This window comes from Girardinichthys multiradiatus, chromosome 18, assembly GCF_021462225.1.
Source record: "Girardinichthys multiradiatus isolate DD_20200921_A chromosome 18, DD_fGirMul_XY1, whole genome shotgun sequence".
NCBI classification, from domain to species: domain Eukaryota; kingdom Metazoa; phylum Chordata; class Actinopteri; order Cyprinodontiformes; family Goodeidae; genus Girardinichthys; species Girardinichthys multiradiatus.
In genome coordinates this window covers 50,925,973-50,998,061 of record NC_061810.1, presented here as the reverse complement: position 1 = coordinate 50,998,061, position 72,089 = coordinate 50,925,973, and the positions used below count along the sequence as shown (strand labels likewise).

Here is a 72,089-nt window from a genome sequence, read left to right as displayed (position 1 = left end):
GCAGGCAAGGTGGTTGAAGAAGTGTCTTGCCCAAGGACACAGTGACTGAGACGGACATAGGGGGCATTCGACTGGCAACCCTCCAGTTACAGGACGAACCCCCACCACCTGAACCCTAGTTGCCCATTACTTTTATGGATTTTAGTTTCTATGTTGGAAGCCTCTCTTAATTTTTTTATCTTTTGAAATATTAATACCTAAATACTTCACTTCTTTTCTAATTGGAATATTATAAACAGCAGTCATTATTTCAAATTTTTTCCTATTCAATTGCAGACCAGAGGCTTTAGAAAACATTTGTATCTATCTCAGCACTTGTGAAATTTGTGTCATCTTTTAGAAACAGTATTGTGTCACCTGCTAGTTGAGTAATTACCAGGGAGTTCCCCATCACATTTAATGGTTCAATACTTGAATTATTTTTTTATACAAATTGCTGCTGGTAAAAAAACCCAGTTCTGCCACAATAATAAACCACACAATTGAAGCAGGGCAACCTTGATGGATTCCTCTTTTAAAATCAAAAAGTGTAGAAGTTCCTGAAGGTTATGATACCAAACTATTTATGTCTGAGTGAAGCAGCTGAATCATTCTTTTAAACCTTTCTCCAAAACCAAAATGCTCAAATGCTTTTAGAATAAAGGGATGATCAACCATATTGAAAGCTTAAAAAATCCAACAGGAAGTTTCTCTAATAGAGATACTGACATGTTTGATCAGCCCAAACTTCCTGTCAGTTTTGGCACAAATGCCATGAAATCCAGAATAAAAAATCAAACTTGCTTAAATCACCTCAATTGTTTTAGGAAGGTTTCTCAATCACGCCTCATTCACAGCTTCTCTCAAGATTTCATGTTATTGAAGCTTATGGAAAATAATTCAGTGTGGGGTGAAAGTAAACACATTTTCATTAAATGTAGCAGTTGAGGCATGTTGTCGACGTGTTAAATAATGTCACATGTCATTAAATATACTGAAACCTAGACAATGTCTGATTTTATTTTATTTGTACTAATTAAATTTTTTTATTATTTGACCTGGTTTATTCTTGTCTGTAAAGTCTTGCTTTAACTGTGCCCTGTTTATTGAAGGAACAGTGTTGGGGTCATCCATTTTCAGAATCAGCCTTATTGCCAAGTGCGTACATACAAACAAGGAATTTGACTCCGGTACACTTTGCTCTTTGGTTTTGTTTTTGTATTACAGAATATACATATTTACAGTGTACAATATACACATATCTAATAAAAAGGTGCATTTGCAACATCTGTATGCTGTTGTTTTGTACTCTATTGAATGTTCAACAGAGAAACAGCCTGGGGGAAGAAACTGTCTCTGTGTCGGCTGGTTTTAGTGAACAGTGCTCTGCAGCGCCACCTGAAGGTAAAGCTCTGAGCAGTTTATGTGCAGGGTGTGTGGGGTCCTGTGGAAGGTTGAACTTCTTGAGTTGCCTCAGGAAGTACAGTCTCTGCTGGGCCTTCTTCTGAACAGTGTCTATGTGTGAAGACCATCTCAGGTCCTCAGAGATGGTGGTTCCTAAGAACCTGAAGTGGTCCACAGCTGATACAGTGTTGTTGAAGATGGTGAGGGGGGTGTATGGGGGTGGTGTTCTCCGAAAGTCCACCACCATTTCCACAGTCTTGAGTGGGTTCAGTTCAAGGTAGTTCTGGCCGCACCAGTGTACCAGCTGATCCACCTGCTGTCTGTATGCAGACTCATCACCGTCCTGGATCAGTCCAATGACAGTGGTGTCGTCTGCAAACTTCAGGAGTTTCATGGACGAGTCCGATGAGGTGCAGTCATTAGTGTACAGAGAGAAGAGGAGTGGGGAGAGAACACATCCCTGGGGGGCACCAGTACTTATTGATCTGGATCGGGAGAAGATGCTCCCCAGTCTCACCTGCTGCTGTCGGTCCGTCAGGAAGCTGTTGATCCACTGACAGGTGGAGGCTGGGACGTTGAGCTGGGTGAGCTTCTGGTGGAGGATGTCTGGTATGATGGTGTTGAAGGCCGAGCTGAAGTTTACAAACAGGATCCTGGCGTACGTCCCTGGGTGGTCAAGGTGTTGCAGGATGAAGTGTAGACCTAAGTTATCAGCATCATCTGCTGACCTGTTTACTCGGTAAGCAAACTGCAGGAGGTCCAGCAGGAGGCCTGTGATGTCTTTCAGGTGCTTCAACACCAGCCGCTCAAAGGATTTCATGACCACAGACGTCAGGGCTACAGGCCTGTAGTCATTTAATCCTACAATGGTGGGTTTCTTGGGAACCGGGATGATGGTGGATCGTTTGAGGCAGGAGGGGACCTCACATTTCTCCAGTGACTTGTTGAAGATTGTCACAACGACCGGCGGATCGTTCTTCGTGCGGGGAAAGAGACGAGGCAACAGGATGCAGTTGTGATGGCTTTTATTTGAAACTGCCGATCACATTTTCTACACACCTGTTGTGAACCGTTGGAAAATATTCATGCTATGCTTATAGGATTGGTATGGCTATGCTTAAGTATGTTTAATAATGTGTGAAATAAAATGTATTGTGTAACTTGGAGGCCTCCAAACAGGCTTCTTTGTGTGTGTTGGACTTAGATAACTTCTGCCCAGTGATAACAAGATATTTTTATATTTCTACATATGTAAATTAAGGTCAAAAGGAGAAAAACAGGAAGTGTCGAAAAGTCAGCTGAATGGGTGTCTGACAGCTCCAGATATGAAATCAGACAGTCGATTAAAATGTATGTTTTTTCATGTACAAGTATACGCCTTGATTTTGGAATAGAAACTACTGTTCTTGGGGAAGTAATCAGAAGTTTCAGAAGGATTCGGACGATCTTCTCCTTGTACAGGCATCTAAAGACTGCAGTCTTCGTGTTTCTTTTATTACTTTGTTTTTTATTAATAACAGTATAGGAGGTCTTAGCTTTACCAAACAAACGAGCATGCAGGAGTTTATGGATAACTCCAACAGAACACAGAAGCTGGCTTTCTACCTTAAGGTAGTTCCAATTCATACCAGCTGAAGGGGTGACAAAATAAGACAAGAAACAATACACCACAATAATTTCCCCCACCTAACACAAATAATAAATAATATTAATACATGTTACATACATGCAAATCATTAAACTAAACTAATCTACAATCAATCTAAATTTAACAATCTAACTCTGCAGAGCATTTCCCTTCTTAGTTGACAATGGTATGCTCCACCCCACCAAGGAGACATACCCACAGGTAAGACTCAACAATTAACCTGACATTTCCCCACATTCCCCCTGTCACAGAAAGATGGCCAGTCCTTCTGCCTGAAAGAATGTTTTAACTAAATATCACTATAAATGAAATGAACTAAACAAACAGCACTTATTCTATACATAAATATAATATCAATAAATAGTATCAATAATCACTTATAGGGATGGAGCCCCTAATCTCCATCACAAAGATCCTTGTGAAGATCAGAGTGAGTTGATTTGCACAGGCTTTCAGGCATGATGGGGTGACGTTATCAGGTCCTCCAGCTTTCTTTGTTTTCATGCGCTGAAAGAGCCTGTTTACAACTTCCTTGGAGATCTTTAGTGCAGGCAGAGGATCTAGGCAGGCAGAGATTTTGGCCAAAGATGGAGAAAACATCCCAGACTGCAGCTGGAGATGTGAGTCAGGAGGGCCCCACAGAAATGCAGGCACAGGAAGCAATTGGAGCTTTGATTTTATTGTCATCAGAGGAGCTTAACGCTCTTAATGATTATAGCATTGAGGATTGTGAAGCAAGGATTCAGAAATTGCTCCAGGTCATTAAGAACCCACCAAAAGACAGACAGGTAGCCGATGTGTTAGGACAGCTCACTCTTTTATATCAGCGAAGGGTCAAGTTGGAAGTTGAACAGCGTTTTAAACTACAGTTTATGCTGAATAATACTTTGCAGACAGCAGAGGCAACTAGGTGTGAACTGTTAGAAGTGGAGGAGAGGTTGGAAGCAGCCAGAAGGTTGGAGGTAGCTGAGCATAGCCAGGATACACCCCCATCCCCAGAGGACTGGGGGTGGAGATAAATCCTGTCTCACAGGTTGAAGCCTCTGAAGGTGAGCCGCACGTGCAACACCCTGAGAGAACCTTCCACTCAGAGCTAGAAAACGTAGAAGCTGCTCTCCAGAGACAATCTTCCCAAGCTTGTGGTTTTGCTCACACATCCACAGAGTCCAGAACAGGTATGAGTAGGCAGATTACATTCAGTGGTGCGGTGTCCCACCCCACTGTAGTAGACAACCATGAACAATACCTGGAGGTGGACTCACTAGAAGTAAACGGTTCAAGTTTTAGGGGCGAGCAACCTTCATACTTGACTTGCAGGACCCAGCTCTGCAATCCCTCATCTCCGCCAAGGCAAAATGAGAGCCGTCTTGGGTACTCAGGTGGTTCATACTGCCCTCAACCGCTGCCCAGGACCCGAGTCCATGGAGCACAGGGCCCACCATTGTACCATGAGCAGCCTCCAGTGCCTCCCCCAAGGGTGAAGCGTGATGCCCTGACACACAAGGGATGCAGCAGGATTGAACCTTCAGATGATGACTCAGATGGGCCAGCACCAATCCCTGAGAGTGGATCGTGCAGACGCCAGCTTGAGTCTCTTGCCCAAGGCATAGAGCGTTTTGACCCTAATAATGAGGAATCAAACATTGAGGATTATCTTAGGGAAGTCAAACGCTGCCTTTTAGACCTGTGCTGCCCATCAGCACAAGAAAAGCTGAAGCTCATCTGGAAGACAACATCCATGTTTTCATGGAGAGCCTGCCCCCTGCTGTCCGAGACCATTATTCAACCCTCTGTGAAGCTTTAAGGGAAGAATATTCTGTGTACCCGGACCGGGCCTCCACAGCACTTGGTGCTTTCGTTATCCAGCAAAATAAAAGCGAAGCACCCAGAGAGCATTACCATCGCCTGAGAGCCGCTTACTTCCAAGGTGGTAATGCTCCCAGCATAGAGGAGGAACATGTTTTTACATCTCTGTTCCTCCACAACCTTCGTGAAAGCGTACGTTACAATGTTACTATGTACTGTAGAACAAAAACCTTCACCATGCAAGAGATCCATAAACACGCTCAGATGGTGTGGGAAACACGTGCACACCCTACTGATGGATCAGAAGGTGAGGTTAGAGTTTTACAGGTGCACACAGAAGAAGACAGTCTTGCGTTAGAAGGCAGAGAAATGCCTTCAACCAGAACCCATGTTAAGAACAGTTTAAGGGAACAACATAAGTTTTGTCAGCGGGACCGGGGGGGTTGTACTGAGTACCAACCACAATCAAAGTTGTCGGACCACTTCCGGTCGAACAGACGACCTGACCATCACGTGAAGCCTAAAGGTAAACCTGACGGTAAAGGGTGGAGTTAACATGCAGGATGGAACCTGAGGAGAGAGATGGAGGATGCCTTCCGCAAGATTCTGACAGAAGCAGTGTGCCAGGCATGTGCCCAACCTCCACCATCATTAGAGGCAACTGACCATCCGGTGAAACCGGATCCAAAACCCCGGCCAGCATGACTAGGCGTGGACCCAGTCTCCACAGCCATCGGAGTCTACCTGCATGGATGGGGAGACAAACCTGGGAAACTCCAAGAACCCCTTGGGACTTCTCCAGAAGAAACGCAACAAACTATTTTTTCATGGTTCGTGGGTAAACTGAACCAAAATGAACATAGAGGTTACCTAAACTATCCCACCAGTATAGGACATGTCAAACTGAGTTTCCATTTTAAAACAGGATCAGAGATCAACCTGATGTGCTCAGTCTTGTTCGAGGAGGTGAGTAGAGCCATGCTCTCCCTCATTAAACTATTTCAGACTGAAGCTTGTGATGTAAGCATCACCAGCTGGGTGGAGCTGGACATCACACTCGAAGACATGGCTCTGGTGCACCCCATCTATATGTGCACATTGAACACAGAGCTTTTTCTTGGTGGCCCGGACCTGCTGGACAGGCTGGCCCCACTCATTGACTGCCACCAGGACCAACTCTGGGTCCAGGAGGAGGTGCAAACACCACTGGGTGCAAGCAGCAAACCAGTGGTGTCGGTGCCAGACATGGGCACCTCTGGGACACAGCTGCACCCAGCCACCCAGAAAACTCCTCCCAGATGCAGTCATGCATCTAATCTTTGCTCTTTAAAGAACCCAGGTTTGAAAACTTAAAACCTCAAAGTGGTGGAAGGTGTACACCTGGAAACCATGTTCATACCAGAAGTGCTTCTAGCTTTCTGGCTAGAGAAATTATCAATCAGTAGAGAGCTGTATGACCGCTTGTGCCAAGCAGATCCCCTTTTAACTGAGGCACAACACAGCCACACACTCCTTTTAGCAGACGGGCTCTGTCCTCTCCTTAAAACAGCCAGAGTGTGCACCTCCATTGTGCAGATTGGTATCAAACAGCTCTCCTATGCTTTCAGCATTGTTCCAACAGACCAAAGGGGGGTCACATTAGCCTACGCCCATTACTCTTCTGTAGGGGGCCATAGGAGCTGCAAAGCCACACTCCACACCCTCCAACAGATGGCGTACTGACCTCCAACGTCTCACGACACTCAGGTCTACATCAAAGGATGTTTAACCTGCCACCAGTTTCAGCCATCCCAGCCAATCAGTCAACCTCCGCTTCAGCGAAGGGGGGTTACATTACCTTGGTTCCACCTTCAGACCAACTGGATCGAACCAGCTCCAAAATTAGCAGGAGGTAACAAATTCCTCCTAACTGTGACATGAAGCTTCATTAAGTGGGTTGGATGCTTGTCAGAGAAAATAAATGACACCATCATCCCAGCTGCTGCTCTTTTGCTGAACCAGATGAAGTTCTACATCGAACTCTCCTCCCCAAGAACAGAGCTTGTCTCCATGTCTGGGAAAGGAGAGACCAGTGCGTAGGACCAGTTTAAAGAGGTGCATGTTTCAAAACTCCCACTAACATGCACTAACCACTAACAACTTTCTCCAACAGGAACTGTTAAAACAGGACAAAACCCAGAGGAGATGAAGTTTCGTTGCCATTTCCCGCCTGTCTCAAAGGACAGCGCAATGGAGGCGCATATCTGGAGAGACAAAAACTTGCAGGCGAACTTTTGCTCCTCAAGGCCATTCCCGGAAGAGCTTGAAAGCTGGAAATCTGTCTGATACGAAAAGATCAGAGGATTTATTTGCCGATCGAAGACCGTGCCACAACCGGCGCAGGTAAAAAAAAACGTACAGAGGTTCTATGTCCAAGGAGATGAGTTTCCTCCTTGTGTATGCAGTCGACTAAAGGTTCATCTTTTCCCCTCCTGGACAGAGGAGAAATTACGGTTTAATTCGATCACGGACGCGTGATCCCCCCCCCTCCATTTTTCTTCAGACCTGATCCATCCTCAACCTGTGGAGAGAAGAAATCAACTTCAAAGTAATTTAGTTCTTTTCATATTAAACCAGATAGGTGCATTTAGAGGTCTGGTCAGGATGAGGCAGTTAAGGTGATGTAGGATCACCAGTAGTTAATCTCAGGTATTAACTTGTTGCAATACTGATTGAATTATGTTATGCTGAGCTGTGTTTTGATTTGCTGCTGCGTGGTTAATGTTTGTCTGGCTGATCTCAAATCAGCCAGAAGTTAGAAGTTGGACTTTTAAAAGTTTTCATTCAAAGTAACTGCGGTCTGGGCCTCACCCGACCACTCTTTGTTCCAGTTTTATTGCTGGAGATTTTCCACTGAGTTCCCGCCTCAGAGTTTTATGACCCTTTTGTTAAAGATTTGGGGCGATCAGCTGGTAGAGGCTAAAGGGGCGTGGCCTCACCGTTTTATCAGCTGATGCTGCGAGCATGACATCAGAACAACAGGAGGATCTCTTTCCATTTAACCCAAATTACACATTTTATCCATAAAACTGCTGGTTTGATCTTCATAGACACTAAATGCATATATATATTTCTCTTTTATCATCATTGTTAGGTAGGCATTTTTATTCCCTTTGTGTAGAACGGTGCTTGTTAGTTAGGTGAAGGTTTTTGGACCAGAATAATGGTATGTCAGGATTATTTGGCTTCAATAAATCTTCATATATATAATTAAGAGAAGCGTTTATGTTTATTTTGTGCAAGAGTGATTTATCTGTCAAAACAAGGTCAAAGTTCCCTCACCTTCGGTGAAGTGATTGAATAAACTGTGACAGTTGGTGGTTTTGGTTAATAATTTGTAATTATTAAAGAGCTTTGGGCCCATGATCACAACACCAGAGGATATCTCTGATTACTATTCGTAAGTTATGAGTTTTGGTTAAGAAATAAACTTTTTTCAAATTCTGATTTTAATTTATAATTCTTGATGAATATTAATTAATCAATAATCATATTCCTTACAACAGTAATACCTGAACGGTTATTTACCGCAGCTTCATGTTTGGCATCTAACAAAAAGAGAGAAAAGAAAAGAAACAAATCATCCTAACAGGAATGCTGGATCGCACCTGAAACCCATCACCCCACCTGTCTTCCCTAAAGACTTGAGGCTGTTTTCTCTGCTGGACCAATAAAACAGATCTGATCACAGCTCAAACACCTAACCTGCACCTTCATTAAAGCACATCTGCATGGTAAGGCAGGCCTTTGCCTTTCTCTTAGACTTTTGCTTGAAAATCACCCAAGGTCCAAAGAAAAGCCTGTAAAGACCCTCATAAAACTGGAGAGTAGGTCTGGATAACAGGAAGGAAATCATGCCTTCCACATATTATGCACAGAGTTTATGTTTCTACACTATTAATGACATTTAAAGCCAAAAGGCTGCCAAACCATTTTATGCATCATGTTGAGGTGATGAACTAAAGCAAACATAAAAATGATCTGCTGGTTTGCAGCATCTCAGGCCTCCACATCTTTCACTTCAAATCAAACATTTCCCAGTTGACAGATAATTTAGTTGATAATGCAGCATATGTAACCCTCAAGATGAAGCCCAAAGTAGTACTTCCATCCATTTACAAGCCTGCTGAGTCATCTCCAAGGGTCGCTGTCTTTGCTGAGAGGTAGGTGCTCCATGGACAGGTCCATCATTGGCCAACACAGGGCACATAAACCTTCACACAAACAGCTAAGGACAATTTAAAATTACCTTTAATGTCTAGTCTGTCTACAAAAGCCCATGCATGCTGGAGACGAACATCACTCAGAATGATTTAACCTTGGATTGGTACGCAAATTATTTTCCTGTAATCTCTTAAGGTGGTTTGGATCAACAGATCTCTTGACTTTCTGGAGATCTATTTCTTTAGAGCACATTGCTTTTTCCCACCAGTTTCAGTCCAGTAACTTCCCAGAAAAAGGTTCCTAAGCTTAACGGATGTGCTAGAGACGTGTAAACTAAACAACAAAACTTGGAAAAAAACAGTTTTAAACTGGATCTTCAGGCTATCTGTTACCAGTTCTCTGTAACAAAGACATGGTTCTCAATTCTTTAGCTGAATTTACAAAAAAATCACATATTCTGAGTGGTCCAACGATGTTACCCAGCCAGTCGCTGGCTATTTTTAGTACGTCCACTTTGCTATTACCAGTATGGACCATCATTTGGTTATGGTTGAGGTGCAAACACACCCTCCATTTCTGCTACCTGTATGACCCCTTCTCTTTTCCAATGGTTATAATCAGTCTGACAGAGAGAGGTATCCCAATCCTTGTGGTTTTTAGTAGAACAATGACCATCAGTGGGCTCTACATGGACACACTTTCAGTGTATTATTTTACTTAGTACTCCTACACATAGCTCTTCTAAAATGGCCAAACTCTAACACACAGTAGTTTAATCTAACCTCCCCAACAACCCGCACCATTCCAACCCCTTTGTGAAGAGCCTTGAGACGACATGTTGTGAATTGGCATTATATAAACAAAACTGAATTGAATTGAATTGAAATTGAATTTGCCTTCAATTCAATTAAGTTGTATTTATATAGCACCAATTCACAACACATGTTGTCTCAAGGTTCTTCTCAACAGTCAGGTTCATACATTCCAATTAATCGTAACCATTGAACAGTTCAGTCAGATTCAGTTATTTAATCAAATTAGATAAAAAGTTTTTCTATCTAAGGAAACCCAGCAGATTGCATCCAGTCAGTGACTTGCAGCATTCACTCCTCCTGGATGAGCATGTAGAGACAGTGGACAGTCACTGGTGTTGACTTTGCAGCAATCCCTCATACTGAGCATGCATGTAGCGACAGTGGAGAGGAAAAACTCCCTTTTAACAGGAAGAAACCTCCAGCAGAACCAGAACCAGGCTCAGTGTGAGCGGCCATCTGCCACGACCAACTGGAGGTTTGAGAGAACAGAGCAGAGACACAAAGAGAACAAAGAAGCACTGATCCAGGAGTACTTTCTATGGGAAGGAAAAGTAAATGTTAATGGATGTAGCTCCTTTAGTCGTTTCATCTAGAAAGAAAGAACAGATAAACTCTGATCCAGTTTTCAAGGTTAGAGTCTGAAAGAGAGCACATAGAGTTAGTCACAGTAGAAGCTCAGTCAGTAGCCATGTCTAGGAGAGAGAAAGGTTTAAACACTGAAAGACAGGGCCATGTGGATCATCTGTAGAAGGTGAGCATTAAGTTGTTGCCAGCAGAAGCTCAGACGATTCCCCTCTCCAGAAAGGTGTCACAGGTAGACACAGAGTCAGGCCAGGTGTAGCTTCTAGGAAGAGAAAAGAGAACAAAGTTAAAAGCTGAAATAACAGCAAATAATGCAAAATTGGAGAGTAGTGTGAGAATGTAGCGAAGAGGGTGAAAGTGGTCATTATGTCCTCCAGCAGCCTAAGGCTATAGCAACATAACTACACAGATAGTTTCAGTTCAGATTATTTAGTTAAACGGCGCTTATTGACAACAATGTCGTCTCAAGGAACCTCACAAAGGGTCCCACTGATGGTCATTGTTATACTAAAAACCACAAGGATTGGGATACCTCTCTCTGTCAGACTGATTATAACCATTGGAAAAGAGAAGGGGTCATACAGGTCTTCAGACCTGCTTTAATTTTTTTCTTGGTATAGATTCAACATAATGTCGGAAGAATTCCTCAAAGGTTTTGGTCCATATTGGCAACATCACAGTTGCTGGAGGTTTGTCAGCTGAACTTCCTTGATGAGAATCTCTTGTTCCACCACATCCCATAGATGCTCTATTGGACTGAGATCTGGTGGTTTTGGAGGTCAGTGTACTACAGTGAACTCACCGTCATGTTCAAGAAACCAGTTTGACATAAAATTAGCTTTTTGATGTGGTGCGTAATCCTGCTGGAAGCAGCCGTAAAGGGATGGAGACAGTCAGTAACAATACTCGGGTAGGATGTGGAGCTGAAATGATGTTCAGTTGGAGATTATTGGTCCCAAAGTGAGCAAAGAAAATATTCCCCATACCATTATACCACCACCACCTGCCTTAACTGCTGATAGAAGGCAGGTAAGATACATGCTTCTATTCATTGACTACACCAATGTTTGAGTAGACCATTTGAATGTCACTGCTGAAATCGAGACTCGTTGGACGAGACGGTTTGAAATTTTGCTTTTTATCTTTTTAAGAAAAATAACATGATGGATTACAGTTGAAACCAGATGTTTACAACTGTAAAATAAAAATTATTTCTGCACGTTAAATTTCAGAAATGTTTTTTAAATTTTCTTCAAACTCAGAAGTTAACCTACACTAAGATTACTGAGACTAAATAACTTGGGGAAACCCAGGTTTGATGTGATGGCTTCATAAGCTGATTAAAAAGATTTGAGTTAAATGAGGCAAACGTGGATGTATTTTAATTCATCACCTCAAACTTATTGCATCCTTGTGTGACATGGGAAAATCAAATTAAATCCTCCAAGATAGACTTAGGGTCAAATTTCCAGATACCCAAATGTTCCACATTCATCTGTTCAGTTTTATGCAGATATAAACAGCTTGGGAATGTCCAACTATCATACTGTTATGAAAGGAGGCGGGTTCTGTGACCCAGAGATGATGTGAAGATGCTGGTTGAAGCTGGTAAGAGAAAGTCATCATCCACAGTAAAACAAGTCCTGTACTAATATGGGCTAAAAGGCCACTCAGAGAGTAAGAAACCCTTACTTCAAAAAAAACTTAGACTACAGTTCGCATATAGTTAGGGACAAAGACCTTAGTCCATAATGACAATCATTACATTTGGAGGAAAAACGGGGAAGCTTGCAAGCACTAGAACGCCATCCCAATTGTGAAGTACGGTGGTGGCAGTACCTTGCTGTGGGGGTGTTTTGCTGCAGGAGGGACTGGTGCACTTCATAAAATAGATGGCATCATCAGGAAAGAACATTAAGTGGAAATACTAAAGAAACATCTGAAGACCATCAGCCATGAAGTTAAAGCTTGGACACAAATAAGTTACAAAGTATCTTCAGTGTTGTGGAGTGGCCATTAAAAAGCCCTGATCGCGTGGCGCTGGTGGTGTAGTGGTTAGTGTGCAACCACATATAGAGGCTATAGTCCTCAAAGCAGCTGTTCCGGGTTCGAGTCCCAGACCCGGCAACCTTTGTCGAATGTCTCCCCCTCTCTTTGCCTCTCCTTCCTTTCTGCCTACTTTCAAAATAAAGGCCTCTAGTGCCAAAAAAATAAATAAATAAAGCCCTGATCTCAGCTGCATAGTTTATTGGGCAGAGCAGTAAGGTGTGTTTGAGTAAGGCGGCTCACAAACTTGACCCAGTTTCACTGGTTTTGTAAATTAAGCTAAAGGATCACTGATTGAAATAACCTAAATTTTATGCTATAAGTTAATTCTACTAATACTGTCAATTACCAAGTAAATGTATAAAAATCAGTTTCTTCATGCAGGAACAGGGTCACAGATGTCATGGTGTGATTGCATCATGTTTACTATGTTCTGTCTCTTTAATGAACCCCCTGTGGAGCTCTCTGAAACAACACTGAGCCCAGAGGATGCAGCCTGTGTGGACGTTTGGACACTAACAGGACAATTAACAGCGCCGCAGCACAGGGGATCTTCTGTTGTTGCTATGGTTACTGTTGCAGAGTCTTTTGTTTGTTACCAGAAAAGTTTTTGTTTCAGACTTCAGTTTGTAACCTGACATAAACTGAGTGACAGATTTAAACCCATCAGCTGTTTCCTCAGGCCTGAATCTGGCCGATGGCTTTGCTTTTTTCTTTGAATATTAACGTAAAACTCTAAATTATGTAAAATCTGATAAATCCCAACAGGATTGCTATAAGCCAAAGACATTTTGTCATAGAAATTTTCAAGACCGTCTTTCAAACACATTTCTGCCCTTTCGATCCCATCTGTTAAAAACAAGACCTAACACAAAACCTTAATGTGTCAGTTACTAATTAAACTGATTAAAAATACAGGATCAAACTTGCATGGTAACGGCAACAAGGAGGGGTCGTCAACAAAGGAAACCAGAAGGAGGGAACAACCAAAAACCACCAGAACTACCCAAAACTAAATAAAACAAAAAGAGAAAGAAACTGGATCTGAGACAACAACAACCTTATTGAACATCAAAACCCCCAGATCATAACCTTACTCTCCTTCCATTAGGTGGCTCCTGATGTCCCACAAGACATGGGTCCAGAAAGTGTGACTGGAAAGGGTCTCAAAGCAGGGATCAAACCAAACAAGGAAGCAGATGACATTTTAAGGGTTGTCGTGGTTGCCAGTAAGCAAGTTTTGGAAGGCAGTTCGGAGGTTAGCTAACTGCACAGAAAGTTCAGGAGGCCTGCTCCAGGGCTCTCCGTGCTGGAAGAGAATCCTTTAATCTACTGGGGAGAAAATGTACTGGCAGACTAGGGACAATCAGATCCAGGAGGGTCACAGCATTCAGCTGACCCCCTTAAAGGACAGGCACAAAGATAAACTTCCAGTGGGATGCATTCATCAACTTGTGTAGAGGAAGAGGTGTCCAGTGGGATCATCTTATTGGCGGGTACAAGAACAGACATAACAGCAGCAGACAGGTAGATCCTGGTGGTAGAAACAGAAGGTGGTGCAAGCATATGAAGACCTCCCTTAGTGGCTGTAGACCACAGATCAGGAATGACCCATTTCAGTAGATTTAGACCTCATGGACAGAAATTCAGTCTGAATCTTTGATTGTGGTTTTGGTCACATGATTGACTGAAACTGGAGTGGAATATGATGTGGGACTCAACTCAGGCAGGAAGCCGGACATGGTTCAGTTTTTTGGCCAAAGTGTGGGTCTAAAATATACTTGGGGCTTTTTAATGACTGCCTCTAGTTTTTTGTCTGGAACAGAAAGTCTGTAGAGCATGATTTTCATCTCAGGTCTCCTGTAACCACTCAACTACACCCAGTTTTTTAAAGACAGAAAAACTGGGAAGGTGTGCAGGAGGGCCATGCTTCGTGGTTAGAGGCACTCTGAACAAAAAAACCTCATTCACTAACATCTCATGCTGATGAAAATACTGATGTGTTTAATGTTCTGCTGCAACAGCATAGCAGAAACTGATTGTAGAGCCTCAGAAACCTCCAATATATATATAATTATATATATGATATATATATAATTGGGAAAAAAGAAGTTGTGCAGACACAGTACTCATAGCAGCAGCTCTTTGGTGGCATGATCTTCTAGCTTGGCTCTGCAGCCCAGTACGGTCCAGTACAGAGTAGTACAGGACTGGTAATTCTGTATGTGGTAATTCTGTATGTGGTAGGCTCATCGTGAAAAAAATGCCTTTTGATGTGTAGATTGTGGTGGAATAGGGAAAAAGATTCAAAGGTCACAAGGTGCATCTCAGAGACAGGAGAGAAAACCCAAGAGCTCCATCTAAGACTGTATAGGCCTCAGTTGGTGGGTGAAAGGTTAAAGTTCATGGCAGGACAATTAAAAAAAGACTTAACAAGTATGACTGTTTTGAAGGGTTGAACAAGAAAGCCTCCTTTCTTGGAAAACAAATATCTGTCCGTCTTTCCAGTAACTCCAAGCATTCTTTCATGCTGTTGATCTTCTGATGCTGCTCTTGGTCTCAGCTGACTTTAAAGGATATAAAGGCTTCATCATCTCACTCAGCTCCTCTCTAATGTGATGGTTGAAGCTGCAGCATCATGATGAATTCCACACAGGTTTTATATTTCACTCTGAGTGCGTACCTTGACATTGGACCTTTGAAATATCTGTACTTTATAATCATTATGTGTCTGTATGTTCTGATCGTTGGTTCTAATGTTCTGCTGATCGTGGTGATCTGTGTGAACAGGAGCTTACATGAACCTATGTACATGTTTCTGTGCAGCCTGTTTGTGAATGAACTGTATGGCAGCTCAGGCTTGTTTCCTTTCTTGCTGGTTCAGATCCTCTCTGATGTTCACACAGTTGCTGCTCCTCTCTGCTTCCTGCAGATCTTCTGTGTTTACACTTATGCATCAATTGAAATTTTAAATTTGGCTGTCATGTCTTATGACAGGTATGTCGCTATCTGTTTTCCTCTGCAGTATAACACCACAATGACTGTTAAAAAGGTTGCTTTGCTCATTGTCCTCACGTGGATTTTCCCTTTTCTGGCCATTGTGGTTCTGATCTCACTGAGTGCACCCCTGCAGCTCTGTGGGAACATTATTGATAAGGTTTTCTGTGGAAATTACTCCATTGTCAAACTGAGCTGCTCTAACATCAGCATTAACAACATTTATGGACTCATTTTCACAGTCATCTCCATAGTGGTTCCTCTCATTTTAATCCTTTACACCTACGTAAAGATTCTGGAAGTGTGTTTTTCTGCGACCAAACAGACCCAACAGAAAGCTATCAGCACCTGCACTCCTCACTTGGCTTCCATCTTGAACTTTTCTTTTGGCTGCTGTTTTCAGATACTGCAGAGCAGGTTCGAACTAAGCAGAGTGCCTCCTATGTTGGACATCGTCCTATCCCTGTACTTCCTGACATGCCAGCCGCTCTTCAACCCGGTGCTGTACGGCCTGAAAATGACCACGATCCGGGATGCGGGTAAACGTCTGTTATGTGGAGAAAAGTCTCGTCTTTCAGCAGAGCCATTCAATTGAGTGTTTCATACTTGAGAACCTTCCTGAAGACTCTCGTCTGTGTTGGGCCTAATTTTAATTGTGTTACAGGCATTCAGGTTAGATGTTTTTTCTTCAATGAAACATAATGTACAGTTTGTAGAAGAACTATAGCTGTTTATAGCATTGATGCTTTTCTCTCTGTACTGAATTTATGTGCAGATGTTTTAACATTAAATGTATGCATTGGATTTGGTTGTCTGTCCTGATGTTCACATAATGGCTTCCTACACAGTCCTCAGAGTCTTCAATTTGTTGTTATCATTTTTTAGATCTGGATAAACATGGACAAAACAAAATGAAGTGCAGAAAATGTTTTCCTACTTCCATTCTCTGAAAGACAAAACCCCTATTAATGCTTTAAAAATTTAGTGTTTTTTTACCAGATATTAAAATTACATTCTTTATTTTTAATTTGCCAAATCCTACGTACAACAATAATGTGGCTGCCGTCAGCGACAGTTGTGCAGTTTAGGTAAATTTTATAGTTTTATTATACAATAAATAAATAAAGAAGTATTCATGACTAATAAAATCAGATTGAAATTGTTGTTTTAAAATGCACATTTTAAAGGTTCCTCAAAATGTTTCCAGGGCGGAACCAATGTTCCATCTGTTGTTTAGGTTTGAACCATATTTTTAGTTACACGCCCCACTCGGTGGAGGGCAGCATGTTTTTGTTTTTTCTGTTCACTCGTCACAAGAGCTAGTTTTTCTTTATATTTTATGTGTTTGTATGAAAATGAGATGTTTATTGGTGACAGACCTGTTGAGTTTGTGTTAGTCATATGTATTTAAAGGTAATACAGGATGCATCGACATTTTGTAAAGGTCAAACTGATTCGTGAAGGGTTATGCTGTTAAATAATATGCTTTATTCTCTATGAGAACACCTTACTAAATGAAAATTAATTATTTTATGTTGTTTTGTACAGTTCTGATGGCATCGTTGGTGGCACCTGTGTCCAATTAAATGCCAGTAAAAAACGCCATGTGTCCATTATTTACATTGGAGCGAGTAATAGTTTTTGGGTTCTGCCCTGCTGGATGATTGCACAACAAGAGCCATTCTTATACCCGTTTTCTCTCTAGAAAACTTTAAAATCACATTGAACTTGAACTGTGGTTCTTTATAGGGGTCTAAAATGCCAAACAGAGCATTCAAAACAATTATTTTTTTAAATAAAGGTACTGAAGTTCCCAGTGTCCACAGTAAAGGAACTATATTTAGTCCAAGGTACTCCATTTCATATCTGACACCTTTGACGGGACTTCTAGATCTTCAAGCAGAGCTGGTCTAAAAGGGTTCAGATGCCACAGAAGCAGTGAAATTTCCCTCGGTACCACACCCTGAGAACCGGGAACTAATTTTAGCATTGGGTTGGTTCATTATTTATGGAACCAATAGATAATAAGCATTCATACTATTCAAGCAGCTCGGCCAGAATGTTCTAAAAATGTCAGGAAAAGTACCGATATTTGTTCTGAAAAATGGAAAAGAACCCTGAAAATCGACTGTAGACTATTTTAGAGACCTGACCAAAAACAATAAATACTAAAAAATACACACTGGGAACGACTTTAGAAAGGGCTCAGTGGGGCCATAACCTGGGGTTTCGGGGCTGCTAACCTGTAACTGCCACATATCTATTTCGACAAGTTTCTGTGTATTTTTAAGTTAATTTTGTGAAGCGTCACTAGAGGGCGCTGTGGTGTCAGAATAGACGTATGTTGGATAGCGATAAGTCAAGAAAAAGCGATCAGGAAGAAAAGGGGAAAGAACGCAGAAAGGAAAGAGCATGGACAGAAAGGTTTAAGAAAGGAAGCAAAACCAAGAAGAAAACAAGTTTTCTCCTAATTCCTTACTCGGTACTCAGCCAACGAGGTCTTTTGTCTGTTTTTATGCTGTAAAGTAGTTTATTTGCTAGTTGTCTTTATTTTAATCAAGCTAATTATTGTCTTTTCTGTGTTTTAGTTTTCAAGGTGTGTTTTGAATCTAGACCAAGATGGATTCCATAAATTCATCATTTAAGAAAACCACTTGCGTCTGTCGGTACCTGGAGGATTTATAGTGAAAACTCGGACTGATCTGCGCGGGTGGAGAGCACAAGTAGGGCGGCATGATGAAAGGAGCGGCAGCCTCACCAGAGTGTGATCAGCAGTGGACAGTAGCCGTGAAGGGACACTTGAGATCGGATTTGATTCCGCCTCTCGGCCTGCTCAGACGCTTTTCTCCTAAGCTCCCTGCTTGCTTGCATTCTTTTACTCTTAACTTTTTATCTCTTAGCCAACATTACAGAAATATTGGACTAAAACTACTTCTTACCAGTGACTCAATTCAATTCAATTCAATTCAAAAATACTTTATTAATCCCAAAGGGAAATTAAATGTTGTTATAGCTCATATTATGAAGGTTTCCTCAAAGAGCCGTTGTAGATGCTGATGGCTGTGGGCAGGAAGGATCTCCTGTAGAGCTCCGTCTTACAGCAGATCTGAAGAAGCCTCTGACTGAAGACACTCTGTTGTTGTAGGACAGTCTCATGAAGAGGATGCTCAGGGTTCTCCATAATGTTCTTCATTTTATGAAGAATCCTTCTTTCCACAATGATCTTCAGAGGTTCCAGAGGAGTCCCCAGAACAGAACCAGCCTTTTTTATCAGCTTGTTGAGGTTTTTTAAGTCCCTGGTTCGGATGCTGCTTCCCCAGCAGATGATGGAGAAGAGATCACACTCTCCACAACAGACTTATAGAAGATATGCAGCATCTTGCTGCAAACACCAAAGGACCTAAGCTTCCTCAAGAAGTACAGTCTGCTCTGTCCCTTCTTGTAGATGGCTTCACAGTTGCATCTCCACTCTAGTCTGTTGTCCAGGTGAACACCGAGGTATTTATACTCCTCCACCACCTCCACTTCTTCTCCCATGATAGAAATAGTTTTGACTTATTCCTGTTTCTCTTAAAATCTACAATCATCTCCTTTGTTTTAGTCACGTTCAAGATGAGATGATTGTTTCCACACCATGCCACAAAGTGGTCCACCACCTTCCTGTACTCAGCTTCTTGTCCATCTCTGATCCACCAACAACTGCAGAATCATCTGAGTATTTCTGCAGATGACAGGAGTCTGTCTTGTACTGGAAGTCTGAGGTGTACAGAGTGAAAAGGAATGGTGAGAGTACCGTCCCCTGTGGTGCTCCTGTGCTGCTGACTACCTGGTTAGACTCACAACCCTTCAGTCTCACAAACTGTGGTCTGTTTGTCAGGTAGTCTTTGATCCAGGAGATTGTTGAGTATTGTTGAGAATAATAATCCCAAGGATTATTATCATTTTTTTATTTTTTTAAAGGATTTAGATGTTTTTATAATCGAACTCGAAAGAAGGACAAGTTGACGCCAGCTAATCAGCACAAGATGCCTTTCTTCATCAGAAATTGTCTGTTTTGGAGATGAAAATCCACCAACTATCAGTGAATGTGGAGGTGAATATGAGGTACAACGATGATTCAACTCTGCCTGTGATCCCCAACAGTGACATCCAGCTCAACAACTCAGCCGGCAATCAGAACACTGAGAAAAAACCTACCAGCAGACCCCCCTGGCATGTTTTAGGGGCATGCCCAAAAAATCAAGGTGGACGACTCACTGGAAGATCTCAGCAATTACATAAATTAGAATGGCCAGAATTACAGAGAAATGTCCCCGTTTCTCCTGGGAAAAGGAGACTTCGACAGCGAGCTGCTGTCACAACAACTGATAGGAGTGAGACAGCTGGAAATAATGGAGTTCTCCTCCAGAACAGATTTGCTCCACTACAGAATGAAAACCAGGAAAATGATCCATCTTCTGAGAACAATAAAAGGTTTGAGAACAACCTTCATTCTAAACAGTTTTCTCCTAAACTGCCAGAGAAAAAGCGCCCCACCAGACCAAGAACCCTAATAGTGGGCAACACAGCTGTGGATGGGATTAAAAACTTCTGCAACAAGAAAAACACAGAAGTTCTGATTGGTACCAGTAACGTGGTCTCTGATATCTCAGAGAATATTCTGGCAATCACAGAAAAGCGCCCGTCTCTAGAAAACCTTATTATACACTGTGGAGCCATGGATGACGTGGCTAAGAAAACATCAGAAGGATTGAAGGAGGATTTCACTCGTCTTCTGAATATTGTTGGAGGTCTCAATATCAAGGTGTTTCTCAGAGGACCCTTTGCACCGATTTTCTATGGAGATGAGATTTTTTCCAGACTTCTGATGATTAATAAGTGGTTGAAAAAAACATGTGCTACCACACCTGTGAACTTCATCGACAACTTTAATATTTTTTGGGAAAAAAGACAACTCTTCAAGCAAGATGGTTTCTGTTTGAAGAAGCCAGGAGTCAGACGTCTCACATCTAATCTCTTCTATTCAGTAAATAATCCGCCAGCAGCTTCGACCTTCAGCAGAGAACATGGAGTATCAACAACAATGATAACGCTTCCTCCAACAGCTCCAGCAGAAACAATCAGCCAGTTGGCTGAGAAAGAGAGGTCATCACAAAAGGTCTCCCTGTCAAAATCCACAGGAGAAGTGAACGCCCCCATTATACCCCCCTCACCCCAGACCCCGACCCAGACCGACCCCCCTGGTAAACCCCCCTCACCCCAGACCCCGACCCAGACCGCACAGAACTCTCCCATCTCCCCACTGAGCCTGCTTTTTATTTTACTGGATTCTGATAACATGAAAGGAGCTCTTAAGATCGGGACCCAAATGGTTCTGACATCTTCTCCATTCAACACCCCCCGTGTCCGAGGCCCTGCTACTAAACCAACATCTTCCAAATGCTGCAGACCTCCACCACCTCCTAATCTATCTCCTCCTAATCAGGACCTTCAAATCACTTCTCTGTGATACAGTCTGGGCCCCAGTGGTAACTCTATCAGAAATGATCATGTCCAGGAAAAACTTGGGCCCCTAATAGGAGATAGTTGTAAAATCTCTGTGTTTATATGTGATAGAAAGAACAAAGCTAAAAGGATAAGAGACAGTAATAAACAATCAACAAAATCCATAAACTGTCAGGTACAACCAGACACAGAGTTAATATCAGCAACTAAGTCATATAAACTGGCTTTACTGAACATTAGATCTCTGTCAGGAAAATCATTTTTAATCAATGACTTCATTACTGACCACGATCTTGATGTTCTGTTTTTAACAGAAACATAGTTACATTAATTTAATGAAGCTCCCATTCTGATAGAGGCGACGCCTCCAAACTACAATTTTCTTTGTGAGAGCAGACAGCAAAGAAAAGGTGGAGGGGCCACTTTGTTTAAAGATTTATTAGAGTGTAAAAAAGTATTTCTGGGCAAATTTGACTCATTTGAATATTGGGCTCTCCAGGTAAAGAGCCCGGTCCGAACCATGTTCTTGAATATTTACAGGCCTCCTAAGTCCAAAACAAACTTTATCAGGGATTTTAATGAGCTTTTATCTGTGATATGTGTTGATTATGACTGTTTAATTATTGTGGGAGACTTCAACATTCACATGGACAATCCTGAAGACAGAAGTCCAATAGATCTATGTGACACTCTTAGAAATGTTGGTTTGACTCAACATGTTAAACAGCAAACGCACAAACAGGGACATATTTTGGACTTGATCATCACTAAGGGTCTAAACATTTCCAAGGTGTCTGTAACTGATGTTGATCTATCTGACCACTTTTCTGTTATTTTTGAAAGCATCATCTGCAATGACTCAGTTTGCCAAAGAGACATGATAAGAAAACGCATCTTTAAGGACTGTGCTGCTGAAACCTTTAACCAGATTTACTCTTCTACCTCCACTTTGCCCTGTAACACTGTAGATGAGCTGGTAGATAACTTTCATTCTAAAATCTCAGACATCATTTATTCAATTGCTCCAATTAAAGTCAAAGTTATTTCTGGGAAGAAAATGTCTCCATGGAGAAGTGCTCCACCAGTCAGAAGTGAAAGAAAGGAGTGTTGAAAAGCTGAACGCAGGTGGAGAAAGACTGGACTCCAGGTTCACTATATTATCTATAAAGAGAGACTATACAGATATAACCTACAACTGAAAAATGCAAGAGAATTTTTCTTTTCTGAGATCATCAACAAAAGCATTAACAATACTGGTGCATTATTTGCCACGGTCGACAGGTTAACAAACCCTCCTGTAACTGTAGCATCTGAACTCCACTCTACCAGGACCTGCAATGAATTTGTTAACTTCTTCACTGAAAAAACACAAAAGATCAGAGAGGCAGTCAGAACATCCACATCAACTCCAGGACCAATGTTGTCTCCAACTAGAACTGATTTTGACAAACTTTCCCAATTTCACCAAATAAACTATAAAAACTTTGAAGAAATCGTACAGCAACTAAGCTCTTCTTCCTGCTGTCTCGATGTTTTACCCACAGCTTTCCTTCAGAAAGTTTTGCCTGTAATAACATCTGATTTAACTTCAATAATAAACACGTCCCTTTGGTCAGGTGTTTTCCTCCAGGCCCTGAAAACAGCAATTATCAAACCTCTATTGAAAAAGAGCAACTTGGACAAGCTGCTACTACAGAACTACAGGCCTATATCAAACCTCCCCTTCATCAGTAAGATTATTGAAAAAGCTGCGTTTCAACAGTTAAACAACTTCCTAACAACGACCAACCGTTTCGATGTCTTCCAGTCAGGCTTCCTGCTCACCACAATACAGAGACTGCTCTTGTCAAGGTGTTCAATGACATCCGTATAAATGCAGACTGTGGAAGAACCACGGTGCTGGTATTATTGGACCTTAGTGCAGCATTCGACACTGTTGATCCATTTTATTAGAGCGCCTGGAAAACTGGGTCGGCCTTTCTGGTACATCACTCAACTAGTTTAAATCCTACTTGAAGGACAGGGACTTTTTTGTGTCAGTAGATAACTTTACATCAGAGAGCATAAAAATCACATGTGGCGTTCCCCAAGGGTCCATCTTAGGGCCCCTTCTATTCAATATCTACATGCTCTCCCTAACTCAGATTTTAATAAACAACAACGTAAGTTATCATAACTATGCAGACGACACACAGCTATACGTTATGATGTCACCAGGTGACCATGAACCCATTCAAGCGCTGGGTAAATGCTTAGAAGAAATCAATGCATGGATGGGATAAATTTTCTTCAACTGAATCAAAACAAAACTGAAGTAATAATCTTTGGACCAAAGGAAGAGCGTTTAAAAGTTAGCACACAGCTTCAGTTAATACAGCTAGAAACCACCAGTCAGGCTGGAAACCTGGGTGTAGTGATGGACTCAGACCTGAACCTTCAGAGGAACATAAAGACAGTAACAAGGTCGGCCTTCTATCACCTAAAGAACATCTCCAGGATTAAAGGACTAATGTCTCAGCAGGACCTTGAAAAACTAATTCATGCGTTCATCTTTAGTAGTGTAACCCAGTCCAAAATAAAGGTATTTTGGATTGAATTAAGTTCATGAAAGGAGTAATAATTTAGACTGTGTTAAAAATGTTGTCTTATATATGTTAAAATTGTTATAAATAAGTTTAAAAAACGGTGCTTGTAAGTACTTAAAATACTATGGTATAAGAAGTTAAAGAATTTACAAATATGTAGTTTAAACAAGTTTTTATAAATATGTAATCTTCATTATATTTCGTTTTGAAGAGCTCATGTTTATAAGAGGAAGGGGTGTAGAGCCAAACAAATTTACCAGTCCGTGATTGGTCAAAGACCAGGAAGTAATCTACAGCAGGAGAGAGCTTGACCGCGCTGGAAAAGAAACGTGGCGAAGTTATTAAAAACGGGTGTTTGCTGATATTTTAGACTTTTCAACTCGATAGTCTGACGCTTCTCTACCCTTAAGTTTGAAGCTACTGTGATTATTTCAACCTGGAATTAGTTGTGAGTTTTTATTTATTGCTCGCTATTGCATTAGCATTCATTAACAGAGTGGATGGACTTGGAGTACTGTAAGCTAAATCGGCTAGCAGAAGAAGACTTAGCTCATGTTTCTGTCGTGGGAGCTTCAAGAGTTAAGCCTAATGCAGAGAGATGAGCTTACACTGATAGTGTGTATGACTGCTGGAAAACTTCACTGGCCTTCTTCACTGGCCTTTCCTGCTGCCTGCTGATTCCTGTGGACCAAGAGACTGGTAAAGGAGCTGACCACATCCTGCACCATCTTCTTCCTGACTGGGACTAAGGACAGGTGAAATTCCACGAGGGTTTAAGATTTTCTTTTTGGAGCAAGGTATCACATTTCACGCTTCACCATCACATCAGGCCTGCAACGTGGGGTTTATTTTCTTGGACTATATTTTAGTTAATTATTTGCCGGCTTAGGTAGACCTTGAATTGTGGGCCCACTTTAGTTTACATAGGTTTTGGAAAGACTGAAATATTGTTATAATTCTGTGAATTTATTATGGTGTTTAATATATGTTTCAGAAGTTTAAACTTTATTCCTGTGTGTGTTTGATTATTTCTGGTAAAATAGTATTTGAATAAGGAATAGAGTTTGGATATTTCATTGCATGTATATTGCTTTACAGTATATTCAGAGTTTTATTCTTTCTCAGAGCTCAGAGCCATATTATTAGCAGAAAGAACCTAAAGTGCTAGTGTCCTGTTACTCTAAGGTGAGTGAGACTCAACATAGGTCTAAAACACAAGAGTGTATAAAGAAGTTGTAGGATATGTTTATTAGAGTTACGAGTTGTAAGTCAAGTTAATTGGTTTAACGAACTCAGGGGCCCCTACCTACTTTAGATGGGTATAGGTGGGCTACAGTAGAATTGATTACTGCAACGGTGTCTTCACAGGTCTGCCTAAAAAGTGGATCAGACAGCTGCAGTTGATCCAGAACGCTGCTGCCCACGTCCTCACTAGAACTAAGAAAGTGGAGAACATCAGCCCGGTTCTAAAGTCCCTACACTGGCTCCCTGTAGCTCAGAGAATAGACTTTAAAATACTTCTGTTAGTCTATAAATCACTGAATGGCTTAGCACCAAAATACATTACAGACCTGTTGTCAGTGGATCAACCACCCAGACCTCTCAGGTCTTCTGGCTCAAATCTACTCTGCAGAACCAGAACCAAACATGAAGAAGCAGCTTTTAGTTCTTATGCTCCACTAACCTGGAATAAACTCCCAGAAAACTGGAAAAGCACCGAAACCCCAAGTTGCTTTAAATCAAGGTTAAAAACGTATTTGTTTAGAGTGGCCTTTGACTGGGCCATATAAACATTATTAGTTACGTTTTCAGTCCAGTTTTCCTTTCATTTTCTTGTCCATCATTCTATTCTCTTTATTTTATATATATATTTTTTAATTACCTCTGTTGTTTGATTTTATCATTTGATTTGATTTTCTGTGTCTGTGTTTATTTGCTTTGTAATTGTATGTACAGCGCTTTGAGTGTCTCGTTGCTGAAAAGCACTATATAAATAAACTTACCTTGCGCCAGGAGCGCATGGGACCAAAGGCATGTGATTGAGGACTATCATTTAAGATAAGGCCATAAGTAACTTGGAAACACTCAGAAGTTAAGAGTTTGTCTAAGTAAAGGGTACAAGTTTAAAGGTTGACTAATTGAACAGTAAATAAAGAAGGTACCTGTTTTCTGCTTTCAAGCTAATCCCAAGTTTTAAGTTTAAAGGCACATACTGTGAGAGTATGTAATAATCTTATTTTATTTCATATTTAGACTTTGGTAACAGTCGAATTAATGTTGTATACTGTTAGAACGTTTTGAAATCTGATTAAGTAACATTTGGAAATATTTTGGGAATATTTAAGTTGACATAATAGCTCTTTAAGTTACTCTACTAAGCTACTCTTAAAGTTTATTCTTTATTAAGCTAATAAGGTATTATAGTTTATATTCTACTTTTATTACAACCCTTTATAAGAGATTTATATTTTCAAGGAGCTTATTTGCAGTTTGAAGATAACATTCAGTTTACATTAGACGTAGTTCACTTTAAGTTAAAAGCCATTACTATGACTGAGCCAGGTGACTTCTCTGTTGAGCATGAAGTTAGTGCAGACCCTCAGTTGCAGTCTGAAGAACAAGCTACTGTTCCTAATGAACAGCAAAAGCAAAGACAACTAAGAAGAAGTCAGAGAGTGAAAACGCTCACAGAGAAAGGAAGAGAAATGCAGGAGAAGAGGGTTCAAGGTGCTCCAGCAAAGTTCAACTATAACTATGAAAAGTGGAGAACACGTGCCAAATCATCCAAGCACCCCCTGTCTCAATCAGACTCATTAAGTGAAGACTTACTTAAGGACATTATTGGTGATGTTACAGGTCTTCGTGCAGATGTTACAAAGGTATATGAAGAATTACGTACGTTTACACCACCGGATCAAGCAACACGCCGCAGAGTAGATCTGTGTGGAAATCTCAAACCTCATTGTCAAGAAAGTGACCGATCAATTAGATGAGAAAGAAGAAGAGGATCAAGATTGGCCAGATGCAGGCTCCTTCTTTCAGACAACAAACAGCAAGTTGAGCTTCTTTAACACAAGTAGGAAACAGTCTGAGCATTCAAGCAGATCCTTCGTTAAACTTCAAGAAGCAGCAGCAGAAGCAGCTGCAAGTCAAGCTGTTCTTACAGTGTTACAAGAACAAGAAAGGGAACAGCAAGAAATTGCTAAATTTGAAGCAGAGGTTAGGAAAAAGGCCGTAGAATGAGAAGCACTGGTCAAACAAATGCGCTTAGAGAGAGAAGCAGAAGAAGTTATGCTGAGGATGCAACTAGAAGCAGAGGAAGTTAAGTTAAGGGCTCAGCAAGAAGAAGAGTATGCAGATCTGCAGAGAGCAGAAAATAAAAGAAAGATTAAGCACTTGGAAACGGTTAAAGATCTTAAAGCAGCACAAGCGAGAATGCAGGTGTTTGACCAGAGAACTGTTAAAGAATAACACAGGGTAGATGTAACAAAAATCAACACAGAAGTTATAGGTGATACACATGTAGATTTCCCATCTCTGCTTTAACAAGTTGCACCACAAGCTATGGCCATGTTGTGGAATTTTCTTATCAAAGTGGGTAGAAGTTGACTCATAACAAGAGAAAATCCGGACTTTGTCTCAATAAGTTTTATTCAAAGGCATTCAGCGTTTGAAGACCCTGACACTGAGGTTAGTCAGGGAAACAGAGCCCTGATCAACATTTACACACAGTATTTATACCAAACATGACAGTTTTATCTCAACTTCAAAGAGTCTGTGCTTTATGACCCCAGACCCTTCTCGGGTTCAGAGGTAACAAAGTTATCTAGGAACCCATCTCAATCCCGTTCCTGAGCCTGCAGTGTTTAGTGGGGATCCCATAAGGTACAGCGACTGGAAACATTCATTTGAAACCCTGATTGACCAAAAGAACATCCCGGATAAGGAGAAAATATTCTACCTTAGGAGATATGTGAGTGGACAAGTTAAGAACGCACTTGAAGGATACTTCCTGCTTGGAACAGAATCCACATATGCTGCAGTATGAACAATTCTTGACAAAAGATAGGGAAACCCATTCACAATTGCAAAGGCTTACAGCGATAAGTTACAAGCATGGCCAAAGATGACCTCAAAGGACAGTTTTGAGCTCCGAGACTTTGCAGATTTCTTGCGTAGTTGTGAAGTGGCAATGGTTCATCTGAAGTCCTTGGAGATTCTTAATGACTGCAATGAGAACAGAAAGATTCTTTCCAAGCTTCCAGATTGGCTTGCTGCTAGCTGGAACCGTAAGGTCATGGAAATAGAAGAACAAACAATTCAGTTTCCCACCTTTAGCCAATTTGTTGCATTTCTAACAAGAGAAGCTAAGATTGCGTGTAACCCGGTTACATCACTGCAGTCACTGAAGCAAGGTGAGTCTGATAAAGCAGAAAAGCCAAAGCCCACAAGACAGAGACAAGTTGGAGCTAAAACACTGATGACAATTTCCCAAGAAAGGATACCACTAACATGCATATTGTGTAAAATCCCAAGCACAATCTACACAAATGCATAAGTTTTCTGGAGAAAGCTGTGGCAGACAGAGTTAAGTTCATTCAGTCAGAAAAGTTGTGTTTTGGTAGTCTTAAATTAGGTCACTATTTGAGGAACTGTACCAGCCACAACATTTGTGAGAAGTGCAGCAAAAGGCTACTTGTCTTCATGAAGATAGAGTCAAAACTAAGGAAGGAAATAAACAAACAGATAAGTTGAACACAAATACTGTCAGAACAATGAAGTTCAAGAGCAAGTTATAGCCTCGGCTATGACAAACAGAGTTGTAAGCAAAGAAAACAACACACAAACAGCTGCAATCATTCCTGTGTGGCTGTCATCTACAGCTAAGCCTAAAGAAGTCCTTGTATATGCCTTACTGGACTCGCAAAGTGACACTACCTTTGTACTAAGTGAAGTTGCAGATTCACTTGGAATAAACCAAGAACCTGTCAGATTAGAGTTGTCTACTATGACCACAGTTGTTCAGTCTTGCAGACTTCAAGATCTCCAAGTTCGTGGGTTTAACTTGAGTAAGAAGATAACTTTACCTCCAACTTATACATCAGAGTTTATTCCAGCTAACAAAGCTCACATTCCAACTAACGAAACAGCCAAAGCTTGGTCACATTTGGAACACTTACAATCAGAAATCGCACCTTTGCAAGATTGTGAAGTAGGATTATTGATTGAATACAACTGCTCACAAGCTCTACTTCCAAGGGAAATTGTCTCATGCAAAAAAGATGAACCATATGCTCAGTGCACAGATCTTGGTTGGAGTATCGTCGGACAAAGTAACCCCTGTTTGAACTACGGAGAAGCAATTGAAATCAGTCACCGCATTATCGTCAAGAGTGTCATTCCAGAACTCAAGCTTTCTGTTACGCTTCAGAAAAGTGTTCATTATGGGAACAGAACAAAGGTAAGATATGTTATTCCTTCAGATATTGTCAAGGCACTAGAGGCAGATTTCTCTGAAAAGGCAGTTGATGATGATCCTATCTCGCAAGATTTGAAGTTTCTTGCCAAACTTAGAGGGAACATCAAGAGAAATGAAAGAGGTCACTGAGATGCCATTACCATTTCGAGATGGCAGACCCAAGTTACCTAACAACAAAATGTGTGCATTTCATCGTCTGAAGTGTCTAGAAAAGAGACTTAAGAAAGACAAATCATACTACATTGAACACACAAATTTTATGAACGACATAATCTCAAGAGGTTACACAGAAAAGGTCCCTGATGAAGAAATAGACAACAGCCCTGTCTGGTATATTCCACACCATGGGGTCTATCACCCACATAAACCAGGGAAGATCAGAGTTGTATTTGATGCCTCTGCCAAATACCAAGATACCTCTCTCAACGACCATCTGTTAATCGGTCCTGACCTGACAAATGCTTTGGTGGGTGTTCTTTGTTGTTTTCGTAAAAGTTCTGTCGCATTCATGTGTGATATAGAACGAATGTTTCACCAATTCCACGTCACAAAGGAAGATCAGGATTATTTAAGGTTTCTTTGGTGGGACAAGGGAGACTTGGAAGTGACACCATCAGTCTACCAAATGAAAGTTAATCTTTTTGGAGAGGCGTCTTCTCCAGGCAGTGCCAACTTCAGTTTGAAACACCTTGCGGCCCAAGGTGAAGATAGCTTTCCAGAGAATGCAATATGCTTCATACAGAGAGACTTTTATGTTGATGATGACTTAGCAAGCGTTTCTACTGAGAGTGAAGCCATTCAACTTATCAAAGACTCAAGAGAGCTGTGCTCTACAGGGAAGTTAAGACTTCACAAGTTTGTGTCCAATAGTGAGAGTGTTATGTCCACTATTCCAGTTGAAGAGCGTACCACAGTTAAGGACCTGGATATGTCTCTTAGTTTGCCACACATTGAAAGAGCTCTGGGAGTGGATTGGTGCAAGGATCTTTCTGGTTTAGCTGACATACAGGTCCAAAGATGTTTTGTTCAATGTGATTTTGGACAAGTCAAAAGCTACGAGTTACATCACTTTGCAGACGCCAGCGTCAATGGATATGGTGCATGTACGTACCTGCAAGTCATTAGCCAAACAGACCAAGTCCATTGTTGTTTGGTAATGGCCAAGTCAAGAGTCACACCTTCTAGTGTCACAACTATCCCTCGACTCAAGCTTTCAGCAGCAGTTGTTGCTGTTAGAGATAGTGATTTACTCAAAGAGCTTGAAATCCCGGACATGCAAGAGTTCTTCTGGACAGACTCAACCGTCGTTCTTAGCTACATTAATAATGACGCCAGAAGATTTCAAGTGTTCGTAGCTAATCGCATTCAAAGAATAAAATCAAGCACACAACCAGAGCAATGGGCATATGTTACGTCAGAGCATAACCCTGCAAACTATGCCTCTAGAGGTTTAACAGCAGAACAACTAAAGTCCTCGATTGGTTCACAGGACCAGCCTTTCTCTGGGAAAGGAACCTACCTGATAGAGATGTCAAGGTGGGAGAGACCAAAGGAAATGACCCGGAAATTTGCAAAGTCTTTTTCTGTACTACAGAGGCTAAAGAAGAGTTAACTATTCTTGATAGATTTGAGAAGTTCTCAGAATGGTCCAGATTGATCAGAGCACTTGCAGTCTTGAGGAAAAAGGTCAAGGAATTTAAGGGTGAAGTACAGAAGAGTGAAAAGGGAACAAGTTTAGAAGAGAAAAGAGAAACAGAACTGTTCGTCATTAAACTTGTTCAACAGAAAGCTTTTGCTGAAGCAATAAACAGTCTGAAATCAAAGAAAACAGTTTCCAAGACCAAAAACCATGAACTGTACAAGCTAAGTCCATTTTTAGATGAGGAAGGCGTACTCAGAGTCGGCAGACGCTTGAGTCAAGCAGTGTTACATCCACACGTGAAGCATCCAGCAGTACTCCCAAAGGACAGTTATATTTCAACTTTATTGATAAGACATTTTCACTTTAAGGTTCAGCACCAAGGTTGTGGAATAACTATGAATGAACTGCGAGCTAACGGTTGGTGGATACTTGGAAGCAGCTGTGCAGTTTCATCATACATCTTCAAGTGTGTCAAGTGCCGCAAGTACAAATGGAAAACAGAGTCTCAAAGCATGGGAGATTTACCAGTAGACCGGACAGAACCTACACCACCCTTCACCTATGTAGGCATGGATTGTTTTGGTCCGATTTTCATCAAAGATGGATGGAAAGAGCTCAAGAGGTATGGGCTCATACTTACGTGTCTATGTTCACGAGCCATACATATTGAAGTAGTAGACGACCTAAGCACAGATGCATTCCTCAATGCTTTGCGAGCGCTTATTGCAATCAGAGGTAATGTTCGGCAACTAAGATGTGACAGAGGAACCGATTTTGTTGGTGCCCAGAGAGAGTTTGCTAATCTCTTAAAGGATATGGATCAGGAAAAAGTAAAAGTACTTGGATGTGAATTTCTCATGAACCCCCCATCAGCTAGCCACATGGTCGGAGTGTGGGAAAGGCAGATAAGGACAATCCGTAGTATTCTTTCAGCTGTTCTCGACCATTCAATGAAGAGACTCGACACTACATCTTTGAGAACTTTTTTGTACAAAGTTATGGCAATTTTCAACAGCAGGCCACTCTCTGTGGAATATTTGAATGATCCTACAGGTTCCGAACCGCCTACCAAACCTAACCACATCCTAACTATGAAGTCAACCATTGTTCAACCTCCACCGGGAGAGTTCATGAAAGAAGATTTGTATCTTCAAAATAGATGGAGAAGAGTACAATATTTGGCCAAAAAGTTTTGGATCCGTTGGAGGAGAGAATATTTACTGAACTTGCAACCAAGACAGAAGTGGACTGCACACAGAAGAGATCTTCAGATAAATGATATAGTGCTTCTACAAGAAGAGCTTGCACCACGTAACGAATGGAAGCTAGCTAAAGTCACAGCTGTCTATCCTGGAGCAGATAATAAAGTGAGAAAGGTTAGACTCCTAGTTAGCGAGAGGACATCTAACAAAAATGATAAACTAGTGGCGAAAACAGTTTCATTAGAACGACCTATACATAAGGTTATTGTTTTGCTAGAAACAGAGTAATGTTTATTTTATTTATTTTTGCTGTTCAGACTCTGTGTCAGTTTGAATTTGTGTTATGGAAATCTCACTGTTAAGAGTGTGAGATTTGGTGGGAGTGTAACTGCCACATATCTATTTCTACAAGTTTCTGTGCATGGACAGAAAGGTTTAAGAAAGGAAGCAAAACCAAGAAGAAAACAAGTTTTCTCCTAATTCCTTACTCGGTACTCAGCCAACGAGGTCTTTTGTCTGTTTTTATGCTGTAAAGTAGTTTATTCGCTAGTTGTCTTTATTTTAATCAAGCTAATTATTGTCTTTTCTGTGTTTTAGTTTTCACGGTGTGTTTTGAATCTAGACCAAGATGGATTCCATAAATTCATCAGTTAAGAAAACCACTTGCGTCTGTCGGTACCTGGAGGAATTATAAAACCCTTGACCTTAAACACTGCAGAAGTACAAGAAGCTTTAGACAAATGTTCCATGAGAACCTGACTCATCTAGATAAAGGGCTCCCAGGAACACAACTCTAAATTGCTCCCACATTCCACTTTTATGGTCACTAAAAGTTGTATGTGAGCCACAGCTCATGATGTTTGGCACTAAATTTCATGGTGGTTGCATTTGTACTCACAGACTATAGTCTGTAGGCTGGCCTTTGTTCTTGGCTTTCTCAAACTAAAGTCACTGAGTTAATCTTTTTTTTTTGTGAAGCTCCTAGTTCAATATTGTATTGTCTTCCACTGCCTGTGGTCAAACCTGCCTTTGTTTAGTCATCATCTTATTAGAATAGTCTTGAATTTCAATGCCTGACTGTAAGACCCTCCATCTTCCTTGGCCAGTGTGTGTCTCTTTCCACAACAAACTGTGGTTCATTTTACATCCGAGCCACAATAAGTACAGATTTATTGCTGTATCATGCAGTGTGCTCCACTTTTTGGTATCCTGGTAGAGAGGTGTAAAAAAGGTTAAAATTAATCAATCATTTAATGCAGTAGCATAATCTGACACTCAAAACACACTATAATGCCAAAGGTTTTACTCATTTGTCCTCACACATCTCAACTTGAGAGACATCCCAGCAATAACAGCTTCAATTCTTCTTGGAGAGCATTCCACAAGGTTTAGAACTGTGTTTGTGGGTATTTTTGATCATTCTCCCAGAATTAGATTTGTGAGGTCAGACACTGATGTTGGGTGAGAAGGTCTGGCTTGGAGTCTCCACTCGAATTCATCCCAAAGCTTTTCTGTCGGGATGAGATCAGGGCTCTCTGCAAGCCAGTCCAATTTTTCCACACCAAACTCGTTCATCCGTGTTTTTGCAGAGCTTTTTTGTGCACTGGTTGACAGCCATTTTGGAACAGGAAGTGGCCATCCACTGAAACAGCAGAGTGAAAAAAATAAGGGAACTAATACTACCAAGGGGTCAGTCGTGGTGCACAAGTTCACTTGTCTGAAGAACTAGTTCTAAGTTCAGTTCACACAGGTTAAAACTGAACAAAATCTATGTTTATGAATTCAGGATTTACAACGTAAGCTAATTCACATTTATCAATTAAGTTTTTGTCTTTAAAGTATAGATAATCCTGATATGGGCCAGTTAGCATAATAATGTAATCTTGTAGCATTTGCAACCTGGCCTTTTCTATCTAGCGCTCTTTGCTCACATTCACATATTTCTCTGCTTTAGCTCTCTGAAAACAAAATTTGTCTGAAGTACTGATAGAAAATTTGCTTATTAATATAACTACAGCCACCTTTAATGGGTGGTTTTAAACACAGATTGGCCATAAAGCGCCGCAGTAGTAAACGAAACATGTTTGACTTTAAAGGAGGTGAACAAGCTATAAGCTTTCCTTTGTGAGCTAAAATTGCAACAACTAATGCTAGAGCCAAAATGGTCAAATGTTTACATTCGACTCATCGCCATCTTATGAGAGTACATAGATGTTCCCCATTTCCATAGTTCATTACTCCGTGTGATGGCTAGTTAAAATGTTATAATCAATTAACGAAAAAGGTTATTGGTTTCTAATCTAACTGTCATTGTTTTGTTGACGGATTTGACCCACATGCAGATTAACACCCAGAAGGCAGAGAAAAAGTTTAAGTTTATTTTTAACCCGAATGGATTATGGAGCTGGACCCGGGACTGGAAACACACCGCTGCACAGAGAAGGAGGATCAAGCAAGTATGATATTTTCTGGATGATATTTCGTAATACTGAAAGGCGGGTTTTGCTTACAGGGTTGGAGATGAGGATCCGCCAGGGAGAAAGTGATGTGGATTCTGGGAGTGAGGTTGATGGATTGCCGAGTGGAAATCTTTCTTAATCCAAGGTAGGTGATACTTGTACAGGTGGAGGTTTGGGTGAGGGCTGTTTTCATACAGCAGATGGTGAGCACTAAATGCCAGTACTTGCAGCTCATTGATGAGGAACATTGGAGGGTGAGCAGGGTTCGCTTATGCCTGAGGCCGAGGAGACGAGGAGCTTAGCGGCTGCCAGCTGGAGCTTGATCCGAGAGAGGATTCTTTGAGTCCTTGAATCTTTAAACTTGACAGAGAGTGACTGGAACAGGAACCAGGACGAGGAAGTTCACCTGAGAAGGAGCAAAGACAAGGAGGTAAGAAACTTTGGTCTCTCAGGGAGGATACCAATAGGTCTGGTCGGTTAGAGTTACCACAATTGCCAAACACTCAGGCGCTGAAGTGCTGGCAACCTGCTCCTCATATAATCCTCCTGATGATGATAATGAGCTACACCTGTTACCCTCTCACCACAGGAGCTCTGGCGGCATCTAGAGGTTAAGCACAGTAAGTAGCAGGAAAAAACAAGACAGGATCTCCCAGACCCCGACACTAACATAATATTTCCTTAAATATAATTTCACTAAGATAAGGAAGGTAAAATTAAACAATTTTAAGAATCAATGATCCAATACAGTAGATTTCTATTTCAGCAAATCATTCTTTAAAATATTATTTTATTAAAATCATATTTTATCTACTCTTCTGATTTTACAGTGTGACTGGTGGTTTGAAGACATGCCAATTATTCTTATTTAGTTGTAAAACTAATTTAACCTAATTTCCAAGTTTCTTAGGTTATTCCTGTTTCTAATGGTGTGTTCCGACCGACCGCGATTCCAACAAATGTTTCGCCTCATTCGTGTGCTGTCGCCTTCCTGACATTTCGCCAGCAATTTGCGTGGTCAACAGCTGACAACGCTCCACTCGCTCCACTCCCTTCACCGCGCCATCGAATAGGAGGAGCTTCTATCTGCTGCTTGCCGGTTTCAACTCAACATGGATTTTACGGAGTGAATCACGGTGCTTTATTTATGGAAAGACGAACAACGGCGCTGTCGTCGACCTCTCTGGGTTCGCCAGATTCTCCAGAGACGGAACCAGTTTGGAGAGTACCACCACCTACTCCACTAGCAGCGTCTGGATGACGGTCACTTTCAGCGGTACTTCTGCCTATCCAGAACCCAGTTTGGGGACCTGCTGCCTCGCGTTGGGGGACGAATCAGCCTCTGGGACACCAACTACAGGCGCTGTATCCCCGCTGCAGAATACATGTCCATCTGTCTTCGATGAGTAAATAAATCTCAGCTCAGTTGAAAGCTGTGTGTGAAAGCCACATGTGTGCTTCACAACTTCATGCGTGCCTTATTAACCAGTCCTTTTCAGGACAAAATTTCAAAGCCACCCACAAACCTCTCATAGCAAACCTTCCTTCATCCTATGTGTTCATGAATCTTTTTATGTATGTGATGTTTGTGGATTGTAGGTATCGTTTTCCATTAATTATTAGCAGGGACTGTACTGATTGATTTGCGATCCCATAGAACAGTTCAGATTTTTCAACTCCAAAGAGTTGCTCCATTCGCTCCATTCGCCCTAATTGCGCCATTTGCATCGCTTCGCTCCTGAACCCGCCTCTACATAGGGTTAACATGTAAATCACTCGCTCTTATCACTTTATTCACAGTCAGTCTGAGCGCACCATTAAACATAATTCTACATTTACCTGTCCTATGATAGCATAATGTTACTGGTTTTCTTGTTCCTTCACTTGTATATAGTTTGTTTTCTTTATTCTTTCATTTTGCTTGATACTTTTAGTTGAAGAGTTTATGAACTGAAATATGTTAAACTTGCAGTTGAATGGTTTCTGTAAATAATTTTATTTCAAAGAGAAGTTGTTGTGAATTTATTCTGTATGTTTGCAGAGTTACCTGTTCAATAATGCCAGTGCTTGAATCCCTCTTTCAACTTTTGTCCTATTGCCACCACCATATTGGGCTGGTATTCCCAGGACAATACTTAACAGACCAAATGGTTATTTAGGCACCACAACACCATGAAGTGAACGCCTCTCATGAATGTATTTATTTGTCACATACATTTTATATATTTTATTTTTGGAAGTTAACATTCCTAAAAATTTAATTTAAATGCCCTCCAGTATCATCCCTCCTCTAAACTTGACACAGTGCAGTCAGGCAAGTGTCGTTCTTCTGATAGCTGCCAATCCCAGAATCCTCCTTCGAATTGTCAAATGTTAACTGAATATTTAGTCATGAGGTGTGTTGCTGTGGGTGGTCTCTCTGTCGGGACTCTTTAAGAGAAGCAGAAGCAGAGTTGAGATCAGGAGTTGTACCATGAGTCGCACACTGTCTTGACCTGTTGCTGGTGGTAGCTGTGAGGTGTTTCTATAGTTACCTTCTTGATTTCTTCGTTCTTTAGGGGAAATTTAATTGTTATTCTACTCCTTAAGTTCTTACAGAAATGAATCAGTTGTTGAGGTTATTAGTTTATTCACTGACTTTCCTTTATGATTGTATTATAAACTAAAACCAGGATGAAAATTAATTCCACACAAGTTTTATATTTTACTCTTAGTGTCTACGTGGACACTGGTTTGTTAAGATACTTCTCTTTCATCCTTGTCCTGTGTCTGTATGTTCTGATCGTTGGTTCTAATGTTCTGCTGATCGTGGTGATCTGTGTGAACAGGAGCTTACATGAACCTATGTACATGTTTCTGTGCAGCCTGTTTGTGAATGAACTGTATGGCAGCTCAGGCTTGTTTCCCTTCCTGCTGGTTCAGATCCTCTCAGATGTTCACATCGTTGCTGCTCCTCTTTGTTTTCTGCAGATTTTCTGTGTTTATACCTATGGAAGTGTAGAGTTTACTAACTTAGCCATCATGTCTTATGACAGATTTGTTGCTATCTGCCATCCTCTTCAGTATAACACATTGATGACTTCAGGGAGAATGGTCTTTCTGGTATCCATCACATGGTTACCTCCTATTTTAGCTGTTGGTGGCACAACCTTTTTGAGCTCCTCTCTGCAGCTCTGTGGGAACGTCATTCATAAGATCTACTGTGGCAATAACTCCATCATAAAACTGGCCTGTAACGACCCCAGAGTCAATAACATCTATGAACTTGTTATGACTTTTCTCACAGTCTGTGGTCCTGTGTCTGTAATTCTCTACACCTACATGAGGATCCTGAAGGTGTGTTTTTCTGGGTCCAAACAGACCCGGCAGAAAGCTGTCAGTACCTGTACTCCTCACATTGCTTCAATAATCAACTTCTCTTTTGGTGTTTCCTTTGAAATTTTGCAGAGCAGATTTAACATGAGTAGTGTTCACACAAGAAACTTTTTTAGGAAACATAAATAACATAGCAAATATTTGCAGAAACTAACCTTTGACCTTTTGACATAAATTTAAAAGAATCACTGTTTTCTTTACATTTATATATAGTAAATCATCAGATTTGATTACCTGAGCATACAAATATGTGACTCCAGAGAAATAATGAATGTAAAGCATGCAGGCTCCAGGCTTTAGGTAAAGAATTTGTTGAAATGAAATAACACCATTGTTCTAATCAAACTGTTTCATTATTGATCACAAAGTAATTTGAAAACACATAAATTAAATATTTTTAATTTTTCAAGTAAAACTACAATAAAAGTACAAAATCTCTGTCTGCCTGTCTTTCTGTATCTATGTACAAATACAGTTAATCCCAAAAATATTCATAGGTTTAAATCTTTTAATTTGACCATGAAGTAATATTGATGTGTTGGAGCGGTCCAGTCAGAATCCTGACTTGACTCTGACAGAGAATGTGTGGAGGGAGCTGAAGATTAGGGTGATGGCAAGGAGACCCTTTAACCCCAGAGACTTTGAGCTTATCACCATCATCAATGCTATCCATTGAGCTGTCTGCTAGGGCTCTTTGTGTCCTGGTCATGCTGTATAGTTCTAGGTTTTTCAGGATCCATGTGTGCATCAAGTCATATGTTTTCCTGTAGTCAATACAGTCAATGGAGAAGTTATAATGCCTGGTCTTGAGTGACTGCTCTACCAACCAGTAGCTATTGGTTGGCTGCTTATGTGTTCCTGCCAGTTCCCTTATTTGATCCTATAATGCCTGACAGGAGCTTCTGTGTAATGCAGAGACATGTTACTGGTCGGTAGTTGGATGGCATAGTCCCTTTCTGGGGGTCCTTTATGATCTTGATTGTCCAACATTAAGCACTCTGGATGGATCCCTTGTGCTGCTAGACATTCATGGAAAACCATCAGTTTGTCTATCCACTTAGTATGAATCTTTTCAGGGCCAGGGGCGGTCCAGAGCTTTGTTCCTGGTGTTATTTGCTGGATTTTGGTCGTCTGGGCTTGGGGCACTGGTGCTATGTGACGCCTCCTTCTCATATATTCTCCTCCCTTAATATTCAATGTCAAGTGACTCTTTGAGTGGATCTAGACTCATGCCATTCCCCTGTCATACCCTCAGCCTGAATGACTGGTGCCCTGTCCCAATTCCCACACTACACCCTACGCCCCTCTATGAAGTGTTTACTTTGTACAAGTACATGAAGGGGTTGAAGTGCGCAGGTTACAAGCTGCAAAATTGGAGAATTGGGACAGTAGAGGTGACGTCATCCATTTGCACCTCTGCAACGTAACAGCAACATCAAAAAGGGCGGGAACCAGCGCTGTTTTCACAGTCTTGCTGCTAAAAAAAACTATTTAAAACTGCAACAAGCAATTGTTTTGAGGAGAAGAAATGCAGGAAGTGACGTAGGTTTATACACCAGACTCTCGCTGCTCCAGTGTTTGTTTGAAAGGTAACTTCAGTGTTATGATCTACTGGCCCAGAATCACTCTGAACCCACTGGTTTCTTACAATGTTGAGCCTGAAAAACCAGTAAAAATATATTTGTCTGCTTGCTGTCTAAAGTTTACACAGTTCTTATTATTCTGATTTGATGGCTGGTTACGTTGACGGTTGTGATTGGTTTTTGCACAGAACGTCATCTGCAGCAGTGAATTGCGGATAATATACTTCGGCGAAGTCCACTTAGATGCGGGCTTCGCCGAAGTGCGGATTGAGGGCACAAAGGGGGTAGGGCTAAGGACCACTCTGGAGAATTATGTCACACTACGGACTCGAACCCATCAACTGGAACGCGCAATTCAGGGACACAAGGGTGGAAGTGCGGGTATTGGGACAGGGCCCCTGTCTTGCAGTGTGCTCTTTTTCTCCCACTTTGTATTAACATTTTTCCCATTTACTGCATCTCATTCTGACGCTGTCTCATCACTCGTTACCCTGTCACTCTGGGCTCTAGCGGGAGTGTGTTCAGGGTGTGCCGTCAACTCTGGTGGGAGCTATAACCAGGAAACAGTGACGTGGAAAGGACAAACCAGGCGCGTAGTTAAAAAAAAGTAAAATTATTGCATTATTTTTTGTTTGATTCACAATAATTTACATTCAGTCTAGAACCAGCCGAGACAGAGAACTGGTACAGTATGTTCTATATTATTTTAAATACCTATAAATTGTCTTATTGAAATGTAAATATTTTGGATTTGGGCTAAAGCCCCCAATATTTTGAGACCCTAAAAACGCCCCTGGGACAAACTATCTACCACTTGTGTTTTGCTTTATTGTGGGAGCTGGGAGATAATGAAGGGGTTTCACTCAGAAGGAATGCCAAGCCCAAACTTCACGTTCAAAAACAAGCCCACAAAACTACAACCCACGAGATTTGCAAGCGACCTTAGAGTAAAACAAGCCCAAAGTCGCTTATAATAAGCGGATTTGGCAACACTGGCGGTGAACAAAGTAGAAACATTGCCTCCACATTAACGCCCCACCGCTTCACAACTGTGTTCTCCACAGGGACCGTCTGTCTAAAGCGACGGTGTTCATGAACGGACCAGAGAGCAAACACTATACGCAGGCAGTGCTCATGGGAGTTGTAGTGTCGCATCTCAACTTGCTTATTATTTCGGATCCCATTTGAGAAAACTGCAATTAAAGACTGTATTCAACCCGCCAAAGTGGCTAGTCGGAGTGGCTGTGTTACCCGCCACTGCTAAAATTCACCTGCATTTGGCGGGTGTTAATGTCAAGCCCTGCCTGTAAGCCATAAGCATCAAAATAACAAGGAATAAAAGCTTGAAACATTTACTCTATGTGGAACGAATGTTTATAAAATAACCATTTTACTTTCTGAAATAACTGGCAAAAATATTGCACTTTTGTGCAATATTGAAATTTTTTTTTAAAGTACACGTATATGCTGATGACATTCAACTTTATATTTCTGTGTCCCACTTGACCACAGTCCCCTACAGTCACTGAGTCATTGTGTCCAAAATCTGGTGTGAGAAGGGCTAAGGACAGTTTTGAAATTAGAAAAAAACTTGTTGGAACCATGTCAAAGAAGCAAGCTGTGGGCAGCTCCAGGGTAAAAGAGAGACCAGGCTGTTTCTATTCATAAACACACCTGTGCTTGGTGAAGGTTCACTTCTCACATCTGATCCTTTTAGGAATGGATTATTTCTCTTAACTAACATAATATTAAATATCTCCTTTGCTCATTTAGTGCACCAGAAATCAGAACACTAAGGTCTTGCAGGCTTGTTTGTCATATAGTTCATAATGGAAATAATCATGACTGATGTCGCAGGAGCTAAGCCACAGACACCAGGCACTCATCAGCCAAATGAGAATTGTGGATTTTCCCTTGTTAGGCGAGGGAGGCCTGGATGAAGCCCCTCTATGCCCAGTATCTAAAGGGGTCCCAGAAAAATGCATCGAGTGTTTTGTCTGGTTTCTACTCCTGTATTTTCTTGGTTGTGGAGGGTGGTGGTGTTGTAGGGTTTGTGGGTTTTGAGAATGTTCTAGTTTTTGTTTATATTTAGTTGCCTGGTGCATAAAATGTACTCCAGTGTTTGTAGAGTTAGTTTTTCCTTGGATTTCTGCATGCTTTACTCCTTGCTTTTATTTTTTTCAACTTACTTTGTGCCCTTTGCTTTGTCAGCTGATTGCTGGTTAAAGCTAGTGTTAGTTGATTACCTTGCAATTATAAACTACAAGTTGCACATTCTTACAGTTTCATAAGTTTTCGTAAATGTTTTCCTGCTTTTCCTGTTTTGAATTAGTTTCTCTGCTGACTATCATAGCGACCAGAAACAAGCATCCATTTGATGATGACATCAGCCTGTTGATGTGGGAGGTCACTGAAATGTTTAAAAGCACCAGAGGAAGGTTTAAAGTTCAGTTCGAAAGAGCTCACTGTGTCGGTGAAATAATGTGATGAATTTAACTTCTTGCTGTTCATTTGTTTCTTCATCTGAACCCTGACAAATATCAATGATCACATTTCAGGGGTAAAGTCTCCAGGAAAAAGTAACATTAGTGTCTAACCTACGTGAGTTGTTCTTGAACACATATTTCATACTTTATGAAGCAGAAGGAGCACCATGATGAACTCAACACAGGTTTCTCATTTCACTCTTAGTGCTTATTTTGATATCAAACAGTTGAAATACTTCATATTTATGCTTGTGCTGTTTTTGTATATTTTAATCCTTGGTTCTAATATTCTGCTGATTGTGGTGATCTGTGTGAACAGGAGCTTACATGAACCTATGTACATATTTCTGTGCAGCCTGTTTGTGACTGAACTGTATGGCAGCTCAGGCCTGTTTCCCTTCCTGCTGGTTCAGATCCTCTCAGATGTTCACACAGTTTCTGTTCCGCTCTGTTTCTCACAGATTTTCTGTCTTTACACTTATGCAGCTGCAGAGTTTTATAATCTAGCCGTCATGTCTTATGACCGATACCTGGCCATCTGTCATCCTCTGCAGTATCATTCACTGATGCCCCTGAAGAAAGTTGCAATTTTAATTGCAGCAGCCTGGATAACTGGCTTTTTAGTGGTTACTACGACAACGTCCTTGAGTTTCACTCTGAAGCTCTGTGGAAACGTCATTAACAAAATGTACTGCGACAACTATTCAATAGTTAAACTGGCCTGCTTTGATGTTACAGTCAACAACATCTATGGACTAATTAGCGCTGGTCTCACTGTTTTTATTCCATTTACTATATTTCTCTACACCTATATGAGAATCCTGAACGTGTGTTTTTCTGGGTCCAAACAGACCCGGCAGAAAGCGGTCAGTACCTGCACTCCTCACCTGGCTTCTCTGATTAACTTCTCATTTGGTATTTGCTTTGAGGTGTTGCAGAGCAGGTTTAACGTGACCAGTGTTCCTGATGTTATAAAAGTATTGTTGTCACTCTACTATATAACATGTCAGCCGCTGTTCAACCCTCTGGTGTATGGCCTCAAGCTGTCGAAAATACGCAGCATGTGGAAACGTTTGTTTTGGATAAAACAGAAATAAAACCTTTTACTTCTGTTCAGTGATTCAGTTTGATGGACCTCACCTGTTTAATACTGACACACTGTAGGTCTGCCTATCGTAAAATTATACTCTCAAAAGTTGGCAGCACAATTTTGTGACATTTACCCTGAGATATGTTGGGTGCTAAATATTTAGACATTTAGCCAAATGTCAAAATACTTAGTTAAATGTCTAAATATATAAATATTATAACCCCCCCCCCCCCCCCCACACACACACACACACACACACACACACACTACTTACAGACAATGTTAGGAATATTTGTCTTTTGGAAAACTAGAAAGTTTACGCTGCAGTGATATTACATATGGGGTGCTGTGAGTAAAATAAAACAGCAATATTTTGGGTTATTTTGCCCGTCGTAAGAGAAAAAGAAAGTTGGGGTTCAAAGTCATATTTTCACCATGCCATTCATACATGTATAAATGTCACAATTTCAAACAAAATATTTAATTAGCAAGTTAAAATTCTTAGTTTACAAACTAAATATTTAGTTTGTAAACTCGATATTTAACTTGTTAATTAAATATTTAGTTTAGAATTGTGTGGGCATGGTTAAATTACGATTTTGAACCCTTACTTGTTCTTTCTTCTGACAGGTTAATTACCCAAAATATTGCTGGCAATTTCTGACTCTATAACTTTACAAACGGCATCCCATATTTAAGTAGAAGCATGCAGTCGTGATTTCCTCATTTCAAATAATGAATTGAAACAAAAGCCAACAACAGTGGTGGTTATACCACAACAATGTCCTAATAACAAGTCATATGTCCTTGAGCATCAATTCAAGCTTGACAACAATGGCATGGTATCCCACATTTCTAGAATGCTGGCCCTCAGGTCATTGAGGTTGTGGGGTACAGAGTTACAAGCTTCTAAGGGGGCGACATTGGCAAAGGTTCATGCCGGTTCGAATCCCTGCTCTATCCATCTCAGTTGTTGTGTCCTTGGGCAAGACACTTTACCCACCTTGTCAGCTGATGGTTGTCAGAAGGTTCGGTGGCACCGATTGTATGGCAGCCTTACTTCTGTCAGTCTGCTCAGGAAAGCTGTGGCTACAATGTAGCTTAACACTGTCAGTGTATGTATGAATGGATGGATGACTGATTGTGATAGAACGTGCTTTGGGGTCCTTGGACTTGATAAAGCGCTTTACAATTGCAGGCCATATACCTTTTTCCATTTACTAATCTGAATAATAGTCTCACCTTTACTAGCAGTGAGAGAAGCTAACCATTAAAACAGAGAGCTTACCAACTTAGCTTGATGTTTGTCTGTACTAATGTCCTGATGACCATCAGCATATGAAGTCACTGAAATGAACTTTGACCAGTTCCATTTGGGCTCAGAAAGGAAAGGAATCAATTCAATTCAATTCAATTCAGTTTTATTTATATAGCACCAATTCACAACACACGTCATCTCAAGGCTCTTCACAAAGAGTTTAGAATGGTGTGGGTTGTTGGGGAGGTTAGGTTCAACTACTGTTAGAGTTTGGCCTTTTTAGAATGGGTTATGTGTAGAGGTACTAAGTAAAATAATTAACTGATAATAGGTGTCCATGTAGAGCCCACTGATGGTCATTGTTCTACTAAAAACCACAAGGATTGGGATACCTCTCTCTGTCAGACTGATTATAACCATTGGAAAAGAGAAGGGGTCATACAGGTAGCAGAAATGGAGGGTGTGTTTGGACCTCAACCATAACTGAGCCGGTTTAAGCTAAACCTGACTCCCCCTTACTCCATCCAACAGGGAGGGAAGAAGACGGAGGTAAAAAATAATTGAATTTATAGAGAGTTGTTTCCGGTTGCATTGTGTGAAAGGTGGATAACTTTAAAATGGGCTAAATCAATTCAGTCTAGTCATATAGATTTCAAGTCCACCAATTAATCGTAACCATTGAACAGTTCAGTCAGATTCAGTTATTTATTCAAATTGGATAAAAAGTTTTTCTATCTAAGGAAACCCAGCAGATTGCATCCAGTCAGTGACTTGCAGCATTCACTCCTCCTGGATGAGCATGTAGAGACAGTGGACAGTCACTGGTGTTGACTTTACAGCAATCCCTCATACTGAGCATGCATGTAGCGACAGTGGAGAGGAAAAACTCCCTTTTAACAGGAAGAAACCTCCAGCAGAACCAGAACCAGGCTCAGTGTGAGCGGCCATCTGCACTAGATTAGCTGTCCTATCAAAACAGACCAAAGAGTAAAGACTGAAATGCTTTTTGAGCCAGATACAAATCTTGCAGTAGAGGAGGGAACAAGGTTTGACTGCCAGCTATTAAGCATATCATGCTCCTCCTGAAAATCTAAGATTTGTGTCAGAAACACAACAAAGCATGACATAGTGTTGCCGGCAAAGACTCTGATAGGTAGCACACAAAGGATAACTTGCTGCTAACCAGTGGACATTGAACAAAGTCAGGTTGGTTCTGTGGTAGCTGAAAACTCAACCACCAAACTTACCAGACATGAACTGGGATCCACCTGTCATTTTGGATCACCTCACCATCGAACAGCAAGCTCTTGTTAAGGAAATGCTCAGAGAGGAGTCAGGTGCTTTTGCAAGACACAAAGATGAAGTAGGTTACATCAAGAATTTAAAAGTAGACATTAAACTGACTTGTGACATTCCAGTGGCTAAAGCCTACAATGCAGTCCCTCGTGCTCTCTATGATGGGGTTAAGACTCACATTCAGGACTTATTGAATTCGGGTTTCATTCGTAAATCAACATCATCTTATGCATCTCCAGTGGTGTGTGTAAGGAAACGTGATGGAGGTTTAAGACTTTGCATTGATTATAGAGGCCTTAACAAAAAGACAATTCCAGACAGGCACCCTATACCACGAATCCAGGAAATACTTGATGGACTCGGGGGTAACATGTGGTTTAGTGTGCTAGACCGAGGCAAAGCCTACCATCAAGGTGAAATCAATGAGGACTCGAAGAAATATATGGCCTTTACGACTCCTTGGGGGCTATACGAATGGAACAGGATTCATTTGGCCTTACAAACGCGCCCTCAGCTTTTCAGCGTAGCTTGGAGGAGAGCCTGGAAGGCCTTAGGGACAAAATATGTACTCCATACTTAGATGATGTCTTAGTGTACAGTAAAACCTTTGAACAGCACATTGAGGATTTGAGATCTGTCCTCAAACGTCAGCAAGATTGGGGAATTAAACTGAGGCCTGACAAATGTGACTTGTTCAAAAACAAGTTGTGCTATGTGAGCAAGATAATATCAGCTGATGGATACAGAATGGATGATAAAGAGATATCTGCAGTCCAGGTGCTCAAAAACACCCCTCCTACCAACATTAAAGAACTACGCAAACTGTTAGGATTTTTAGGGTATTACAGGAGTTATGTACAAGACTTTTCAAGACATGCGAAGTGCCTGTATGACCTGCTCTCAGCTGACTTAACACCAGACCCTCAGTCATAACCAAAGATTTGCCCAACCAAGTCAGGTCACAATGCACCAACTAAAAAAATCATATGGACTGATACTCACCAAGAAGCACTGAGCTATTTTGTTGATGTTCTAACTAACCCACCTGTTATAGCCTACCCTAGATTTGAGGACCCGTTCATTCTGCACATTGATGCTTCAGAGGACGGACTTGGAGCGGTTCTCTACCAGAGACAGGAGGGCAAACTTAGTCATTGGGTATGGCTCATGGACACCAGCAGAGAGAAACTATGAACTACATTCAGGCAAACTTGACTTTTTAGTGCTTAAGTGGGCTGTTACAGAGCGCTTCAGAGACTATTTGTTTTATGCTCCGTCTGTGACCGTCTATAGTGACAACAACCCTGTGACTTATGTTTTAAGTACAGCCAAACTAAACGCTACGGGACATAGATGGGTCTCTGAGTTAGCTGACTTTAACATAACACTGAAATATTGACTTGGAAAAAATAATATTGATGCCGACTTTTTGTCCCGAACACCAGCCAGTATGGAAACATATATGGACAAATGCAGGGAGCAGTGTTCACCTGAAGTTTTTAGTGCAATACTAAACGCTGTTGAGACACAAAAGACTCAAGATGTGGACTGGATCTCTGCTATAACATGCAGTCCACATGTGCATGAGATAACTGCTGACAACTATCCAACCATTAAAGTCACTAGGCAAGAACTGTTACAAGCTCAGCTGCAGGACCCTGCAATAACTCATGTCATTAGTCTAAAGAAAATAGGTAAACTGGTAGACGAAAGATCAACAAACGAAAACTCTGTTAGGCTAAAACAACTATTACATGGGTGGAAAAGACTTTATGTATCTGACGAAGGACTTTTAATGCGCAAAACAGCATTGTACGACCAGATTATGCTCCCAGACCAATACAAAGAACTAGTGTACAAATACCTTCACTGTGAGATAGGTCACTTAGGGTAGATGGTGTCATGAACCTGGCTAGGAACAGGTTTTACTGGCCTGGTATGCAGAAAGATATTGAGTTTTTCATTACTCAGGTGTGTAAGTGCAACGTCCAGAAAAAGCCTGCAGTTCAAAGTAGAGCCCCTATGTGCCATGTACCTGCTACAGCACCGCTTCAAATGCTTTCAATAGACTATCTTCACCTCAAAAAAAGCAGGGGAGGGTATGAGTACATTTTAGTGATAATTGACAACTTCACTAAGTTTGTCCAGGCATACCCCACTCGCAACAAATCTGGCAAAACTGCAGCAGAAAAGATTTTCAATGACTTTGCTTTAAAGCTTAGATTTCCTGGTAAAATACATCACAATCAGGGCAGAGAATCTAAGAACCATTTATTTAAACAGTTGCAAAAATACACTGGTGTTGAAAACTCAAAAGCTAGGCCCTACCACCCCCAGGGGAACCCAGCTGAAAGGTATAATCGCACTTTATTTTCAATGCTGCGGACCCTGGATGAGGACAAGAAAGGGCATTGGAGTAACTATGTAAACAAAGTTGTTCAGGCTTACAACTGTACAACTAGTGACTCAACAGTATATTCACCCTTTTACCTACTTTTGAGGAGGAATGTTATTTAAATCCAAAGGTAAGGTGCTACCATCAGCAGCTGAGACAAGAAGCTGTGACACCTCCAGTGCCATTAGAACAAATATGCCAGTCAGAGCATCCTGCTGATGCTCAGGGACAGGTTAGTGAAGCTCAGGAGCTCCGAGCAGATGCTGAGGAGTTTAGGTTGGACAAAGACATTACTGAAAAAGGCTTTCCAGAACCCAGTAGTCCAGAGGCACACATGTTTGACACTGTGCTGAGGAGATCTTAGAGAGAGAGACGCCCAAGAGAGACACTAATGTATGATGCACTAGGTCAACCTGTCCAAAAGGCGATTGGACTTTCAGTTAATCCACTGAATGTGGGTACAGTAGCTCCAATTTATGGACAATATGGTATGCCTTGGATATCTCCACACATGCCTTTTTATCCAAACTTGGGGCCTGTGGGATATTACTGAACAAATGTGCATGATAGTGTGTTTGTCTTTTGAGTTTGAATTGACTTGCTGGAATATGCATCGACACTTATCTGGTTTAACCATGATTTGTGACCTTGAAGTGAAATGCACTGCTAAACTCAGATGGTGAAACGACAAAAATGGTTTGCAGTGACTGTTCGCCCCCTCTAGCCAAGACCTACAGCATGCACTGGGGGGATTCGCAGCTGAGTGTGAAGCGGTGGAGATGAGGATCCGCTTCTAGTACAAGTATCTCTGGGTCTTGTTCTTGAGTGAGGGGAAAATGAAGCAGGAGATCAACAGATGGATTGGTGCAGCCGCTGCAGTAATGATGACGCTGTGCGTTGTGGTGAAGAGATTTATCGGTTGGTCTAGATCACGACACTAACCTATGGGTTAGTGTAAGGATGATTACTTCATCCTCAGCAAGTGAGACAACATTGGAAATAACTGCAGAACTTGATCTGTGTTTGAATGGTTTTGATCCTGTGAAGCTTCCTGAGTTATCAGAAATATTAGCTTCATCTAAACCTTCAACTTTTATGTTAGACCCAATCCAAACCAAATTATTTAAGGAAGTGTCCCCTCTGATTACCAGCCCCATTTTAGACATGATTAATCCATCTTTAGTAAATGGATCAGAACCACAAGCTTTTAAGGTAGCTGTAATTAAACCTTTACTTAAGAAACCTTCGCTTGATCGAGATGACTTGAAAAATTACAGACCTATATCCAATCTTCCATTCTTATCTAAAATTCTTGAGAAAATAGTTGCTAATTAAATGTGTGAACATTTATACAGCAATGACCTGTTTGAAGAGTTTCAGTCAGGTTTCAGAGCTCATCATAGCACTGAAACAGCTCTGCTGAAAGTCACTAATGATATTCTTATGGCCTCAGATAATGGACTTGTGACTGTTTTGGTTCTGTTAGATCTCAGAGAATAGAATAAATTTTATTTAAGAAGAATCCCATAAAGTCATGACTGCTGAGAGCTAAGGGAATGGATGGCTCAACAGAGCTATGACTCTGTGTAAGTTTAGCAACTGTACTAAAGAGAAACCTAGGATTATTCTTGTTCTCTTCTATTAATGATGAGAAATAAGCTGTTCTAGCTTGGTGAAGTGTCTTTTTATACAACAGTAGGCTATTTTTCCAGATTAAGTAGGAATCCTCTAGGTGTGTAGAGCGCCATTTTCTCTTCGATTTTCTAACATTGTGCTTTAAAGTACGCAGCTCTGAATTAAACCAAGGAGCTAGCCTCCTATTAATAATTACCTTCTTTTTCAAGGGGGCTGCATTGTCTAATGCATCACACAATGATGAAGAAACACTATGAACAAGAGAATCAATTTGTGAAGGGGAAGAAACAAAATTATTGCCCTCCACTGTGTTTTTCAGTGATAATGAGGAAATTAAAAGTGGAACAGATTTTTTAAAGGTTGTTACAGCATCGTCGGATAATGATCTACTATAATGAAATTTTCTTTCAGGTGTGGAGTACTCAGTTAAATTAAACTCAAAGGTTATTAAAAAATGGTCAGACAGGACAGGGTTATGAGAAAATATTGTTATGTCTTTACACTCAATGCAATATGTCAGGACAAGGTCCAGAGAATGAAGACAAAGGTGGGTAGGTTTGTTAATGTTTTGAGCAAAGCCAATTGAGTCTAATATAGTATTAAAGGCTACATTTAGGCTATCACTTTCGGTGATTGACTTTGTTGCTGGCCTGACTGACGTTTTGCCTAAGGCATCCAACTTAACGCCTTACTATTGGGCGCCAGACTCATCACCTGACTATTGGGCGCCAGACTCCATGCCTGACTATGGGGCGCCAGACTCCACGCCTGACTATGGGGCGCCAGACTCCATGTCTGACTATGGGGCGCCAGACTATGAGGCTCCTGATTCTAGGCCTGACTCTAAGCTCCGAGGTTCATCTACTCGGTGCGGCCAACCTCCTGACCGAGGGTCCCCTACTTGGTGCGGCCGAACCTCCTGATCGAGGGTCCTCTACTCTGCTCGGCCGACTTCCTGACCGAGGGTCCTCTACTCGGCGTAGCCGACCTCCTGACCGAGGGTCCTCTGCTCTGCTCGGCCGACCTCCTGTCCGAGGCTCTCTACGCCTCTGCTGGCCTCCTTGTCTTTACCTTCACCGTCGTCGCCAACCACCATGGTCTCTATGCCTCTGTCGGCCTCCATGTCTTGGCCACCAGCCTCCACGCCTTCGCCGCCGACCGCCCAGGACTCTGTGTTGCAGGTCCTGGTGCCTGCCTGAACTTTGTGTCTGCTCTGGACTGCCTCCTGGTCGCCCGCCTGAACTTTGTGCCTGTTCGGGACGACCTCCTGGTCGCTCGCCTGAACTTTGTGCCTGCTCGGGACGACCTCCAGGTCGCCTGCCTGAACTTTGTGTTTTTGTTTCACCTGCACCTAACTAATCTGTCTTCTTGCTTCACCTGGCTCCATAAATACACACCTGTTCTGTCATTCGTCGCGGAAACATTTTATCAATCATGCTCATGTCTTGTTTTTCGGATCATGCCGTGCCTGTCATGCCTGCCCGTTTATTGTTTTGTTCCTGCCTCTTCCTGTGAGTGAGTTTTTTGTTAATTAAATCCTTTTTCACTTACCGTCATGCTGCCTGCTTGTCTGCATTCCGGGGTCCTACGCTGCACTCACCCTGCCTTTACAATGGAATAAAATGTGAGATCAGTTTAAATATGTGGTGTTGTTCTTGAACTCTGACTGTCAAGTGTTCATCAGAGAAACAGCCTGGGGGAAGTAACTGTCTCTGTGTCGGCTGGTTTCTGCAGAGATGTTAACAGCCCTTTTCCTGACCCTAGCCCTGTCCTAGATGGAGGGAGGGTCAGCCCTGATGATTCTCTCTTCAGACTTGATTGTTTGTTGCAGTCTGGACCTGTCCTGTTTGGTGGATGAGCCAAACCACACTGAGATGGACGAAGACAGGACAGTCTGAATTATGGCAGTGTAGAAGATGACGAGTAGCTCCTGTGGAAGGTTGGACTTCTTGAGTGGCTTCAGGAGGGAGTCTGCTGGACCTTCTTACGAACATCGTCTATGTGTGGGGAGCATCTCAGGTTTCCAGAAGTTGTGGTTCCTAGGAACTGGAAGTGGTCCACATCAGATGCAGTGTTGTTGAGGATAGTGAGGGGGGTTTGTGGGATGTTCTACGAAAGTCCACCATCATCTTCACAGTCTTGAGTGGGTTAAGTTCCAGTTGGTTCTGTCCACACCAGTGTACCAGCCGATTCACCTCCTGTATGTATGCCAACTCATCACTGTCTTGGATCAGTCCAATAACAGTGGTCTCATCTGCAAACTTCAGGAGTTTCACAGATGGGTCCGCTGAGGTGCAGTCATTTGTGTAGAGGTACAAGATGAGTGGGGAGAGATCACACCCCTAGGGGGCACCTGTGCTGATGGTTCTTCTGCGGGAGAAGATGCAGCCCAGCCTCACCATCTGCTGCCGGTCCTTCAGGAAGCTGGTGATCCACTGACAGGCGGAGGCCGGGACTTTGTGCTGGATAAGCTTCTGGTGGAGGATGTCAAGGTTGATGGTGTTGAAGGCAGAGCTTAAGTCCACAAACAGGATCCTGGCGTACATCCCTGGGTGGTCAAGGTGTTGCAGGATGAAGTGTAGTCCCAAGTTGACTGCATCATCTGCCGACCTGTTTGCCCAGTAGGCAAACTGCAGGGGGTCTGGCAGGGGCCTGTGATGTTCTTCAGGTACTTCAACAAGAGACGCTCAAAGGATTTCATGACCACAGACATCAGGGCGACTGGCCTGTAGTCATTTAATCCTGTGATGGTGGGTTTCTTGACTACTGGGATGTTGGTGGAGCGTTTGAAGCAGAAGGGAATCTCACACAGCTCCAGCTGAATATCTCAGTGAACATGGGTGGTAGTTGGTCAGCCCAGACTCTCAGGCATGATGGGCAAATATTATCAGGTCCTGAGGCCTTCTTTGTTTTCAGGCACTGAAAGATCCTATTTGCATCTTCCCCTGAGGTCCTAAGTGCATGCAGGGGGTCTAAAGGTACGGAGGGGTGGTTGGTGTATGGCAAGAATTTGTGTCTGAATGAGATGTGGAGGAGTTAGGTTGAGGGGTGAACTGCTGCTTTTCATACCTGCAGTAGAAGCCATTCAACTGATTTGCCAGGCAAGAATTCTGCTCAGGGTTGGGGGAAGGTCTCCTGTAGGCAGTCAGGTTTTTTACACCATTCCAAAAAGCTGAAGTGTCTCCATGTGAGAAGCTTATTGTGAGATCTCTGCTGGCTGGTTCTGGCACTTCATTGTTCTCAGCTGCAACTCATCCAGCTAATGAGCTCATGGCTTTTTAAGACAGCTGCTGACACAGTCTGTTGCTGGAACATAGTCTCTGTTATGTGGATTTCTGTCAGCCTGCCTGATCGCTTGTTGTCCTGCCTTCCTGTCGATCTGCCCATCTGTCTGCCTGCCTGTCGCCATATGGAACTCTTCTTCAGGAAATCTGCACTGTAAATATTTCCACCGCCAGAACACTCTCTCTCTGCTCGGATCCTTGGGGCTTCCTCATCCTCTGGCTTCTAACAACTCTAATTAATGATACTTATCTTTAGCTTCTCATTGTAGCTTCACTTTGCTGTTTTGATCTAATTGGTCAATTTGGTCCTGGCCTGTTTATACATGCCCCGGTCCCCACTGGTGTGAGTCTCTTCCTTATCCCTGCCTCAGATGAGGTGTGAAACAATGTTTATTGTTTTTGTATGTTTGTTTGTATGCAGAAGGTCTTGGTCTGCCCACACGTCCTCACGGAAGCTGATGTATGATGTCACCACCTCAGTAAGTTGGTTTAAATCAATGGCTGAAGTTTTAAAAACAGTCCAATCTGTGCAGTCAAAGCAGGCTTGTAACATCTGCTTTGACTCATCATTCCACTTCTTAACAGTCCAAGCCACAGGTTTGGGAGCTTTTAATTTCTGCCCGTAGGTTGGGATGAGATGGACCAGAGAGTGGTCAGAAAGCCCCAAATCAGCCCTGGTGACAGCATGATATGCATCCTTTAAAGTTGTGTAGCAGTGCTGGGATTTTAGTGCAATTTAGCTAAATGTGCCAAAACTGTGCCAAAGGTGTTTTTCATCTCATAAGAGGGAATCTGGTCAAATAAAAGTGCTGATTTACTCTGTAGAACTCCTTCTGCATATGACATAGCCTTTGGTCATGACATTTACCCTGTATATCATCAAAATGCATTCTTTTATCTCCAACTAGTGGAATTTTACTGAAAAAAAAAGAATTAGCACCGAAAAACAATGTGAAAAAATGTGCAAAAACAATTATTAAATTGAAACTGTATAAACAAATGTGCAAGAATAATTAGCAATAAAAACTAAATAAACAAACTTGGTGACCACAAGAATTTCTTTCCAGCTGAAATGGTCCTTTGTACATTTGAATTGGTATTATTGATTATGTTCTGGATGGTGCTTGCACTAAAAACAGTTTCCACAGGGTCAGCGGTGACCATGATTTTGTGGTGTCAAGTCTAGGTCTTGGAGGATCCCTCTGAATAATGTAGGAGCTTGTGCCTCAATTTCAGGCTCACCTGGAGAGTGCCACTTGTCCTCGTTGTCATCACCAGGTCTAGAGGTAGTCTGACTCGCCCGCTTCCAGAGTGGTTTACCTTTCTTTGTTGGCTTGGATGAGCTGCTCCTTTTTCTTGGGACAGAAGGTACCTTGTGTTTCATGGGCCTTGAGGCACTATGTAGCTGACAGGCAGGTGGCTCATATTGCAGAAACAGAAAGATATATGCTGAACCTAAATTTATTTAAATGACATGCTAAAAATGAATTTGTATTTGACACTGACTTATAATAAGCTTAGGAACATAATGGTAACACTGTAATGACACATGATGTTTATTTTGTAACCATAACCGTCTGCAGAATAGACTTCTCACCTTGAAGAAGAAGATATAGCCTCAACCAAAGTAGTGAAAGGCTGGGTCCTATAGGTGCCAGATGGTCCTGCCTCCTCTTGGTTGTAAAATTATAGAACATTTTTTATTTTCGACTGTACACAAAAAACAATAAAATAACATACAAAAGCAATGATGTAATTCTGTAACAGTAAAGTGGTATTGGTAAAGTGTCAATGACATAACAGCTATATAACAGGCCTTGAACCAGTTCCACAAACAGGACTTGCAGTCCTTTTGTTCTAAAGGGGAGACTAAAATAACTGGTTGAATCAATCACAGTAAAAATACTGACACTCCACACAACAGTAATTACAAACGTAAGCAACGGTAAAGCATTGTTCAAATAGCTGACGTGATGTAAAGTTGCTGGAAATAAAAAGTAACACTAAACCTTACTGGTGAACCTGGTCCCGTAGAAGTTTCTCATCTGCATCCACTATAAAATCCACTCTGCTGTCTGAAGAATCTTCGACTTCGAGCTCACTGCCCTGCAAAATTGTTTCTAAGGCTTACAAATTGTTCGTTTTACTCTTCTGTGACATTATAATGTTTGAAATTCACGGAAAAAAAACGAAACAACAAGCAAGCTATGTGCGTAGCAGTGCTGCTAGCAATGCTCACACAGACATCGAAAAGCCTTGTCGCACACCACACACTCTTGAGCTCATAAACAAGATAGTACTTTGGAATCTTACATTCACATGCAGCACTCCATTCATGTGACACGAGGGCCGATCAGAGAGACAGTGTCCCAGATGGATCCAGCCATTAGCAGCCTGAAGGGAGGAGAGTTGGGGTGCAGTGACTCAACAGTATTGGTTGCTGGCCTATGTTACTGATATAAAATAAACAATTTTATGAGAATGTCTATGCAACTGATGCTGAAACAATATCTAAAACATAACCCACAATATAAAGTATTATAACCAAAAATCCACAAAAAAACATGACAGATCCAGGACGCAAACTTGCACTTCCCACTTCAGAGGCATTTGTCAAAGCTGCTAGATGGGCAACTCAAAATCATATACATTTTACAGTTCATATTAGTAAATTAGAGATAAGGAGTATTATCAAGAATAAATTGAAGAAAGAATGGCAGAAAAGGTGGGATAGGGAAAGTAAAGAACGATGGTTTATACTTTATAGGATCAAAAAGTCAGTCGGAGAAATAAGAACAGGAAGAAGGAGCAGAAAGGAGGAAAGCGTAATAAGATTAAGATTTGGACACACAGGACTGAACAGTACACTTTTTAAAATACAAAAACATAAGACAGGAAAATGTGACCATTGTGGGGAAAATGAAAAAATATAAAAAGTTATATTAGATTGTCAGAAATATGAAATAGACAAAAGATATATGAGAGAATTTGAGAAAATTAAAGAAACGTTTAATATAGTGTTTAGACGAAAATTCGGAATGAAAGACTCACCTTCACCGTCTCCACCTTCCAATGACTCTTCTGTGCGTCTCCCGGCCTTCCAGTCAGCATCCTGTCCGTCTGATTCTCCATCCAATCACCTTCTGACGCCTTGCTTTTAAAGGACCTTCAGCTATGTTCATCCTCGATTGTCAGCTGAGCTCATCAGCTGTTATTCAATTTAGTTTATTTATATAGCGCCAATTCACAACACATGTTGTCTCAAGGCTCTTCACAACAGTCAGGTTCATACATTCCAATTATAACCCTAACAATTGAACAGTTCAGTCAGTTAGTTTTTTATTCAAATTGGATAAAAAGTTTTTCTATCTAAGGAAACCCAGCAGATTGCATCCAGTCAGTGACTTGCAGCATTCACTCCTCCTGGATGAGCATGTAGAGACAGTGGACAGTCACTGGCGTTGACTTTGCAGCAATCCCTCATACTGAGCATGTAGCGACAGTGGAGAGGAAAAACTCCCTTTTAACAGGAAGAAACCTCCAGCAGAACCAGAACCAGGCTCAGTGTGAGCGGCCATCTGCCACGACCGACTGGAGGTTAGAGAGAACAGAGCAGAGACACAAAGAGAACAAAGAAGCACTGATCCAGGAGTACTTTCTATGGGAAGGAAAAGTAAATGTTAATGGATGTAGCTCCTTTAGTCGTTTCATCTAGAAAGAAAGAACAGATAAACTCTGAGCCAGTTTTCAAGGTTAGAGTCTGAAAGAGAGCACATAGAGTTAGTTACATTAAAAGCTCAGTCAATTGCCAAACACTAAAAGACAGGGCCATATGGATCATCGGTAGAAGGTGAGAATTAAGTTGTTGCCAGCAGAATCTTGGACGATTCCCCTCTCCAGAAAGGTGTCACAGGTAGACACAGAGCCAGGCCAGGTGTAGCTTCTAGGAAGAGAAAAGAGAGAACAAAGTTAAAAGCTGAAATAACAGAAATAATGCAAAATTGGAGAGTAGTGTGAGAATGTAGCGAAGAGGGTGAAAGTGGTCGTTATGTCCTCCAGCAGCCTAAGCCTATAACAGCATAACTACACAGATAGTTTCAGTTCAGATTATTTAGTTAAACGGCGCTTATTTACAACAATGTCGTCTCAAGGAACCCCACAAAGGGTCCCACTGATGGTCATTGTTATACTAAAAACCACAAGGATTGGGATACCTCCCTCTGTCAGACTGATTATAACCATTGGAAAAGAGAAGGGGTCATACAGGTAGCAGAAATGGACGCTTTTTCTGGTCCCGCTCATCTCCCTGATGCGGGTCCTCAATACATTAACCTGGTTTCCCTGATTATGCTGTCCCCAGAAGTCGATAATAAAATTGCTTCATCTGAAGGCTTCACAGCTATTTTTAAATCTGCCGATCCTCGCCTGTCCAAGGATCTTTCCTTCGGTAAGTTTGTAGCTGCCTTCAGCATTTACAGGGACACTATTTGCTCTGTTTACCCTCACCGCCGAGTGCAGCTCGACGGTCATCTTTCCCTCATCACAGACCTTCACCTCTCTTACCGCCGCACCCTCTTCTACCAGTATCATAAAACCTTTGCCTCCAAAGCTGCTTCCACTCTCGCTCAATCTGGTATTCGCCTAGATTGGTCCGTCCTGGACACTGAAATACTTATCATGCTCACTCAGGCTGCTGCCTGTTTCTCTTGTGGCATGCTCAGTCATCAGAGCTCCCTCTGCCCTTCTCTTCCCTTCTCCTCCAATGCACCCTCCCGCCCTCAACCGCTCCTCTCATCCGGCCCCCAGCCCCTGGATCGCCGAGGAAGGAAAATCGAGGTAATTCATAATCGTCCAATATGTAACAATTTTAATGAAGGTATCTGCTCATTTTCCGCTTGTAATTTTCTTCATATTTGCAGTTTCTGCAAGGACGCTCATCCCAAATTCATCTGTCCTCGCTGCTCATCTCTTCCCAGAACCTGTCGGGGTTTAAAAAATGAATTTCCCGTTACCGCTCGACTCCTGTTAATGTTCCAGAATTGGCCCTTCTCTTACAATCCCACCCAGATCGCTCGTTCACTGATTTCCTCATCTCTGGCCTCTCTCACAATTTTTTTATAGGCGTTCCCCCCTCTTTCAGTCCCACTCTTGTCTGCCATAACCTCCAATCTGCTCAGCTTGAACCTGAAATCGTGGCTCAATTGCTGCTTAAAGAAACATCAAAAGATTACATGATGGGCCCGTTCAAATCCACCCCGTTTTCATCCTTTTGAGTTAGCCCCTTGGGAATCGCCACTCGGAAATATTCGGGGAAGAAACGGCTCATTATTGATCTCTCAGCCCCCCACTCCGGCCCGCAGTCTAGCATTATTTCTATTATCCCTTAACCCCCTTTTCCCCTCTGTTATGCTACAGTTGATCATGCCATTGCGCTTATTAAGGTTGCGGGGCGCGGCGCTTGGCTCCCTAAAGCCGACATCGCAGAGGCCTTTAAAATCATGCCGGTTCATCCCTCTCAATGCCACCTGTTATGGGATCACCGTTTTTATTTTGCAGTCAGGCTTACCTTTGGTTGCAGGAGTAGTCCGTCTCTGTTTAACAAGTTATTCGAGGCTCTCTGCTAGATCCTCCTTAATATAGTTAGGATCCCCTCCGTTCTCCACTTCTTAGACCACTTCCTTGTCATCGACACCCCCTCATCCTCCCCCGGCCCCTCACTCCCTTGACCTTTTAAGTTATTTCAGCAGGTTGGCGTTCCTCTGTATGCCGAGAAGATGATGGGCCCAGCAAAAAAGCTCGAGTTCCTCGGTATTCAGCTGGATTCGGAAGACATGATAGCCTCTTTGCCCGAGGATAAGCTGTCTCGCATTCGGGAAGTCTCCCAGTCTCATGTTTCCTCCGTTGTCGTTTGCAAGAAGCAACTTCTGTCTTTCTTAGGCCACCTCAATTTTGCTATGAGCATCATTCTCCAGGGATGTTCGTTTATATCCCGTTTGCTAGACCTCGCTTACTCCGTCCCCTCCCTGCTCAATTCTGTGACTTTAGGTGATGGTTGCCGCTCAGTCCTGAATTTCTGGTCCCGTTTCCTCAGGGACAGGAACGGCATTTCTTTCTTTTATGATGATCTCATTCAGTCAGCAGATTCTATTAAGTTTTTCATGGACGCAGCTCCGTACGTGGGTTTTGGGTTTTTTTTTCAAGGGGAATGGTTCGCGGGCTCATGGCCCGCCTCCTTACCTCAGCATGAATCTTCGGCATTCTATGAAGTCATACCTATAGCCGCAGCATGTTGCATTTGGGGTCACCTCTGGAAGCGGAAACGCATTGCAGCCATGTGTGACAACTCAGCGACAGTTGAAGCTTTAAACAAAGGCCGCTCTGCTTCAAAGTCGATAATGCTCTACCTTCGCCGTATTACAAGGCAATCTGTCCTAAATAATTTCATCATCTCAGCCCGTCATGTTCCTGGTCATTCTAATGCAGCTGCTGACGCTCTATCCTGCTCCAAATTGCAGGTTTTCCTCAGGCTCCGCCCATCAGCCAACCCAATTGACATCCCATGTCCATTCCTTCTCACTAAGACCTGAAGCTGGATTAAATCCATCTCTCCATTCACTCCTCCAATCCACTCAATTACATTGTATGTCCGGTTTAGCCCCTTCCTCTCTCAAATCATATTCATTCTTTTGGCGAACCTTCGTTAAATTCTGTTTAGCATATAACACGCCCCTCTACCTGGTCCACATTCCTACTGTCTTAGCCTTCCTAACCCACTGTTTTGAATACCGCCGCTTTAAGCTCCCCTACATTCGGAGTCTTTTAGCTGGTATAAATTTATTTTCTAAACAGTTCCTCCATGAATCGGCTCCCGGTCTTTTTTCAAACCATTCTATTAGGCTCATTCTTAAAGGCATTAGCAAACAATGCCCTCCTCAGTCCAATATTTGTAGACCCGTCACTCTTCCTATCCTAAAAGTGCTAATTTCATCTCTCCGTTCAGGCCCCCTCTCCGACTATCTTAAATTGCTTCTTTTTAGTGCTTTTCTTTTAGCATTCTGTGGTCTCCCCTTCTAATCTTTTTCATCCTTCCAGGGATTTATCCCTCTCTGATCTGAAATTCTACCCAGATCATTACAAACTTTTTCTCAAACATACCAAAGGAAAAGGTCCCTGCTTCATTTCCATTGCCCGCCATAATGGCCCTTTTTGCCCATTCCTGGCCATGTTCAAGTTCGTTCTTAAGAGACAGAAACTAGGCCCTCCTAGCATGCCCCTTTTCCTCACTCCAGAGAAAACCCCCATGACCTCATCTTGGTTTCTCGAACATTTCAAGCATGTCCTAGTTCAATGCGACATGCCCCACCATCAATTTTCAGGTCATTCCTTTAGAATAGGAGCAGCCAGTACTGCAGCAACCCAAGGTCTCTCCTCAGCCACTGTACAGCAATTGGGTCGCTGGTCCTCTTCATCCTTCTCTTCTTATGTTCACCCGGAGTTCTACACTGTTCTATCTGCTCAACGTTTTCTCAGTTCTCAGGTAAAAGTTCCCTTCAATTCCTGGCGGTGATTGGCTTTATCCATCATTTATTTTTGCTCAAATCTTCATTTATTTTCAGATCTCTTCCCTACAGCACCTACCAGTTGAATCTAATCTTTCCCCCTCGCTCTAGATCTTGTATGATCTATTAAAGGTGCTGTTCTATTTGTTTTCGCCCATCTTTAATTGGAGGCCGTTTATTCCTTGTCTTTTTATGTTTTAATTAGATTAAGTTTATTCTCCTTCCTGCTTTCTATGGAAGCAAATCGTTACCATATTTCAAATGAAAAAGCATTTTCAGAAATGCTTTTTCATTTTAAGAATGTGGCTGCATAAATTTAATTAGTTATCAATAATCCTATTTGCATTTTAATGTTCTTCTTCACGACTGCTCATTCTTTCACTTAATCAAAATGAAAAAGAAAAATACTTTTGAGATTTATTTTTCAAAATATGCCCCAGCAAATAGATACCAAAATTCAATTTGAAATGTAAAATTCAAAAATGAAAAAGCATTTCCAGAAATGCTTTTTCATTTTAAGAATGCGGCTGCATTATTTGACCCATAAATAAAATTAGTAATCAATCATCCTATTTGCATTTGCATTTTCTTCTTCATGACTGCACATTTTATGCCATAATCAAAAAGAAAAAAAGCAGAAATTGCTTTTTCGTTTTCGTGGTCTGCCCGTAAAGTCCTGCCCAGAACTAGAAAATGAAAAAACATTCTGAGCTGCGGGCGCAGAAGAGTGACGTCAGCAGCCGCTCTTCCTCAGCTCCCTGCTGACCGAGCTACCCATCTTGTTCGGTAGGGGGCGCTGTGTACGTCTGCATTGCATTACATTGTAAACGTGCCGAGAAATTGATTGAATTGCAGCAGGACCGAGCTCAATTTGTGGCAGTGGCAGGCAGAACTGGTAGTTCTGGTGGCAGCCTTGTGGCCTGGGACATCCAGCATGTTTTTAAGCATTTATTTATAATTTTCTGTGAGTGACAATTCAGAATAGCCTCTCTATAATAAACCGGCTGTTTGTGCAATAAATTATCATCCTTTCAACACGTCACACAAACACATAGTGCTATTTATTTTCCATGTCAAGTAAATACAATCACCTTATGTTATGGGTCTAAAGCTGTTTATTAAATAATAATCAATAATGAAATCATTATTTAAAGGTAACAGGCTATAACAACAATGACATCCCATTTGCCGATAATCAGCATCAGCTTCCACAAAAACAGCGACAACCGCATTGGCAAGCTTTTACGGCCGGTCTGGCACCTTCTGGCATCCTCGCGGAATCCCCTGCCACCCTGCAGCAGGCTGTGGCAGCTCCGGTGGCAGCTTCGGTGGCAGGCTGTGGCGGACCTGCCACAGCCTGCCACCGGAACTACCAGTTCTTCCTGCCACTGCCACAAATTGAGCTCGGCCCTGCTGCAATTCAATCAATTTCTCGGCACGTTTGCAATGTAATGCAATGCAGACGTGCACAGCGCCCCCTACCGAACAAGATGGGTAGCTCGGTCAGCAGGGAGCTGAGGAAGAGCGGCTGCTGACGTCACTCTTCTGCGCCCGCAGCTCGGAATGCTTTTTCGTTTTCGAGTTCTGGGCAGGACTTTGCGGGCAGACCACGAAAACGAAAAAGCAATGTCTGCTTTGTTTTCTTTTTGATTATGGCATAAAATGTGCAGTCGTGAAGAAGAAAATGCAAATAGGATGATTGATTACTAATTTTATTTATGGGTCAAACAATGCAGCCACATTCTTAAAATGAAAAAACATTTCTGGAAATGCTTTTTCATTTTCAAATTTTACATTTCAAATTGAATTTTGGTATCTATTTGCTGGGGCATATTTTAAAAAATAAATCTCAAATGTCTTTTTCTTTTTCATTTTAATTAAGTGAAATAATGAGCAGTCTTGAAGAAGAAAATTAAAATGCAAATAGGATTATTGATTACTAATTTCATTTATGAGTCAAACAATGCAGCCACATTCTTAAAATGAAAAAGCATTTCTGGAAATGCTTTTTCATTTGAAATATGGTAACGATTTGCTTCCATAGCGTTCTGCGTTTTCGTTCAATTTATTTTCCAACCCTTATTATAGACCATTATTATTGTCACTTCATATCTTCATCTGCATTTCTTTCATGGCATTTTTAGCATTCCAAAATGTATTCATCTCACTTAAATGTTCTTTCTTTATCCAGTCCTATTTCCCATTTTTACTCCTTCTTCCCTTTATTTACCCTCTAATAGGATGAGCTTTGGTAAATAGGTTTTGCCTTTTCCTGTTTTGAATTAGTTTCTCTGCTGACTATCATAGCGACCAGAAACAAGCATCCATTTGATGATGACATCAGCCTGTTGATGTGGGAGGTCACTGAAATGTTTAAAAGCACCAGAGGAAGGTTTAAAGTTCAGTTCGAAAGAGCTCACTGTGTCGGTGAAATAATGTGATGAATTTAACTTCTTGCTGTTCATTTGTTTCTTCATCTGAACCCTGACAAATATCAATGATCACATTTCAGGGGTAAAGTCTCCAGGAAAAAGTAACATTAGTGTCTAACCTACGTGAGTTGTTCTTGAACACATATTTCATACTTTATGAAGCAGAAGGAGCACCATAATGAACTCAACACAGGTTTCTCATTTCACTCTTAGTGCTTATTTTGATATCAAACAGTTGAAATACTTCATATTTATGCTTGTGCTGTTTTTGTATATTTTAATCCTTGGTTCTAATATTCTGCTGATTGTGGTGATCTGTGTGAACAGGAGCTTACATGAACCTATGTACATATTTCTGTGCAGCCTGTTTGTGACTGAACTGTATGGCAGCTCAGGCCTGTTTCCCTTCCTGCTGGTTCAGATCCTCTCAGATGTTCACACAGTTTCTGTTCCGCTCTGTTTCTCACAGATTTTCTGTCTTTACACTTATGCAGCTGCAGAGTTTTGTAATCTAGCCGTCATGTCTTATGACCGATACCTGGCCATCTGTCATCCTCTGCAGTATCATTCACTGATGCCCCTGAAGAAAGTTGCAATTTTAATTGCAGCAGCCTGGATAACTGGCTTTTTAGTGGTTACTACGACCAAGTCTTTGAGTTTCACTCTGAAGCTCTGTGGAAACGTCATTAACAAAATGTACTGCGACAACTATTCAATAGTTAAACTGGCCTGCTTTGATGTTACAGTCAACAACATCTATGGACTAATTAGCGCTGGTCTCACTGTTTTTATTCCATTTACTATATTTCTCTACACCTATATGAGAATCCTGAACGTGTGTTTTTCTGGGTCCAAACAGACCCGGCAGAAAGCGGTCAGTACCTGCACTCCTCACCTGGCTTCTCTGATTAACTTCTCATTTGGTATTTGCTTTGAGGTGTTGCAGAGCAGGTTTAACATGACCAGTGTTCCTGATGTTATAAAAGTATTGTTGTCACTCTACTATATAACATGTCAGCCGCTGTTCAACCCTCTGGTGTATGGCCTCAAGCTGTCGAAAATACGCAGCATGTGGAAACGTTTGTTTTGGATAAAACAGAAATAAAACCTTTTACTTCTGTTCAGTGATTCAGTTTGATGGACCTCACAGTGTGTATATGTATATATATATATACTGCTCAAAAAAATAAAGGGAACACTTAAACAACACAATATAACTCCAAGTTAATCAAACTTCTGTGAAATCAAACTGTCCACTTAGGAAGCAACTCTGATTGACAATTAATTTCACATCTTGTTGTTCAAATGGAAAAGACAACAGAGGGAAATCTTTGGTGATTATCAAGACACTCAATAAAGGAGTGGTTCTGCAGGAGGGGACCACAGACCACTTCTCAGTACCGATGATTTCTGGATGATGTTTTGGTCACTTTTGAATGTTGATGGGTTTTGCCAGGATTGGTAAATTCACCACTGGTGCCCTGTGGTCTTCACAGATGAAAGCAGGTTCACACTGAGCACATGTGACAGACGTGACAGAGTCTGGAGACACCATGGAGAGAGATCTGCTGCCTGCAACATCCTTCACCATGACCGGTTTGGTAGCGGGTCAGTAATGATGTGAGGTGGCATTTCTTTCTCCATGTGCTCACCAGAGATAGCCTGACTGCCATTAGGTACCGAGATGAGATCCTCAGACCCCTTGTGAGACCATATGCTGGTGCGGTTGGCCCTGGGTTCCTCCTAATGCAGGACAAGGCTAGACCTCATGTGGCTGGAGTGTGTCAGCAGTTCCTGCAAGATGAAGACATTGAAGCTATGGACTGGTCCGCCCGTTCTCCAGACCTGAATCCGATTGAGCACATCTGGAACATCATGTCTCGCTCCATCCACCAACGTCACGTTGCTCCACAGACTGTCCAGGAGTTGGTGGATGTTTTAGTCCAGGTCTGGGAGGAGATCCCTCAGGAGACCATCCACCATCTCATCAGGAGCATCTCCAGGCGTTGTAGGGAGGTCATACAGACACGTGGAGGTCACACACAATACTGAGCCTCATTTTGACTTGTTTTAAGGACATTACATCAAAGTTGGATCAGCCTCTAGTGTGTTTTTACACTTTAATTTTGTGTGTGACTCCAAATCCAGGCCTCCATTGGTTAATAAATTTGATTTCCATTGATGATTTTTGTGTGATTTTGTTGTTAGCACATTCAACTTTATACAGAACAAAGTATTCAATGAGAATATTTCATTCATTCAGATCTAGGATGTGTTATTTGAGTGTTCACTTTATTTTTTTGAGCAGTATGTATATATATATATATATATATATATATATTATATAGAAATAGATACTCTATGTAACATATATGTACATATACACTGCCAGTCGAACGTTTTAGATACATTGTCTCACTTAATGGTTCTCTTTATTTCCATGACCATTTACATTAGGTTCTCACAAAGGCATCAAGGGCAGCTGGTGCCTATCTCCAGCAGTCTAAGGGCGAGAGGTGGGCTACACCCTGGACAGGTTGCCAGTCCATCGCATAGTAAACAAAAAGTGTGAAATAACTAGACATTTTTATATTTTAGATTGTTAAAAATAGCCACCCTTTGCTTTTATTATTGTTTTGCTCTCTTGGCATTCAGTAAATCTCCATACAATGTGAAGAGTCAAAAACATAGAAAACCATAAAATAAGAACGTGTGTTTAAAACTTATATATATATCATACAGTGCCAGATGGTCCTGCCTCCTCCTGGCTGTAAAAATACAGATAATAAACAATCCACACCAAACAATCCACCGTGTGCAACAGTGAAAATAGGAAGTGACGAAGACGCCTTACCACTTCTGTCCACCAGAGGCACCAGATAACTAAGGTGAAAACACCCTAATGTGTAAAAGTCCAAATTGTGGCCAAATTTTCTATATTTTGTTATTATTTGCCACCATTATTTTCCAGCACTACCTTAACTCTTGTTTTTTTTTTTATTCTTTTGACACACATGCAGAAACTTGAGACAGCTGATCCTTTTAACAGGTTTTATTTTTTGTGTAGTAATAATATTTGGTATGGCAGGAACTCTCAGGGACCGGTTCAGCCTCGCCTTCTAGGGAGAGAAGTAGAAGTGAGATAGTTGACCAGAAGCAGAGAGGAATTGTAAGAGTGAATAGCTGCTTACGGTGAGAATGAAGTTTTTGGTCCGGGAGGGTGTCAGGTCCAGGAGGCAGCTTGTTTTGCTTGTCGGTGGAGGTTTGGTTCGTTGGAGGGCGGACAGGGTTTTTCGGCTTGGGTTCGGAAGCTCGGAGTGTGACTCAGATCCGGAGACATGGAATCCGGGACGGTTTTAACCTGAGCTTGACCGTGAAAGAAGATGGTCCAGGAACAGCATTCGGGTAACCGAGGCACCTTAAAAGGCTGTAATTAAACCTTTACTTAAGAAACCTTCGCTTGATCGAGATGACTTAAATTACAGACCTATATCCAATCTTCCATTCTTATCTAAAATTCTTGAGAAAATAGTTGCTAATCAAATGTGTGAACATTTATACAGCAATGACCTGTTTGAAGAGCTTCAGTCAGGCTTCAGAGCTCATCATAGCACTGAAACAGCTCTGCTGAAAGTCACTAATGATATTCTTATGGTCTCAGATAATGGACTTGGGTCTCTTCTGGTTCTGTTAGATCTCAGTGCTGCATTTGATCCAGTCGATCATAATATTCTCTTAGAAAGGCTGGAATATGCTGTAGGGATCGGGGGAAAAGCACTAGGCTGGTTTAAATCTTATCTGTCTGACAGATTCCAGTTTGTTCATGTAAATGATAAATCATCTTTAAACTCCAGGGTTAATTGTGGAGTACCACAGGGTTCAGTACTTGGGCCAATTCTCTTTACTATATATATGCTTCCAATAGGTCAAATTATCAGGCAGCATAGGATAAATTTTCATTGTTACGCTGATGATACTCAGCTTTACTTATCCATAAATCCTGATGAACCCAACCAGTTAGATAGACTACAAGCATGTCTTGAAGATATAAAAACTTGGTTGACTTTAATTTTTTGCTTCTAAATTCAGACAAGACAGAAGTTGTCGTCTTTGGACCGGAGTCTTTAAAAAAGAAACTGCTTAGTCAATCACTTAACCTGGATGGCATTAAATTGACCTGTGATAATAAAGTAAAAAACCTTGGTGTTACCTTTGACTAGGACATGTCATTTAAATCCCATATTAAACAGGTTTCTAGAATTTCCTTCTTTCACCTCCGGAACATTGCCAAAATTAGAAATATCCTGTCCAGGAGTGACGCTGAAAAACTAGTCCATGCATTTGTTACTTCAAGGCTGGACTATTGTAATTCTTTACTATCAGGATGTCCACAAAATGCAGTTAAAAGCCTTCAGCTGATTCAAAATGCTGCAGCAAGAGTTCTGATGAAAATTAAAAAGAGAGATCATATTTCTCCTATTTTAGCTTCCCTTCATTGGCTCGCTGTTCAATCCAGAATAGAATTTAAAATTCTCCTCCTCACATATAAAGCCCTTAATGATCTAGCTCCATCATACATCAGAGATCTGATTGGTCCATATGTTCCTAACAGAGCACTTTGTTCTCAGACTGCAGGTTTACTGGTGGTTCCTAGAGTCTCTAGAAGTAGAATGGGAGGCAGATCCTTTAGTTATCAGGCTCCTCTCCTGTGGAAACAGCTCCCAGTTTTAGTCCGTGAGGCAGACACCCTCCCTGTTGGTTGGAGTAAGGGGGAGTCAGGTTTAGCCTAAACCGGCTCAGTTATGGTTGAGGTGCAAACACACCCTCCATTTCTGCTACCTGTATGACCCCTTCTCTTTTCCAATGGTTATAATCAGTCTGACAGAGAGAGGTATCCCAATCCTTGTGGTTTTTAGTATAACAATGACCATCAGTGGGACCCTTTGTGAGGTTCCTTGAGACGACATTGTTGTCAATAAGCGCCGTTTAACTAAATAATCTGAACTGAAACTATCTGTGTAGTTATGCTGCTATAGGCTTAGGCTGCTGGAGGACATAATGACCACTTTCTCCCTCTTCGCTACATTCTCACACTACTCTCCAATTTTGCATTATTTGCTGTTATTTCAGCTTTTAACCTTGTTCTCTCTTTTCTCTTCCTAGAAGCTACACCTGGCTTGACTCTGTGTCTGCCTGTGACACCTTTCTGGAGAGGGGCATCGTCCGAGCTTCTGCTGGCAACAACTTAATGCTCACCTTCTACAGATGATCCACATGGCCCTGTCTTTCAGTGTTTAACCCTTTCTCTCTCCTAGACATGGCTACTGACTGAGCTTCTACTGTAACTAACTCTATGTGCTCTCTTTCAGACACTAACCTTGAAAACTGGCTCAGAGTTTATCTGTTCTTTCTTTCTAGATGAAATGACTAAAGGAGCTACATCCATTAACATTTACTTTTCCTTCCCATAGAAAGTACTCCTGGATCAGTGCTTCTTTGTTCTCTTTGTGTCTCTGCTCTGTTCTCTCAAAGCCCCAGTCGGTCGTGGCAGATGGTCGCTCACACTGAGCCTGGTTCTGGTTCTGCTGGAGGTTTCTTCCTGTTAAAAGGGAGTTTTTCCTCTCCACTGTCGCTACATGCATGCTCAGTATGAGGGATTGCTGCAAAGTCAACACCAGTGACTGTCCACTGTCTCTACATGCTCATCCAGGAGGAGTGAATGCTGCAAGTCACTGACTGGATGCAATCTGCTGGGTTTCCTTAGATAGAAAAACTTTTTATCCAATTTGAATAAAAAGCTAACTCCGACTGAACTGTTCAATGATTAGGATTAATTGGAATGTATGAACCTGACTGTTGTGAAGAGCCTTGAGACGACATGTGTTGTGAATTGGAGCTATATAAATAAACTGAATTGAATTGAATTGAAAAGGAACATAATACAAGTTGGAGATCTCTTCACAAGAAGTCAGGAAAAAGGAAACATTTTACATGACCAAAGTGGCCAAGGTGCTGTACACGTCCATATATTTAAAATAAAACAAAACATATTAAACAAAATGACACTATAAGTATACACAATAAGGCACAAACAGCAACAATAATACAAGTATACAAAAAGAACAAAACAGCCAACAGTAAAAAGATGATAATGATAGGTTTCCTTAGATAGAAAAACATTTTATCCAATTTGAATAAAAAGCTAACTCCGACTGCACTGTTCAATGGTTAGGATTAATTGGAATGTATGTACCTGACTTGTGAAGTGCCTTGAGACAACATGTGTTGAGAATTGGCGCTATATAAATAAAACTGAATTGAATTGAATTGAATTAAACGCCTGTCTGCCGTGGAGAAACACCTGTTGCAATCCTGTTGTCACTCAATGGCCACCAGACGGTGGTGTTGCTTCCTCCCTGACTGGGAGAGTGTTTGTTACAGCTGTGGTTACACAAACGGACACTAGAGGCAGATAGGATGCCTCCTACTGTGGCAGGAATTTATGGTTGCTATGGTAACAAGCTGACTACAGCTTTGACCAGCTGGAAATGTTCGTTGATTTTCACACCATAAAACTACACCAAACGTCCACCTTGTGTCCACAAAAGCACCTTAGAAAGATTATTGTTACTATTAAGAGTATATTATTACTCCTCTGCAGTAGAATTGAGCCAATATTAGTCAAGATACATCCTCTAGCTTACGAGCACTCCTGCAAAATTTCACCAAATCTCACAATGGAGGTCATAAGCTTCCAAGATATCACAATTGTGTTACTTTGTGCAACAGTGGTATCTGTCATTTGAAGGTCCACCCAGGGACGCCAATAACGTAAGGATTATGATTAGTGATTAATTAATATTGATCAAAAATCATAATTAAAAATCATAATGCAGGAACATAATTTCTTTCTATAATTCTGATATGCCATCATTCTGGTCCAAAAACCTTCACCTAACTAACAAGCACTATTCTACACAAATGGGGATTAAAAATGACTACCTAACAATAATGATAAAAGAAAATATATATGCGCATTGAGTGTCTATGAAGATCAAACTGTCATAATGTTTCGAACAGTTTTGACCCACATGCAGAAAGCAATTCAGGAGACTGAGTTTAACGGTAATGAGTTTATTTACAATGTAAGGAAATGTGCAGGGAACTGGAACCGGGATACCAACTGTAAAATAAACAAAACGGTAAGCAAGGAGTAACTCAAGATCTGAATTCTTAAATAATAATTCTGTCTTACTGGATAGATGGGGAGATCTGCCAGAGGTGGGTGGAAAGACCAAAGGGTTGTTTACCTGTGAGACTGAGGATGGTGAATACTGGTGTGCCAGGATGGTTAGCTGGTCCAAGGGTTTCTGAAGTTGGTGCACTGGATGGAGGAGGGTGGACAGGGTTCATGGAGGGTGATCCAAGGAGCGAAGAAATCAGGAGGCTGCCAGCCGGTGTTATCAAACGAAGTAACAAGAGGCTTGAGTCTTTGTTTATGGAGCTGGATCGCTTCTTTCCAGAAGAGGGTAATCTAGGCAGAGTTCAATGCAGAAGGCAAAGTCAGGTTCAGGTAATCCTGCAAGGTAACAGACACTGATTACCAAAAGGTCAAGGCAAGGACAAGACAAAGGTAATGTGGCTAAAGCTGTACCACTAAAAGCAACACTCTGGCAGTGAGTTGCTGGCAGTCTCCTCCTTAAATATTCCTCAGCAGGTAATCAGGGGAATAGAAAACACCTGTCACCTCTCCTCCAGGTTCCATGCCATCTAGAGGTTAAGCATAGTAAACAGCACCAAACAAACAGACATGGCACAGATCCTGACACAAACCAGCAGTATTATGGACAAAATGTGCAATTTGGGTTAACTTGGAAAGAGAAGTCCTCCTGGTGTGCTGATGTATCGATTGTGGCAATCAGCTTGTAGACAGTGGGCTGTGCCCTTAGCCACTAGCAGCTGATTGCCCCAAATCTCAAACAAAGACTCTGAGGTGGGAACTCAGTGGAAAAACTCCAGTAATAAAACTGGAACAAAGGAGTGGTCAGGCCACGAGGCCCAGACTGCAGTTGCTTTGAATGGAAAAACTTTAAAAGTCCAACTTCTAATTCCTGGCTGATTTGAGATCAGCCGGACAAAAATATGAACATGCACCTTACTGATCGCATCCGTGCTCCGCAATTCAGCACACTTGCACAGCAAATCAAAAGCAGCTCAGCATAAAACACTTCAATCAGTATTGCAACAAGTTGATACCTTGGATTAACTACTGGTAATTCTAAATCACCTTAACTATGCTTCACCCTGCCCAGACCTCTAAATGCACCTGTCCTATTTAATATCAAAACAGAACAAAATTACTTTTGACGTTGATTTGTTCTCTCCACCAGTTGAGGTTGGGTCAGGCCTGAAGAAAAATGGGGTGGGGGGTGGGGGGGATCATGCGCCCAAAACAGAAAAAATATGAAGAACCATTTAGTTGACTGAATCAGAAGGAGGAAAACTTTTCTCCTTGGAAATAAAACCTGTGGGTTTTTCACCTGCACCGGGTGTCAGTGGGGTCTTCGATCTGTATATGAATCTTCTGACCTTCTTGTATCAGACAGATTCCCAGCTTCCCTACCGGGAATGGCCGTGTGGAGAAAAAAGTTCGCCTGTGTGCTTTTGTCTCTCCAGATATGATGCATCGTCCCGTGAGACATGCTGTAAATGGCGGTTTAAAAGTTTGTTTGTTCAGGTTTTATAGCTCTGATGACATCAGCTTCAATGTCCATCGCTGCAATGAAGGCTGAGCTGCTCATGCCCAGTCGGCCCAAATGGATGACCCAACACCCCCCCTAGGTTCAAAGGGTGTGATTAATCGCAGTCTTTGAAGCTACCGGGTCCATCCATCATAGGAACTGAAAATCAAGAATCCATGAAGCAAAAAAAATAATAATAAATACTGTCCCCGTGTCCCTCTTGGCAGGAATGGGAGTTCACAGTTCAGTTTGCTTCGCATGTTCAACTGTTCAACAAGAAGATCTAATCAGGTGGAATGTGGAGCAACCGAAGGAGGGAGGCTAATTAACACAGATGAGCAGGGACATGGTGAATGGTAAATGGCCTGCACTTGTAAACACTTTATTAAGTCACCAGAGACCCCAAAGCGCTTCACACTACATTCAGTCATCCACCCATTCACACACTGACAGTGGTGAGCTACATTGTAGCCGCAGCTGCCCTGAACCAGACTGACAGAAGTGATGTTGCCATACACAGGCACCACTGGGCCCTCTGACCACCAACAGCAGGCAAGGCAGGTGAGGTGTCTTGCACAAGGACACAATGACTGAGACGGACGG

The 72,089-nt window shown here is 41.7% G+C and overlaps 4 protein-coding genes across 4 annotated transcripts; all 4 read left to right on the top strand.

Annotated features, from left to right (window-relative positions):
- Window positions 1–15,121: 15,121 nt before the first annotated feature.
- LOC124884609 (olfactory receptor 11A1-like) lies at window positions 15,122–16,437 on the top strand. The gene has a single exon (XM_047392621.1). It carries the CDS (start codon window positions 15,122–15,124, stop codon window positions 16,073–16,075), a length of 954 nt encoding a protein of 317 aa, XP_047248577.1. The 3' UTR covers window positions 16,076–16,437.
- A 20,561-nt stretch (window positions 16,438–36,998) lies between these two features.
- Window positions 36,999–37,856, top strand: or64d1 (odorant receptor, family 64, subfamily D, member 1). The gene is given in 1 exon segment (XM_047392782.1): window positions 36,999–37,856. A coding segment is annotated over 1 exon segment (858 nt).
- A 4,107-nt stretch (window positions 37,857–41,963) lies between these two features.
- LOC124884735 (olfactory receptor 10A3-like) lies at window positions 41,964–50,393 on the top strand. The gene is made up of 3 exons (XM_047392781.1): window positions 41,964–42,867; window positions 47,228–47,311; window positions 50,176–50,393. The coding sequence occupies exons 1-3, from the start codon at window positions 41,964–41,966 to the stop codon at window positions 50,391–50,393; spliced, it is 1,206 nt and encodes a 401-aa protein (XP_047248737.1).
- A 12,530-nt stretch (window positions 50,394–62,923) lies between these two features.
- LOC124884488 (olfactory receptor 11A1-like) lies at window positions 62,924–63,850 on the top strand. The gene has a single exon (XM_047392425.1). It carries the CDS (start codon window positions 62,924–62,926, stop codon window positions 63,848–63,850), a length of 927 nt encoding a protein of 308 aa, XP_047248381.1.
- Window positions 63,851–72,089: the final 8,239 nt, after the last annotated feature.

Excerpts from the sequence above, each read along its gene's own strand:
- LOC124884488 (XM_047392425.1), top strand. The coding sequence starts at position 62,924 with ATGAACTCAACACAGGTTTCTCATTTCACTCTTAGTGCTTATTTTGAT.
- LOC124884735 (XM_047392781.1), top strand. The coding sequence starts at position 41,964 with ATGATGAACTCAACACAGGTTTCTCATTTCACTCTTAGTGCTTATTTT. Across the intron at positions 42,868-47,227 it reads AATACGCAGCATGTGGAAAC|GACTTTTAATGCGCAAAACA; the intron begins GTTTGTTTTGGA and ends TATCTGACGAAG. Across the intron at positions 47,312-50,175 it reads AGTGTACAAATACCTTCACT|ACTCATCACCTGACTATTGG; the intron begins GTGAGATAGGTC and ends ATTGGGCGCCAG.
- LOC124884609 (XM_047392621.1), top strand. The coding sequence starts at position 15,122 with ATGATGAATTCCACACAGGTTTTATATTTCACTCTGAGTGCGTACCTT.